At 43.2% G+C, this 72,089-nt stretch overlaps 1 long non-coding RNA gene and 1 pseudogene across 1 annotated transcript; both read left to right on the forward strand.

Moving 5' to 3' along the window:
- Positions 1-734: 734 nt before the first annotated feature.
- LOC118153551 (uncharacterized) lies at positions 735-59,054 on the forward strand. The gene is made up of 4 exons (XR_008481190.2): positions 735-1,313; positions 44,120-44,186; positions 44,826-45,037; positions 58,728-59,054. It is a non-coding gene; the product is annotated as an uncharacterized LOC118153551 (long non-coding RNA).
- Positions 52,478-53,262, forward strand: LOC100411872 (60 kDa heat shock protein, mitochondrial pseudogene; annotated as a pseudogene).
- Positions 59,055-72,089: the final 13,035 nt, after the last annotated feature.

Genomic DNA, 72,089 nt, shown 5'->3' on the forward strand with positions numbered 1-72,089 from the left:
GTAGTCCAACTCGGGGCGCAGGCTCCAGGGTGTTTGGGATGTGTCCTTGTCCCCCTGGGGATCATGGGGGTTCTGGGCCCTTATCACCCCATCCTACTCCAATTTCCCTTTGAAGGGCCTGACAAAGGCAGGGTCCCCCTCCCTTCGCCCTCCTGTGCAAATGTGAATCATATTTCATTTTATGGCATTTTCTTTCAGTGAAAAAACACATAGTTTGACCAATTAAAGCCTCTTTTGGACCAAGCCCCTGACAGAATCGGAGAGGCAACTGAAAAGGACGTCCTGTTCCTATGGTTTTTTGTCTCTCTCTCCCGTTTTTCTTTTTTTCCCCTTGGTCACGGTTCAGATTTAGAGGGAAGCAGTGATGGGAATAAACTGTGTCCACTCTGGCCTCTTGGCGGCTGTAGGGATCCAGCCCCTGCCAGTCCAGAGAGACAGAAATTACTTGGAGAACTCTGAGTGAGCTCCCAGGCTGGGAGAGGAAGATGGGAAAGGGGCTGTCTCCTTGGCAGCCCCAGAGTGGGTGTGAGGGGAAGGGTCCACTCAGAGAGAGCAGAGAAGGCAGGAGGGAGAGACCAGAGTGGTCAGAGGCTCCCCTCACAAGCTGGCCCTGCTTCAGGCATGTGTCAAACCTGGTGGAAGGAGATGCTGCAGGTATGATGTTAAGGAGCATTGTGACAGTGCCATGGGCAGGGCCCCCCTCACTGTCCTATGAGCCCTGCAAACAGCAGCTTAGTGGATCCTGGAGGTAAGGCCGGGGCAGAAGAGGAAAAACAAGCTGGATGTGGCATGGTAAAGGTAGCTGATGGGTTAGCTTGTGAGACCCTCTGGGGACTCTCAGAATCACTGAACAAGCAAAGAGGAGGTGTCTTTCATGAGCAGCACCAGTAACATATTCCTGCTTACTGCCAAGGGAACCCTACTTGTACCACCAGAAAGGCTGTAAATACCTGGGGAAATTGGATCATGGGAGACGGGAAGGAAGGAATAAAAGTAAATTTGTTGGATGTTTATGCACCTGGCATGGTGTCAGGTCTGGATTAGGATAGCAGCTTCAGAGGTGGAGAGAAGTGAATGGTCCCAGGGCTAGTCAGGAAGTTGAAGGGAGAAGACAGGATCAATGTGGGAGTGATACGATGGCCACCTCTTTCAGCCTGTGCAATTGGTGTAGGACCCTTGCTCTCAGATCCTGCTACTGATACGAGGAATGTAGCAGCGAGAGACACAAAAGCGAACCCTCTTCCTGTGGGATTCCAGCCTAGGAGGGAAGACGGCGAACAAGAAGCGACAAGTGTGTTGCATGCTACCGAGAGGTGAGGAAGAGGCCCCTAAGGTGGGTTTGGGCATCTGGCTAAGCTCCTGGAAGGTTCTCCAGGGTCTCTAGGGATACCAAGGAACCCAGATGGGAGGGAAGTATAAGACAGAAGGAGGAAAGCAGGACTTGGAGCTATTCTTTTACAGTTGGCAGGGTCGCTGAGTGGGCATTGCTGGCCGAAGCCTGTAGCACTTTACCCAGACAGTGGAGGATTAAGGTTGCAGGTTTGGACATGCTGAGTCAGGTCCCTGGGAGACCTCCATGTGCTGATGTCCAGTGGGTGGTCAGATAGATAAATGTGGCATTCATCAGAGGACTCGCAGTGGCATATTCAGGTTTGAGTCCATTAACATATTTGTGGCAGTTGAGGTCATGGGATAGGGTTGTCCAGTGAAAAGAACGAGCCCTGGAAATGGCTGACCTTCCTTACTCTCCCCACCCCTGCCACCTCTCTCTTTGATAAAACAGTCCAAGACTAATGAACAAACTTGGGGTGATAAAAGATGCACATGATTAACATTCAAACAATACAAAAGAGTATCCAGTGAAGAGTGAGTTCCCCTTTCCCTCCTGATCGCTACAAACCCCTATTCCGTCACCAGAGATATAACACTTTCTTATGCATTCTTTTAGAGATGTTCTATGTCTATGATGTAACTTTATATATATGTTAGAACACTACATTTACCTTTCTACATCTTCTAAAATTTGCTAACTATCTTGGTGATCATTCCTTATTAGTACTAAAAATCCACCTCATTCTTTTATATAGCTGGGTCATATTAATATAATGTCACATGACATACATGTTTCATAATTTAATTAAACAGTTCTCTACAAGTAAGAATTCAGTCTGTTTTCAGACTTTTGCTATATAGACAACACTGCAAAAATGTCCTTGTGCGTACAAACATTTAGGGATTGATTTTGGCTGCATGTAACAGAAAAATCAAACAACAGAAGAGGAATTTAAACAACATAGACATTTGTTTTTCTTCCCCTCACGTAATAAGAAATCTAGCTTAGGCAAAACTGACATGGTTTAGTGGCTGAATAAGGTCACAGTAAGTTCTTGTGCCCTTTTTCTTGTGGTTACAAGATGGCTGCTGCAGCTCTAGCCATCATATCCATATTCCAGGCAGGAAGACAATAAGGGGGAGAGAGTGCATCACACAGTAAGTCTGTTATATCCTTTTAAGAATTTCTAGAAGCTTTAGCAAATAATTTTTCCTTATACCTCATTGGCCAGACCTGTGTCAAACAACTGTCCCTATCTCAAGGGAGGCTGAGAGATGCCTTTTAGTTGGGCTCACTCTTTTTTGCCAACAAAATCAGGTTTTGTTGCAAAGGGGAGAATGGATACTGGGTAGATGTCTAGTAGATTTTATCTCTAGTACAAATTTTTATAAATGGAATTGCTGGATTAAATACTCTCAAACATTTAAAATTTTGATTGTGCCAAATTATCCTCCAAAGGGCTTGTGCCAGGGCACTTGTACAGTGCATGAATATGCCTGTTTCCCCACATCGCTGCCTACAGACTGCTGCCAAACTCTTCATGGTTTGCTAATCCAATGAGTGAAAAATGATCTCGCACTGTTTTAATTTGCATTCCTCTTGTTTTGAGTGAGGCTGAACATCTTTTCATATGATTAAAAACGTTGGCATTTAAAGAGTAATTGCAGAAAAAATTCCAAGAGAGGGAATGAGAAAGTAAGAAAATGACAAGCAGTGACTGAGGAAGGAGGAGAAAACCAGGAGGGTCAAAGAAGGGGATGAAGGAGCTTCAAAGACAAGAAGAGGATGTGAGGGACTCTATCAGATGTGCAAAGAGATAAGATGAGGACAAAGGAGTGCACACTGGGTTTGGCAATGTGGAGGCTACTTGGAACTCCACGTTGGTGTAGAAACCAAGTGAACCTCCTCTCCTGAGAAGTATTATTTTCCTGTTATTTAAATGAGTAAATAAATCCAGAGGGGTTAAATAACTGCTCAAGGTCACACAGCTTGTAATGGAGGAGCTGGAATTTGAATCCAGGTGTGTCGGACCCCCAGATACCCAGAAAGTGAATCCACAGAGGCTGTGATGGAGGGAGAATGTTTGGAATTACTTTCTTGAAGACCTGGAAAGGGCCTTGCCGTTTATGGATCCCCTGACTAATTTTACAAATGAGGGAGCGGAGTTCCATTAAAGTGAAGAGACTTGCTAGAAAGAGTGGGAGCCCAGCAAGAGCTGGGCTCGTCCAGCGCGTTTTGTGGGATCACTTTTTTCTCCAGCAGGGGGCGCCAGCCAGCAGCTCGGGCTAAGTAAAAAAAAAAAAAACAAAAAACAAAAATCACCTGAGGCGGTCAGCACCACGGACAGGGCAACATACCTGGGCCTTAGGGGAAGCCCCAGCCTCCTGAAGGAGAAAACTGGACCCAAGTCTTAATGTAGTTAAGTATTCAAAAAAGACCAGGCTATTGTTAAATTCTGGGTCCTGTTGGTAGTCCTTTGGAAGTGATACAGGTGCTTAATGCAGACCTGAAAATTGCTTTTCCATTTACTCTGGTGGCAGAACTTCTAAGCTGCCCCACCTGGGGTCACAAACGTAAGTTATTATCTATCCTTGGCTCTCAATAAAGCCAACCAGATGGCCAAACCCCTAGTGCGTTGACGGTTCATTCGCCCATTCATTTAAAATATTTTTACAATTAGGCTTAAATTAATTTATTGTAATTCTAACAAAATATGGGCTAGCACCCAGATAATCCCTGTTGAGGAGTTTGTTCAGAGTGGCAAGGTGCCCAGCGTCTGAAGACAAATCATGATTGGCTAAGCCAGTCATGGTAATAGATTCCTTTTTTTGTTCGAATACTCACTTTCCCAGAAACTGTTGCAACTGGATGACAATGGGGGTGGTCATGCGATACAGTTCTGACCAATGAGATGAAAGAGATGGGCATGTGAAGAGTGGTCATTGGTATTAGCTCTCCCACCTTTTTCTTTCCTTGAATGTGAACATGGTGCCTGCAATAGAGTCAGCCATCTTCTAACAGCAAGTGCCAATAAGAGACCAAACAGCCTGAGCAGAAAGATAGGTCCTTGATGACTCTGTTACTGACCCTGGATTCCAATCTCTAAGTTTCTTGTTATGTGAGATGATTAAACATCTTTATTGTTTAAGCCACTGTTACTAAGCTGCCTTGAGTGTTTGTAGATAAAACCATTTCTGTTATACTGTTGGGCTTTTTATTTATACAAAGGCTCACTCATTGTTCAGCAAATTGCATTCTTTAATATATCTTGGAGATTTATTTATATCATTACATAAAAGTCTGCCTAATTCTTTTCTTTTTACAGGCATCTAGTATTCCATTACAACACATGTACCACAATTTATTTCCCATTTCCCTATTAGTTAACATTTAAATTGCTTCTGTTTTTTTTTTTTGCTATCACAAAGCAGAGCTTTGAACATATATATCAGATACTTCTTGTCAGTGTATGTGGAGGTTAAATTGCTAACTGTGGAATTGCTGGATGAAATGCTGTATAAATTATAAAACTTACTGGTGTTGCCACATTGTCTTCCAGAAGGATTCCATCTATATCCATATTCACTAATAGTGCACATATGCCTATTTCCCTAGACTGTCATTGCAATGACTCCTATTAAAATCCTGATTTGAAAAGGTATATTCTTGTTTTAATTTGCGTTTTAAAATTTATTATTAAGGTGTTCTTATGTATACAGGAGATTTGCATTTTTTTCTTTTGTAGCCTTTTGTTCTTACTCTCTTCTCCATTTTTTACCCCCATAGAATTGTTAGGGTCCTTCAGCAGATTTTTGTGTGTGTATGTGAATTTGAAAGATTAATCCTTTGACATATGTATTACAAATTTTGCCACCCCAATTTCCTGTTCATCTTTTGGCTTTCTTAATAGTATTTCTCATCCCTCAAAAGGACTTAATTTTTATGTGGTTGCAGGTATCAATCATTTTCTATGGCTTCTGGGTTTTTATCTTAGAAAAGAGTTTGCCCTCCTTTCTAAGATAAAAGTATTATAAATGCATTTACCAATTCTTTCCTCCTCTTATGGTTTTTAAATTACACTTAGATATTTGCTTCTAATTGATTTTATCTTATTTAAGGAGTAATATAAGATTTGCTTTACATGTTTTTCCAAATAGGCCCCTCTGTTTCTGGCTCTGAGATACTGGACTCACATCTGGGGGCCTGGATAAGTCATGATTGTCTTCCTGTTCTTGTTAGACACAGACTCTCTTTGGAGGTTTGAAGATACCAGAAAATGTCATAACCCAGGGGAATGACAGTCTGTGGGGGTTTTCAGCACTAGGGCAGGCGGGGCAGGGGAGGAAATTGGGGAGTAGAGGGTCTGTTCTAAATCCACAACCTTCGGGATGATAATGTTTTGAAGTCTGCTCTGAAAACTGACTGGCGGGACCCAGACACCAGGGACTTTGAAAATTTCCTTCTTATCAGAGGCTGGCCAGAACTGTCAGCAAGGAATCATCAGACAACCTCCAGGGGCTCCTCTAACACTCTCTCTGACAGGTTCAATCTTGGCCTTCCTTCCCCAGGTGTCCAGCAACTACTCTTTCAACTGCATCCTGGCCTGGCTCCCTCCTGTCTTCCTAGCTCCTCAGTCAGTGTCTTCCTTCCTGGCCCTGGGCTTCCCCAGGTCCTCATGCTGTCCCTGTACCACCCTCAGAGCCTTCCCAGTAAAAATCCCAAGACAGGGATTTTCCTCCCTGATCAGGAGTGGGTTACAGGGAGAAGCCAGAGTTCTTGGCACAAAGGAAATTGGGGTCATCCATGAATATACATAGTAAATGCTGTATGAGGAGTGTAGATTTTGCAGATGGACTTGCTTTAAAACTGTCTTTAGGATTATTTGAGAGGCTAAAATAAAAGGGAGTGGAAATACTAGGTTGGCAAAGGTATGAAGCAACCAGACCTCTCATATGTAGCTCATAGGTGCATACAGCTACATTGGAAAACTACATAGGAAGACTGGCAGTGTCTATGAAAACTACACAGACCCTTACCTCATGATGCAGCAATTCCACTCTTGGGAGTATGTGCCCAGGACATGAATCTGTATGTTCAATAAAAACATGTACTGGAGACATTGATAGCAGCAATATATGCGATAGTCCCAAACTGAAATGATTCAAATGCCTATTGATAAGAGAACAATAAATAACTAGTTATGTAGGGTCATACAGTGGAGTACAATTCAGTAGTAAGAAAAGAACAAACTAGTATCATTATGTTACGGGCTGCATTGTGCCCCTCCTAAATTCATACGTTGAAACCCCAACTCCTAGTATCTTGGAATACGACCGTATTTGGAGATAGGTTCTTTAAATATGTGATTAAGCTACTTGAGGTTATTAGGGCAGGCAGTAATCCAGTATGACTGGTATTGTGCTAAGAAGAGGAGCTTATGGCACAGATGCCCAAAGGGAAGACCCTGTGAAGATGCAGGGAGAAGGCAGCCATCTACAAGCCAAGGACAGAGGCCCCAGAAAAATGAAACCTGCCAAGAGGTCAGAACTTTGGTCTCCAGAACTGTGGGGAAATGAATTTCTGTTGTTTAAGCCACCCTGTCTATGGTGCTTTGTTAAGGCAGCCTGAGCAAACAAATATAATATGCAGCAATGTGGATGAATCTTGTAGACACTATGTTGAGTGAAAGGAATCCCAGTACTTTGGGAGGCTGAGATGGGTGGAAAACCTGAGGTCAGGTGTTGGAGACCAGCCTGGCCGACATGCTGAAAACCTGTCTTTACTAAACACACAAAAATTAGCCGGGTGTGGTGGTGCACACCTGTAATCCCAGCCACTCGGGAGGCTGGGGGAGGAGAATCGCTGGAACCCAGGAGGTGGAGTTTGCAGTGAGCTGAGATTGTGCCACTGTACTCCAGCCTGGGTGACAGAGTGAGAGTCCATCTCAAAAACAAAACAAAACAAAAACAACATCAAAAGCCAACCAAATGAATAAAACCCCATGCAAACTGCAGGATTCAATTTCTATGACATTTAAGAGCTGGCAAAATTAATTTTGTTAGCCTTGGGGGGATGGGTATTGACTGGGAAAGGGCACAGGGGAGACTTCTAGGCTGCTGGAAATGTTTTATATCTTGATATGGGTAGTAATTATGTAGTTATACACCTATGTAAAAATGCATCAAGCTGCACGCACAAGATTCTTGAGATCTGTGCACTTTATTGTTTGTAAGATATACCTCATGAAAGCGTAACAAAAAATTCTTGAGAAGAGACATGAGCCTTCTGGGGTCGGCGTCACCTCCACGCGCCTCGTTCCATCGCTTTTTCAAACAAGACGATGGGAATCGAGGCCAAGTGAGCACTGTCCAAGTCAGCTCCTTTTGAATCTGAGACAAAAATAACCACGGCTCAAGTATGTTCTCTCCTCTTTTTCCAAATGGGAAAGGCACAGGCTTTTTTCACATTCCCAGCCAGAGGGAATCTTTCTCAAACTTTCCATAGAGATTCTCCTTTAGGCAGACACCAAACATGGACATTTTCCACCAGGGAAAACATGCTGCCCTGTTCCAGGCTTCTAGAAAGAGGGGGTTGGGAAGGAAGTGATGGCAGCCATCTTCCCCCCAGGCTTCTCCCCAGTTGCCAGAGTGGCTGTGCATTGGCACCAAGGGGGCACTGATCAAAGGGACTGCCAACGATTCTACAAGACAAGGGTGGGAGAGAGGACTGAGTCAGAGCTCAGAGCGGGGCTGGGCTCCAGCCTCCTCTGATCACGAGGCTTTTCCCGCCTTGTGGGAAATGATGGTTTAGATTTCCCCACCCCTTACATAAACGGAAGGAAGTCACAGATATTAAAAAAATAGAGTGTAGTGTAATATGTAAAATGCGGACAGTGAAGGGAGCGCCCCAGTCCTGTTGGGCTCCGTCCATCTGTCCCCTGTGGAGACAGCCTGGTTTCCCGGCTGTATCTGCCTCACTCCCCTCTCCTGACTTTCTCTCCCTATTCAAGTTCTTCCATTTTCTTCCCCGCTGCCTTCAGGACTCAGGGGTTGGGGCAGATCTTTAGGAATCACCTATGCTGAGCAGGCACTGTGACAACTTTGCCAGGAAGTGTTCATTTTCAGATGAGGACACCAAGGTTCGGGAAGGGAAGTGACTTGCCTAAGATTGCACATCTAAGCGGCGCCAGAGCCAGGATTTGAATCTAAGATGTTTGGACCCAGTGCTTGGACTGGGTCTATTGGGTTCAGCTGCCTCTGTCTGCTTTTCTTGAGTAGGATATTGCTGAACTGTTACATTCTCTCTTGTCTCTCAAGATAAGTAATATTTTAATAAAATATTTTAAAAATCAATACAGAAATTATTAAGTAAAATATTAAAAATGTAAGACAGCATCAGCATAGTAGTTTGCTCCTTCTGCCTCAAGCTCTACCATAGCACTATTCTATCGACTTATTCTTGGGATCCTTACCTCCATGCACCTTCCCCCAATATATGGTGCTCCCAAAGCCCACTATGGGCCATTCTCTCTTCCACCCATCCTTTTGTTCTTAGATCTCTCACATGGATAATATTTCATGCTCTCAACTTCTGTCTAGATGTGTATGACTACAAATTCTACATGCCCAGCTCTGGGCATACCACTTGTGTCCTGGGGTTCTGAGGCCTGGAACCTGGCCCCTCTCTGACTCAGTCCTCTCTCCCACCCTTGTCTTGCAGAATCATCACAGTCCCTTTGATCAGCATCTTCTTGGTGACAATGCACAGCCACTCCGATGTGGCTCCCCAGTACTGGAAAGAGGCCAGTGGGGGAGGGTGACTGCCATCATTTCCTTCCCAACCCTCTCTTTTTGGAAGTCTTGTATCTTCACTGACCTGTTGGAACTCTCCTCTGAGCACTGCTGACCTCCCAAAGTCAATTTTTTTCTCAACCGAACTCCCTGCTCTGTCTCTGAGTCTCCTTTTGGACTGTGCTGCCTGTCTTTGTCAGCAGCAGTCTTGTGGTCACCTGGCTCTTCCCGCGTCTTCATTTTCTCTATCCAGTTTGCTATCAAGCCTTGTTGGTGTTTATTCTCAAAATATCTCCTACAGATTCACTTTCTCCTCCAATAATCCAGACAGGTCATACTTCAGACTGGCCACTTCTGGAGAGAGGACATAGACACAGTGGTTTGTCTGAAGACCACGGCTGTAGTTGGGGGCGTGGGGAGGAAGGAACGGGTTTGTTTAGAGCTGTGTAGATGGGCAAATGGGATTCAGAGGCAGAACTAAGATCCAAGCTATTGAAATGTCTTCTCATTCAATCTTTTATTCTGTAAGTAAATATTGTAAACCTGCCATATTCTAGGCACTTGCTGGGTGCTAGGGAGACAAAGATTGAAAATTAGTGCTTGAGGAGCTCACAGCCTGGTGGGAGAAACAGACCCACAAATAGCTCCTTCAGGAGCATGCCATTTTGGAGCAACCAACCTTGCCTGGAAAGATGGGCTGGGAAAGTTTCCCAGTAGAACTGACATTGAGCCAAACTTCAAAGTTGAGTGGAATGAGGGAGATCCCTGATGTCCTTGGTGGTGATGATGATGATGATTATTATTATTATGAAGAGGAAGAAGATGGTAAAACTCACAGGCGTGATGATGATGATCAGGGAGACCACCATTATCAGGATGGTGGTTGTGAGCTGAGGGTGGTCCCTCACCTTGGTGACTGTGATGGTTATAGAGATCAGGCAGTCATGTCAGTCATCCTGAACCAGTCCACAGGGCTTCATTACCTGATTTCCAGTCCTCTCTTACAGTCATGGCTTAGGAGTCAAAGTGTAGCTTATCTCTGCCCTTTTCTTCTTGGATAAAGAAGCACACAGAGCCCAGGCATTCATTTGGCTCTTGCAAGCAGAAAATGAAGACAATTCTTTTCTGGCTGTGCACTTAGAGGCACTTTCCTTCTCTGGCTTCATAAAGCGAGATTCTTGCAATTGGTGTTGACTTGATTTTAATCTCAAAAAAAGTCACCAAGAACTGAGGAAAGGGAATTTTCACACTAATTACCAGTTAATCAGCTGGCACAGATGTTGAACATCTGGTCCCCATTCTGCCTCCTTCTATTGTAGAGTTGTCTGATTCAGCAGCTACAGCCTGATGGACTTGGGTCCCAGGGGAGCATCTGTGCTGTGTCCAGAGTATTTGTAGAAGATTTAATGGGAGCTGTGCTTCCTACAGTCTTCCAATTCTAGAACCACTGGCTCTGCTAACTGCTAACTCCAGAGGGGCCTCTTTACCCCCAAATATCTCTCCCATTGGCCTGTCATCTGCTTGAAGTCTTGCCAGTAACACTTTCTTTCCTTGACTTAGGTCTTGCATTTCCAGGCAAAGATAGAAAGAAGATCATATAAAGACATTATCACTCCCTAACATCCCAACGTAACAGAATATACGACTTACCGCCTCCTGAGCCACTGTATTTTAATGGTCGGGATGCGGGAGGAGCTGCTTAAAGTCTGGGGCAATTCCCAATGAGCTGGATTGGATGAGGATGTTTAGCAGAGGAGTTGGCAGCTTTGGAGCCTCTAAGGCTTGAGGGTGGGATCTTCAGGTGATGGGAAGTGGGAGAAATGCCCCAAATGTGGCCTGGAACCTGGGTCAAGCCAGGGTTGAAAGTGAAAAAAGAGGTCCCAGTTTGCTTGAAGACACCAATGGGGACCCTGTGACCATGCTTGGACTCCCTGCCCCTCACTTGTGCCCTGCTGCCACTCTCCACAGCTAACTCCTTAGCAGTTGGGGCTTAATTCCAAGACATGATTTGTGGCAGATGCGGCCTCTCAGGGAAGCCAGCATGGCAGGTGAGTGAGGCCCTTCTTCCTTGCTCCCTGTAGGGTCTCCAACCAGTCCTGGGTTTGCCAAGGCTCTTCCAGCTCCCTGCCTCCCACCCCCAGCCTTTCTACCCACAAATGCTGTCAGTATGGAAACACCACAGCGATTTGCATTTGGGAGACTGATGTTCCAAAACCACTTAGCTTAAAGGGATGTTGAATTTTGTCAAAGGCCTTCTCTGCATCTATTGAGATAATCATGTGGTTGTCTTTGGTTCTGTTTATGTGGTGAATTACATTTATAGACTTGCATATGTTGAACCAGCCTTGCATCCCCAGGATGAAGCCTATTTGATCGTGATGGATAAGCTTTTTGATGTGCTGTTGCAGTCGGTTTGCCAGTATTTTATTGAAGATTTTTGCATCTATGTTCATTATGGATATTGGCCTGTAGTTTTCTTTTCTTGTTGAGTCTATGCCGGGTTTTGGTGTCAGGATGATGTCGATCTCATAAAATGATTTGGGAAGGATTCCCTCTTTTTGGATGGTTTGGAATTGTTTCAGAAGGAATGGTATCAGCTCCTCTTTGTATGTCTGGTGGAATTTGGCTGTGAAGCCATCTGGACCTGGGCTTTTTTTGTGTGGTAGGCTATTAATTGCTGCCTCAACTTCAGCCCTTGTTATTGGTCTATTCAGGATTTCGACTTCTTCCTGGTTTAGGCTTGGGAAGGTTCAAGTGTCCAGGAATTTATCCATTTCTTCCAGGTTTCCTGGTTTATGTGCGTAGAGTTGTTTGTAGTAATCTCTGATGATGGTTTGTATTTCTGTGGAATCTGTGGTGATATCTCCTTTATCATTTTTTATTGCACCCATTTGATTATTCTCTTTTCTTTTTTATTAATCTGGCTAGTGGTCTGTCTATTTTGTTGATCTTTTTGAAAAACCAGCTCCTGGATTTATTGACTGTTTAGGGTTTTTCTGTCTCTCTATCTCCTTCAATCCTGCTTGGATCTTAGTTATTTCTTGTCTTCTGCTAGGTTTTGAGTCTTTTTGATCTTGATCCTCTAGCTCTTTCAATTTTGACGATAGGGTGTCGATTTTAGATCTTGCCTTTATTTCTTTGATTTTAACAATTTTCAGAAAAGCTTTCTTAAGGCTCACTTTCCTGCCACTATAAGGGAAGCCTGACTTGATTTTTCTTCAATAGTCAACCATGCTCTTCTGCTGCACCTCTATCTGCAATGCATCATCTTGTTCCCCTTTCCAGTGATAAGATGCCAGGACTTGGGGACTTCAGCAAATGGAAAATTCCTGGGGTTCAGTTTCTGGGCAGACACTGCCTGACTGAGCCAGCTGTCCTGTTCAGAGGGTGGTGTTCATGTTGGAGCCTCATAACCACATGCAGCCAATTCAGGAGACATACATGAGCTGAATTCGGGAGATCCTGGAAACTCCTTGGGTAACTCTGAGTTACCTTCTAAAACATGCAGTAGAAATTGCAAACCATATCTCTAGCATTATGACTCTAAGACTGAGTCTCCTAAGGCACTAGGCATGCCTGTCTTGGGTTTGCTCACAGACTCATTTCATGTCCTTCTCCCTCCTCTGCTCTGTGTTGCAGAGAACTACATTTCCCAGACTACTTTGTGTTGGAACCCACTTTGGGCACAGAGTACAGTATGTGGGAATCTATACCGTGGGGGCAGCTCTTAACTAATGGCTGACAAGTGTGGGAGTATAAATACCTTAGCTCTCCTGTCCCTAATCTGGATGACTCTGGGATGAGACCTCCTGCAGTACTTATTCAAAGTTACCCTTCCTGGCCCTTTGGTTGATCTCGCACCCTCACCTGACCTTTTTTCCTTCCTATTCCCCTATAATTTTCTCCCTCGGGGATATTGCTAATAAACCACATTCACAGCAGTCCCCATCTAAAGGAAAGATAAAGCTCTGATTGATTCTTTTTTTCTGATTTTCCCCAGTTGGAATCAGCTGGCCTATACTGCTGTTTTGGGTCATGTCTGTGAGACTTGCCTTCACAATTTCAGTCTGAGTCCCTAGAGGGTAAGAAAGACATGTTACATTCTTTTATCTCCCCTGAGATGTCCAGAGGTACTGGGACATCCCTAGAATCACCCTTGCCAGAGATGAGGGGCTTTGGAAGTCACTGAGACCAATGCCCTTATTTCTACCAGGTGAGGAAACTGTGATCCAGAAAAGAGGAGGGGCTCATGGCTGCTTTTTACTATTTTCCTTCTGACTGAGATGTGCAGAAAGACACTGTGTGTTCATGGTAGTTTGTTCTTGGTTTGTTGAGACACTGTTATTATTACTCTTGCTATGTGGTGTCTGGAGGCATCCCTTGTGCAGATTTGGCTGGGAACCTTCCCGAAGCCTTGGTGAGAGGGATACTCTGTGTCCTATGTGCCAGGCAGGCTCTGCTCCAGGATTAGGGACACAGGGTCGGTTGGGGAGGTAAGGGGTAGGCAGCTAAGTAAAGGGGAATCACAGCAGGACTTGGTTTGGAACACATGTGTGGCTCCCAGTGGGGACCCTGAGCATTTTAGCCCAGTCTGGGGTCTGCGGCGGGGGGGGGGGGGCACAGAGAATGCTTCCATGATGAATAAGTCTGAGCTGAGTGATGAGTAGGTGTTCTTAAGGTGGAAAGTAGAAAGAGTCACTCTCTCCAAATTCAGGATACAACCATCCTCTGACATAAAAGGGATACTTAAATTTTTTTTTTTTAGAAACGCAATGTGTATAGGGGTATGAGAACAGAATTTGGGGTCAAATGGGATTTAAATCCTGGCTCCATCAATTGCTTTCTTAGTGACCTCATGCAAATTTCTTAAACTCTCAACCTTAACATCCTCATCTGTCAATTGGGATAAATCGTGTCTCAGTGGGGAGGCACACTGATCAAATGAGATTAACAAACCCCTGACTTGTACGAAACTCTTCAGAAATAAAAGCTATAATGTCCCCACATGTATTGACTTTTTAACTTTCAGAACATGGTATTACCCTCATCATCATCAAGCCAGTCTTGATTGTTTTCCTAATATATGAGTGTGAATGTCATGTTAGGAAATTTGAACTTCATCTTGTCTCATGCACCTTCATTTGGGAGCACAGGTGTTATTATGCCCTGGACTAGAAGCTTTGAGAAGACAGGGGACCTGATCACTCTTATCGTAGGCTCCCCAAGAAGCAGGCACTGAGGCCAGGGTGTGAGTGCAAGTCCTTTACTTAAGAGGTGATCCCAGGACATACTGGCTTGGGAGTGAGGAAGTGAGGCAGGGAAAGGAATTCAGCCCACACAGGACGTGTCAGTCCAACTCCCATGTGGGCAACAGGGGCTCAGTGTGATGGGAACACCCTGGGAGACAATGTAGAGCACGTGCCTCAAAATCATCCCATCTGAACAGAGAGGGAGCTGCATATTTATCCACCAGTTCTTAGCAGTCATTAGTTGAGAGTGGATTCCAGGGCATTTGGCACTCATAGCCTGTATTGCAGGCAGCAAAGCAGATTCTGGTGGCCAGAGAGGTGGGTGCTGGCAGCTGGGTGGGGATGTTTGTGTGGCAAGGTGAGGGCGCGGACAGGCACCATCAGCCTCTGTTACAACAGTGTTGCAGCAGGACAGACCAGGATGACCTGGCTTCCAGGACTTCTCTCGCAAGAACATCATGTATGGATTCCTGGAGAGAGACTGGTGGATGTCGGCTGCCTCTGGGGCACAGTGAGGTGGTGTGGTTGCAGATAGTGTGAGAACTGCTCAGGTTGCAGAAGCTATGATAAGTGCCAGGGCGGAGGATCGGAGTCTGAGCCTAGACACAAAAGAGGCAAGTGCTACATCTCTGTCTGGCAATTTTTGCTCTGCCTCAATTAACACTTGTTTGGTGCCCAGGACAAGTTCCACTTAGACACTCTTCCCTTAACACAGTGATTTATGAATGAATTTGAGTCGTTTTTACCAGTGTTGCTGCATCAGAGAAAAGAGAAAACATTGGACATTCGACTCCCTCTCTTAGCGTTCTTTCTATGTCTTCAGCTCCCATCTGCCTGCCCTAAAAACCCTCCAACCAGCCTCCCTGGATCCAGAAGAGAGGTTATTAAATATTTCTGCTCCCAGGCAGTTCTCATATTTGGGCTTCATGCACATGTTGTCTTTGTATAGCACACTTTGTAGTTACTTGATCCAGAGAACAATTTGGATCCAAGGAGTTTCCCTGAAAGGTAAGCCCAGGAGTCACTGTAAGTCATGGGCAGGTGATACAGGGAAGGTAGGCAAAACCAGTGAAGATGGCATTAATGGGCAGCTGGGCCACCAGGGCTCAGTCCTGCTGGGGCCCTCAGAGTGAATGTATGGCTCAGGCTTAGGACTACCCCTGGAGGGTTGAGGAAGCTGGGGCATTTCCACCAGCTCCTGCCCTCTCTGGGTGGGGGCTGCTACTGAGGAGTTAATTTCTGGCCACTTCCAGCCTGCCCTGTGCTGGGGGAGGCCCCTCATCATCAGATATTGCCCTCAGGTAGAGACGCAGAGGTGGGCTGAGGGAACTGACTGGGAATGCTCACAGGAGGAAAGGAAATGCCTTGCTAGAAATAAAAGGGCATTGGAAGATATTTTATTTCCTCCCGGCAGGGGCACAATCACAGTCTCTTTCATTATGCCACTCTCCTGCTCAACAAGCCTCGTTGGCTCCCCATTACTTATTTCATCAGATCTAACTTCCTGAATCCTTGCCATTCCATCACTGCCTAATACTTCTTTACCCTCTAATCTGTAAATAATTATAACTATAACAGAATGCATAATCAGTCAAACCAACACCCAAGCTTTCAGCACTGTGTGTGGAGTGGGAGCTAATGACATTTGGCTGTGGATTAAATTGTTTTAGACTGGTCTTGCCAGCCCTACACACAGCTAGCTGTACCCTGACTCAGCCTGCTCGGCCCACTCCTTGGCTTGGCTCACCCCTCAGTCTTGCAGAGTGTGACTCCACTCCACTGTTTTCCTGCAGCGTGTCCAATTCCTGTGGATTACTCAAGGCCCAGTTGTGGTTGCATCTCCGCTGGGTTTCCTTCCCATCCTCGGTCTCTTAGAGCCAATGTTTGTAAAGGCCACTTGTTAGGCCAGGGCCTGTTGGCTATCCAACAGAGTCTCACTCTTGCTGCATGTATGAGCTTTCTCTATCCATCATGGGAGCAAATTGCTCCAGATTGGGACTGGCGTCTTCTCCCTGTCCCTGTGGCACAGCCCTGCATAGGGCCAAGTCCTTGATCAGTCCTCAGTGCATAATGGGTGTTGCTGACATTGATCATGAGGACTGTAGCAGATGCTGTGGTGCTCTGCCCACCTCTCTGCAGCATCCATCTCTGCACCCAAAGCTGATTACAATGAATGATTGTGATTCTCTGCCCTGGGTTGAGAATCTGGCAGGGTTGCTGATATGCCTTGTGCGCAGAGCAATCAAGTGCTGAGAGCTACTGAGAAGGAAACAGACCTGACAGTGAAGGGTGAGCTTTTTCACCCTCAGGTGAGGCGGCTCTGAAGTGTGCTCTACGAAGGCTCCCAGGATTCCCCACCAGGTTGAGCTCCAGCTGCCTGCAGTGGGAACTTACTTGATAACCCACCTCTTTATTGGCCCCCTTCTCTTCCCTTTTCAATTTCCAACCCTCTCATGATGTTTTCTCCTATCACTACCAGTTAAAATTGCAGTCAAGTCTTTGTCTTGGTGTGTGCATCTGGATGACCCTGACATGAGAGCCAGTGGGTTTAGGGTTCCAGAGCATGGTGAGATGGTTGGGGCTCCTGGTGCCCATGACGGGGGCTGGGAGCCAGTGAATGTAGAGGGCCAAGTGCACCTGCGGGCCTCAACTTGGTGGTAGGCCTGAGGCCAAGGGAAGGGACAGGTGGGTCTAGGGAGCTCTTTGGCTAAAGAGGAGAGCAATTAAAGTGAACTTCCAGAGGCCTTGAAGCTAGTTAGGCACTGACCATTGCCAAAAGATGTGCCTTGATTTGAAATTTTACTACGAAGAGGTTTGGATATTGGGAGAAAGTGCCACTGCCACCAGCCAGAACCCACATCTGCCTCCTTCTGTCCTGCCACAGTACTTGATCTGCTTCCCAGTGAGAGAAATTAGATTGGTGGTTATGAACCAAATCTTGCCCCATTCCTTGGGGCCATGGATGGAATCTTGACAGCATCTTAGACTGACCCTTTGGTCTCAGGGGCATCTCACTCTGGCCATGGTCTAATTTTATCACTCTGGTCATTAAATTAACCTGTAAGTCTAATGTCAAATGCTCCAGAAACAGGTGCCATTGCCTCAAGGAGACCATCAATGAGAAAGCGGATCCCCAAGAGCAGCCTACCCATAGCTAAAACCCTGAAGGCCATGACCCCCCAAATCTTGTGTGGAGCGGGGATCTCCTATAGCCTGATTCTATAATCTGACCTTGCAATGAGTACCACGTGCCCAATTTCATTTCTCAAGCATCCATCTGTTCATCTGGAATCTGGAACACTTTTACCCATTGAAGGAATTAAACAGGAGTTGGAAAGAATTCAGTAAGACTGGCCAAAGACTCAAAGAACATTTGGCCCAAGGAACTCCCAGAAGGGAAAGAGCTGGTGAAAAGAGAGGCTGGGATCTTGGCAGCCACCTCCCACCCAGAGCAGGGAAGACAGAAGGAGAGGCTAGAGAAATGATTTAGGTGCAACTGGGAAGCTGCCTTTTGCACACTAGTAAGAATGAGAGACCATGCAACTCCAATCCCCAGCAGACTGAATGAAGCACAAGAGTGATTAAGCTTCGCTTGGGATTGGCTAAAGGGGAATCTGAAGGTGTGCTGAGGTATTCATTTGGTTGAAAATCTTCTGGTTGGGCAATTTAGGACTTGGTTTCGTAGTCGCAGTTCTTGCATAACTGGGATGGAGGCTTTTTTTTCATTAACTTTTCTTTGCTGTTGGCTTCACCTATGTTGTTACTGTGGAGTTAATTTCAACCTTTGAAGCTCTGGGATGGGCACATATTCCCAGACTTTCAAATCAGCTTATTTCATCTCCATGGCCCCTACCAGGCGTAGGTGAGTATTTTAGGCTGGTTCAATGAGATATTTGTTGAAGCTTTTGGGAAAGCAGAGCTCTTTCTTCTGGGATTGCTGAAAATGGAGTTAATGTAAGGATGAAATTGCATTAGTGGCCTTGTTGCCATTGATCCAGGAAGACGTGAAAAGCTGCTCAGACATGGCGCAAACACCAAGGAAAGTAGAGGGGGGATGCATGGTGTGGGGAGAGAGAGGAGGAAGAAGAGGAATAGGAAAAGGAAGAGGAAGAGGCAGAGGAGCAGGAGAAGGAAAAAAAAGAGAGAATAAAAACTGATGCAGTCTTCCTTTTAGTTATTCTGTGGGGCCAACATTTTATTTATTTGTTTAGCAGTTGCTCTTGATGCCCTGATCCACCATTCCCTTGCTACTCACTATTCTCTCACTCCTACCAGTGATTCTGTTTGAGGACATTCTTGGAATTTTCTTAACCCATGCACAGGGCAAGCTGGAGTGCCTGGACTTAAGAGTCCAGGGAGTGTCCCAGAACTAACGACAGGTAGGAATCGGTGTGTATGTGCTCTAGTTTCCTCTCCCTGCTATGACACAACTACCCCCAGGACTGGGCTTCTAATTGTCCAAAGCGGCACCCTGTTCATGCATGCCCTGTATTGGCTGCCATCCCCGTCGTGTCTCCCTTTCACATTCCCCTTCGTGCTTCCTGAGATCATCTCCCAAACAAACCACTTGCATGTTAGTTCTTGTCTCAGGATCTGCTTCCAGGAAACTTCAAACGAATGGGAAACTCCTAATGAAGGAACTGGACCAAAAACTAAAATTTCCACAAATATTATAGAATCCAGGTTAATCTAATCCAATCAGGTTCAGAGGCAGGGCTCTGTATGGAGCATGTATAAATCCTTGAGGGGCTAAAAAAGTGTGAAGCCTTCTCTGTCTGTAAGAGGCCTACCAGTTTGGTGAGGAGACTGTGTTAGACCATTCTTGCATTGCTATGAAGAAATATCCAAGTCTGGGTAATTTATAAAGAAAAGAGGTTTAACTGGCTCATGATTCTGCAGGCTGTACAGGAAGCATGGTGTCCACACCTGCTCTGCTGCTGGGAAGACCTCAAGGAGCTTCTACTCATGGCAGAAGATGAACAGGAACAAGCATCTCACATAGTGAAAGCAGGAGCCAGAGAGAGGAGGAAGGTGTCACACACTTTTAAACAACCAGATATTGCAAGGACTCACTATGGCAAGGACAGCATCAAGGGGATGGCACTAAACCGTCCCTGAGAACTCTGTCCCCATGATCCAATTATCCCATCAGGCCCCACCTCCAACATTGGGGATTACTTTCTGCATGAGATTTTGGGGGACAAATATCCAAACTATATCAGAGAGCTAGATAAAACTTGAGAGTAAATATATCTTAGAGCTCTGCTGTTGGCAGGCCAGGGCCCTGCTCTGGGGATATCCAGCTAAATGTGGTCAGAATCCCCAATTTTACGGCTCCTAAGAGTCCACAGAGTTACTACTGATATCTTCAAATTTCCAACAACAGACTGGGCACAAAGTCCACATCCGTGGAAATTTGATCACACACAGCATTTTGGGAGCTTAGCAATTTTAGGGAAGGTTTGGAAAACTGTGGAAGTAATCACATCACTCACCTCCCAGCCATCTCTCATACTGCTGAGGCCATGCCTCCTTGAGCTAATGAATCCTTCCTTTTATCCTTCTCATTGTGGGATACCCACAAACCCTTGACTCCAGTTTGGTCCTGATTGCTTCCCCTCTGGCGAGAGGCCTGCCAGGCTGGCCAACCTTCTCCAGGGATCTTTGGAAATTGGAGTGAACAGAAATGTTCTCTTCTTAAAAACTGAAGTCTAGCTTGACCTTGACTTTAGCCTTGACTCCTCTCTCTCCAATATGGCAGCAAAACTTACTGGCTGAACTTGGACAGTACATCCAAAATCTGAGCACCTCTCACATTCTCCACTGCCACACCCGGGTTTGAGCTACAGTTGTCTTGTCTTGTTCTTGCAATAGCCTCCTGGCAGGTGTTACTGTTGCCAATCTCATTTTCCACACAGGAGGCACATTTATCTTTGTAAAATTGTAGGTCACTTCAGTATGTGAACTCCTCTTTGCTTCAAAGCCCTCCGGAAGTTCCTATCTTATTCGGAATGAAATATGGAGCCTTTCCATGACAGGTGAGACCATAATTAACCTCCAACACCACTTTGACTTTAGCTTCTACTATTCTTCCTTTTGCTCACTCGGATCCAGCCACACTCCCCTCTTATTGTTTGTTTGTTTTTGTTCTGAGTTAGAGTCTCGCTCTGTCACCCAGCCTGGAGCTCACTGGCACAATCTCGGCTCACTGCAACCTCTGCTTCCTGGGTTCAAACAATTCTTGTGCCTCAGCTTCCCAAGTAGCTGGGACTACAGATGTGTGCTACCATGCCTGGCTAATTTTTTCTGTATTTTTAGTAGGGACAGGGCTTTACCATATTGGGCAGGCTGGTCTGGAACTCATGGCCCCAAGCAATTCACCTGCCTTGGCCTCCCAAAGTGCTGGGATTACAGGTGTGAGCCATAGTGCTCGGCCCTCTTGTTATTTTTGAAACTGCCAAGCAAGCTTAAACTTGGGGGCTGTTGCACCTGGTGTTCCCTCTGCCCAAAAGGTTTTTCCTTAGATTTCAATATGACTTCCCACTTACTTGGGATCCCTGCTTAGAAACACATTCCTTGACCATTCATATAAAATAGCACTCCCTACTGTTGCTCTTTGATACTTTGCTTTTTTATTCACTCAGTATCACGCGTGCACACACACACACACACACACACACGATTCCCTCCTGGCATCTACTATTATTGTCTCTCCCCACAAGCATGTAAACTTCTTGAGATCAAGGACTTTCTTTTTCTTCTAATATTGTAATCTTAGTGCCAAACACATAGAAGGCATTATAGACATATTTGTTGAATAAATAAATAAGTGAATTTCAACCTTGAGAAAGTGTGGGCTTCCCAGGGCTGCTCCTGAGCCTTGATCTGCAAAGACAAAAAAATATAACAGCGATGATGATGGTGGCCCATTACTTGACCTGAAGGCACAAGTGAGGCCACGTATCTGGTAGGCCTAACCTACCCAGACTAACGATAATCTAGTCTTTCTCTTTGGGCTGAATTATCACTGAGCACCAAGGATTTACTCAGTCCAGTGGAGTCTGTCCTGCTTCCGGAACCCCTACAGGAAGAACAGAGGAATCTGATTAGTCAGCAGCAGACTCCTGTATCCAAATACCCTTGATCCTACAGCTGCCACACAGATGGTGCCATTGAAATGAGATGGCCTGACATGGTCCTGTGATGGGAAAGGGTCCCAATTCAGACCCCAAGACAGGGTTCTTGGATCTCAAGCAAGAAAGAATTCAGCTTGAGTCCACAGTGCAAAGTGAAAGCAAATTTATTAAAAAAGTAAAGTAATAAAAGAATGGCTACTCCATAGACAGAGCAGCCCTGAGGGCCACTGGTTGCCCATTTTTATGGTTATTTCTTGATTATATTCTAAACAAGGAGTGGATTATTCATGCCTCCCCTTTTCAGACCACATAGGGTAGCTTTCTGATGTTGCCATGGCATTTGTAAACTGTCATGAGCTGGTGGGAGTATAGCAGTGAGGACAACCAGACGTCACTTTCATCACCATCTTGGTGTTGGTGGGTTTTGGCCAACTTCTTTTCTGCAACCTAGTTTATCAGCAGGGTCTTTATGACCCGTATCTTGTGCTGACCTCTTATTTCACCCTGTGACTAAGAATGTCTTAACCTCCTGAAAATGCAGCCCAGCAGGTCTCAGCCTTAGTCTTCCCAGTTCCTACTCAAGATGGAGTTTCTCTGGTTGAAATGCCTCTGATGGTCCAAGGTCCCTTTGACCATCACTGCAAGGCCACCGGCTGTGGAATCAGAAGAATGGGGCCACTTTTGTTGGTGTTACACTCAGCTCTGGTGTCCCCATGTCGTCACGGGTCTGGACTCCTGCTGAGGAAAAGTTGTGTTGCTTCCTCAGTCTTGGGCATGGATGAGTTTCCTCCATTTTGGGTCCTGATATTATAGGTTGCAGTTAAGACTCACATGTTTCCAAATTATGCCTGCTGTATCTAAGGGTCTAGTTTTGGGTCTGTGGGTGCTCTCTTTGGTCCTTATATCCTCTTGGTCCTACCACCAAGCAGTAGCTCTACATACTCTAGGGTTTCATAAGGAAGAGCCTTTGTCAGACCACCAAACTGTCATGTGGTTCCCTTTTTCTTAGGCAAATGGTGGTGATTTTTCAGATACTTACATAACCAAGAGAGGCCATGTGAGAAATTCTTCCCAAATATCTGCTCCATTTAGGAAAGGAGAAAGTGGCTGCTTTTAAGTGACAGTTTTCCTTACAGATAAACAAACATTTCTACCTGCTAGGCTCCTCCATACTTCCTCCTACCATTTATTGAGCACTTGCTTTATGGCAGACACTGTGATAAGCACACATCCACCCATTACCTCATCAAACCTTAGCAGGATCCTCAGAAAGAGGTAATTTTGGGGGTATTTTTATTTTGAAATACTTTTGAATATATTGAAATACAATATATTTGAAGTGAATTTCATATAGACAGCATATATATATATATATATAGTTAGGTCATTTAAAAAAGCATTCTGTCATTGTGTTTTAATTGGTATATTTAGACCATTTACATTTAATGTGATTTTTGATATGTTATGGCTTATGTCTATCTTTTTTTTTTCTTTCTATTTGTTCTCTTGGCTTTTTGCTTGTGTGTGTGTATTTTTCTTGTCTTCCTCTAAGGTAGTCAGACATTTTTTTAAGAATTCAATTTGTTTTATCTATAATGTCGAGTGTATCTTTTTGTGTAGATCTTAGTTCTTGCTCTGCCTATTGACAGAGCAGGAGCACCATCATCTCGGGCAAACACCATTACTTTAAGTTCCAGCTCCCTTTCTAGCCTCAGGCATTTTGAGGCAATCACTTCTCTTCTAACTATAAGCAGCCAGAAAGAGCAGACAGTAAAACACAGATAAGACAGCTTGGGCACAGAGGGAGGTGGGGGAAAAGTCTCTTGGGTAACTGCCAAACTTTACCCTCATACAATGGGCCCCAGCAAAACATTGGGCCTTGATAAGCACATTCTTTTCCCTTCAGGTGCACTAAGTTAGGAAAGCTAAAAGCAGGCTTGGGGGATATGCCTGCAGCTGCAGAAAGATGTATGGGAACAGACACACAACTTTCCCTCCCAAAGAAGCACAGCAAAGAAACACAGAAGCAGTCCAAGCCTCTAATAAACTCTCCCACCCTGAATCCTTAACAACTCTTAGTCTAGAAAAAGAAAATGACATTAAAAAAGAGCAAATGCTTCCAATTTATTTTTGGCACAAGATTCCAGGTTATGTTAAAAGTTAACAAGAAAGACTCAAACTTACTATTGTTTCTTTGTATTTTAGAACCAGAAAATTTAGTGTTTTAAAAACTACGAGTTTATTTAGCCTTCTGAAATTGCACCTTTAAATGTCTCCCAGGGGAAGAATCACAGAACAGTGGGGAAGAAATGGATTATTCAATAAATGCTTCTGGGAAGATAGTTTAGCAATTTGGAAAAAAAAAAAATCAACTTACAGTCTCATTTTACTGTACACTAAAATAAATTTTAATGGATTAAAGAACCAAAGATGATATAAAAAAAGACTATAAAAGCACAAAAAAATCTCTATTGGGGAATACTTGGTAAGGTTAAAAGAGTTGAACAAAATCGTAAAAGAAAAGTTACAAATTTTATTAAATAACATTAAAAATTTCTGTCTGTAGCTCTTCCTGTATCTACCCCACACAAATCAAAATGGTTATGAAAGAGTATAAACACCACCGCAAATGAAAGTCAGAGTAGTTCTATTAGCTCTACGCATTTGTCAAAACTCGTAGAACTGTAAAAGCGAAACTTTACATAAATTAAAAAATAAATAGCAAAAACAAAAGTAGATGCTGAAAACATTAAAATACCAATCAATCAACGGAGAGAAAAGCATTTGCAATATGCACAACAAACTAAAGTTTGATGCTCTTGATACATAAAACTCATGCTGGATTTGATAATCATGATATTAATATCCCAACAGACAGACAGGTGAGCAGACAAGTCTTGAAAGAGAATATTTCATTATCTAAAATTAATAAAATTCAAATTCACTTGTCTCTGCTTTTTTATGTCCCATGCATCAAATTAGTCCAAAATAAAAGAATAAGGGTAATTCGTGACGTAGGCGAGGGTGTGCTGTGGTAGGCTCATGGTCTCCAAAGACATTTATGTCCTAATATCTGGAAGCTAGGAAAATTTCCATCTTAGTCTGTTTTGTATTGCTATAAATGAATACCACAGACAGGGTAACTTACAAAGAAAATAAATTTATTCCTCAACAGTTCTGGAGGCTGGCATGTGAAGGTACCAGCATCTGGTCTTCTTACTGCATCATCTGGTAGCCTTCTTGCTGTGTCATCCATGGTGGAAGGAAGAAAGGGAAGAGAGTGTGAAAGAGGGAGGGGAAGGGAGCTAAACTCATCCTTTTCTCAGAAACTCACTCCTGCGGTAACCAATTCACTCTAATATGAAAGCATTAATCCAGTCATGAAGTCAGAGCCCTCATGACCTAATTACCTCTTAAGGGTTCTGTCTCAGACTCCACTTCCAGGGTGCCTGCCGTTTCTTCTGTGGGCTTAGGGAAGTGTTTTGCTAAGGAAGGACTATGTTCCTGGGCAGTGGGATGGGGGAGGTGGAAAAGGGAGGCAGTTTTTTTCTTCAGTGGTGGAAACTAGCTTCCCAAAGACTGAGGGCAAGGAATAGCTTGAAAGTCACTGACAAGGGTCTGCATGCAAGTCCAAGGGGATCATGGAAAACCACTCACGGCTTGAGGGGCCATGGTCAGTTCTTACATTAGGGACATGGGCAGGGGTCTGAGTTGAGACTGTGTTTTGATGCAAGTCAGTGTGGTTTGGGAAAACAGTCACCAATTTTTGCCTTCCCTCCACCCTTTTCTTGTCCCCTTTCTCCATTCTCTCTCTTCCCAGATTTGCTCCTATTCTCTAGAACTTTCCATCCAGTTTAGGTGAGGCAGGGGTTCCATGAAGAGAGCTGTGATGAGGCTGTTCTTGCTCAGAGATGTTGCATTGGGCATTGACTTTTGACCTGTAGCTTCTCACTCTGACTCAGCTACATAAGCCACTAAGAGTAGCTGCGCTTGGTGAACCTCCAACCTTTCACTGGAAGGGTCATGTGTGGCCCCAGTTCACTATGGCTTTGCCAACTTATTCTTCTTAGTGTCTCTCTCTTTGGAATCTCCTGGCTTTGTCTTTGGATTTCTAGAATTCTGGTTTCTCTTTATGGGGTTCCTGACACCAGTCTGATGATGTTTATATTTCTTTCCTGCTTAAAATCTTTTGCTATTGTCCCGTGGCCCTTCTAAGATCTTCAGCATAGCTTGCCAAACCATACTTAATCTACCTCTCTCCCATCTGCAGCCCGTATCTCCTCCTATCCCATGCACCCCTGCCTTGGCCCTGCACCTCATGCAGCTCTGCTGTGTTTCTCAGATGACTATAGATTCATCTGCACCTTTGTTCCTGCTATTTCTTCCCCTTAGACTGCTTCTCTCCCTCATTGACTTTTCAAGAATAACTTCAAGCTACTTTTTCTCATCATTCTGGGGGCAACTACCTGCCTTGGGCTCTTTCCTGACCATCTTCCCTCCATCATGAGTTCTGATGGATACTCTCAATAGCACCAATGTATTGCAATTCTAGACTACACAGTTAGACCCACAGCTCCTTGGAGTCTAGGGCTTCTTTGAATCTCTAGTGTCCTGTACAGTGTCTGGCACAAAGCACCTGGGGTAGACACAGTGTATCATCCATGGCAACCTCCTTCTAGTGATCTTTTAGTATGAAGGGGCTGGAAAATAAAAATCCATATGTGCCAGACTCCCATGACGCCAGGGTTCTGAAAGGGATTAGAGCTAACTTTCTGTTACTTTCACTAGTTCTGCTGATGAGCAGGTGTGGCCCATGGAAACACTGAGTTTCCTGCAGTCTGATAGCTGGACATTTGTTTCATAGGTGCTGAGAGGCAGGACTCAGGACAACCACGTTCCATGTTTTTTTAGTGGATGTCTATGTAGTGTGGCCTTGCTCTAAACAAGTGTTTGCACAGGAAACTTCTGACCCTGACACCAGTAAGGTGATGTGTCCCTGTGTTTGTGGCATAGGAAGCAGCCGTCTTGCTGAGTCGTTGTTTTGGGCGTTGTTGCTGAGTCGTTGTTTTGGGCGTTGTTGCTGAGTCTTGTTTTTGGTGTTGTGGGTCTTTCAACCTTTCCAAAAGTTTTCTTAGTTTCTTGGATTGGATCCATTTCACTGAATGCAGTTCAAATAGCTCCCATTTTCTGCAATTGATCCCTGACTATACAGTGTTTGCAGAATTGAAAGATCAACGGCTTCTCATCTAGTGCGTTTATTTCACAGATGAGGATGCTGAGGTGCAGAAAGAGAATGAAGTAAGGTAACAGTAGGGTCAGAACTGGAACCCAGGGCCTTTGCCTTTTAGTCTAGTGCTCTTTCTTCTGCACCAAAGTGGCATTTCTGCTTTCAGTCCCCTCCTTCTTCCCTGCCTTATTCTGAAACTGGCCCGATTTTCCAACAAGTCATAGAACTCAAGCCCGTAGAACTGAAGCTTGAGAAACTCCCATTTGAACAAAGAAACGCACCTGCTGCCTGGTGACCAACTCCTTTTCCTTGCCCCTTCTGTTTTCCTTTCTGGCTGTATAAACCCTTGAGTTGAGTCAGGGAGGAGGGATGGATTTGAGGTCTGGCTCCTATCTGTCTGATATCACCTGCGATATAATAATGCCTTCTTTCCTAACAATACTGTGTCTCAGTGATTGGCTTTCTGTGTGGCAAGCAATGGGACCTAGACTGAACCCCTGGTGTTGAGTAACAATTCTCTAGAATCAAGTCTCCCTTCAGTAGGTGAGGTGGGTGGGGTTGGTCCATGGCTTTGAATACTTTACTTAAATTTTAATATCTTACTGCTGATGGCACAGAAAAATCTGTTAGTGATTTTGTGTCTTGTAGATGCAACTTTGGACAGACATTAGCTTTACAAGAACACTGGGAAGGGGCCAACATTTATCTTTAGCTGCCTCACTTTTGGGCACTCTATGTTCTCCCATCCTTGTCTCTCTTTCTCCCTTGAAATCTCCTCCAAGGAAGTGGAATGTGACAGACACTGTTGGTGCCCTATCCATGTGATCATGGGTCATACCACTGTGGTGCTTGCATGCCCAACAGCTTTTAGTGGCCAGCCCCTGAATCTTTTTGCCTAAGTGCTTTCTTTGGAAGCTGAGATCCATTCATCCCCTGCAGCTGGAAATACTGAAGAATTAACTCCCATCCCACCAGAGTAATTCTCAACAATGGCAAGTGGAAGTCGGTGTATAAATACCCTAGCTCCGTAGCCCCTTGGGTGGGAGAGCTCTCAGTCATGTTCTACACTATCCTCAGAGTTCCCCAGTGGATTTGGATTCCAGTTGCCCAATAGCAATAACTTTCTGGTTAACACACACTGTATTGACTACTTTCTCTTCTATTCCCCATTTCACTTCCCCACTTCCCTATCAGCATTTAACAGAATAACTTTCAATAAATAACTTGCTCTAAAATCCTCGTCTCGGGGTTTGCTTCTGGTGGAGCCTAAATAAGACAGACAGGTCTTTCCCTGTAAGTAGGATGGCAAGTCTCAGAGGGTACTTTAGAAAGCGGGTTGGGAAGGGATTTATAGAGAGAGAGTTCTTGCCAGATCCCACTAAACTTTTCTCTGGAGGTGGAGTCTTTTAATAAGAGAAAAGTCTATAGCTTTTCTCATATAAACCCCTCGTGCCTCTTTGCTGCTGCTGCTGTGTGCTACTCAGCCGACGCTCTTGCTTTGGGTTCCCAAGGTAGGCTCCGAAAAGTGGATTCATCTTAGTAAAATCTTCAGTGTCTAATGTGGTGCTCTTGTAGTCATCCCATTAAAGAGGGAGAATATCTGGTCCTTTTGTCAAACAACAAATTCTTCAGAGAATGGTAGGATTACCCTGTGTTTACCATTTGAGTTCATCTAACTTCTACAATATAAGGTTTACTTCAAGGAATCCTACCTGCATTTGGCCAGGCCCAAAAATCTGTAAACCAGAGCAGGGAATATTCTCTCTTCTGCCTGTACAGAGCAATGATGTGTGAGGACGGAGGTCCCAGGAGACAAAGAAGGATGAAAGTGGCCCACAGCCTAGGCCTGCTTCACCACTCAACCCCAGCATTTTCTTCTCTTTTCTTTTCGTTTTTGAAAAATAAGCTCTAGAGAAATGATAAGGAGTTTTAAAAATAAAAACCAGCGGGGCAGTGGCAGTGTCCCTCTCCCTGGCACCTCTCCTCTTCACCCATGGCTCTCAGCACATGCAGGACCCACGGCTCAGTCCCCAGAGCCTTGTTCTCCAGCCTCCTTTGCCACCTTTGACCCAAGGCCTCTGCCCTGAGGTCCAGCCTGGCCAAGGGTGGCCAGCAGTGCAGGGAGAGTCAGAATGACCCACACACTCAGAGATAAGACTCCCAATTTGTTGATTCAGGGGCTTACTTATTCTCTAAATAAACGTTCCTGCTTCAAAAACTTCTCTTTCAACTGGAGCCGAGTGTTGCCTTTTTACTCCTTCCCAGGGGAGAAGTTTGTGTTTTGCTTTTTCTAAATTTATATAAACTGTTCCCACACTCACACCCACTAAATACCAAGCCTCTCTGATCCCCCCTCTCCAGATTGGCCACGGAGCAGGGTGCTTGGGCTGTGATGGAATCACACATCCTCTTGGAGTCCCATGGGATCAAGTGGTGGTGGGGGCAGGGGGGCTTCTGCTGCAAGACAGGAAAACTGAAGGATTGAGGACAGACAACACCCTGAGGTCGCATAAGAACAGGCAACACAATCTGAGAAAGTCAGTTACTCTGCCTCTGTTTTACAGATGAGGAAATTAAAGTGTGTGGGGAGTGGGTTGAGGGGTTAGTGAATCATCCACCCTGTGCTGTGACTAGGAGAGTAATGGCAAGTTCAGTCCAAGGACTCTGTCCCCATGCTTCTCTGCCTTTATACAGTGCAAGTTTGTCACTGTATCAGTTAGCTATTGCCACATAACAAACCTCCCCAGAACTTAGTGGATTAAAACAACTATTTATTTAGTTCATGATTTCTATGAGTTGATAATTTTGGCCAGGCTCAGCTGAACAGTTCTAATTCTAATCTCACCTGGGTTCATCCCTATGTCTTCAGTCATTCATATTTGTCACTAATATTTGATGGCCCCACTCACATGATGCGGTTGGCTGGCTCTTGGCTGGTGTAATGGATGTGGCTGAACTACATGATCTCTTATCCACTAGAGGGCTAGCCTAGGCTTATTCAGAGTGGTAGCTGTGGGTTTCCCAAGACCAGCAAGAGGGAAAAGTCTAATGCAGGAACACTTTTCATGTCACTTGCGTCACATTTATTACTATCCTGTCAGTCAAGCAAGTCACACAGCTAAGCTCAGATTCCACAGGTGGAGGAAGACTTTACCTCTTGACAGAAAGAGCAGCAAAGTGACTTTGCAAGGGTGTTGATACATGGAGGGGAAGAACTTTTGGTCATGTTTGCAATCTACCACAGTTAGAAACAGCACAGTGGCCCACCAGGCCTTTGGAGGGGAGGGAATAGAGCTCTGCTGTGGCCCGTGGTCCACTGCCCAGTGCTCTGTCATTGCCCTACACTGCTGATCATACCATATCTTGGGTTAGGCCATTTGCATCCTTCACCATCAGTCACTGGCAGAGAGAGAGAACCTTGAGTGGTTGAGAGATGGGACATTGGGAAGGTAAGTTTTGGTGCAGGGAAAAGGATTGAGAGCAAGGAAGCAAAGGTCAGAGGAAGGCCTGGGCTTGGCAAAGCAGCACTCCTGGTGCAATGTAGTGGGAACAGTGCTGAGAACATTCCATGACTCTTAATTTGCCCCTCATCCTGTCTCCTCCTCTCAGCCTGGGCCTCCCTGTCAAGAGCACTCTCAACCCTGTTTGATTCTCTCTCAGTGGTTCCCAGAACGCTTTGTTCACAGACAAGCCTGTTGATTCCCACTTTTTTTTTTTAAGTCACAGAGCCATCACATGGTGAATATACTACCCTTCCCAAGGGCATTGGAAATATAAATAAATATGGATGGTTCAGACCTAATAAAGACAGTAAAGCTGTTCAGAATGATGAAAATTAACACCGGGAGCAGCCTGCAAGAGCAAATGCAATTTGGTGCACATAGGTTGGGGGGGTGGCATTCTGTGAGGCCTCCTGTATTATCTGAAAGTTGCACTGCATTTCTTGCTCTACTAAATCTGGGGGATCAGGAGGTCCTAAAACAGTGTCTTTAGTCTAGAAGCACAAAGAATCTCAAATTCTGAACTTGATAGTTAGAAGGGGTCTTAGATACAGTGAGACCCCTCTCCTTTTACACGGATCAAGAGGGAGGGAAGGGGGCAATAAAAGGGCTTGGCAGAGGTACCAGAGAGAATGTAGCACAGTCAGTATTAGCATCTTGATCTAGCAACACAACGCACCCAGGATTTATTGCGCACTGAGTGTGTGTGGGCATTGCTGTCCTCCAGTGTACCATCTCATTTAATTCCTACAACTCTCTAGTGGATGCTATTAGTGTCCAGGCCATGGACACATCCCGTGCTGCAGGCATTGGCTACTGACAGCTCACCCTTGAGATCTTCTTTGGGAGACTTCCCTTGATTGATGACAGCTGCCTGTGAAATAAGCCTGGGAGATTATGACCATATCTGGGGGCATTATTTAGCTAATGACTTATTGATTTGCATGTGTAACAGCTTAGTTCCTTGCTTCTGGCAGAGATAACTTTATTTTGCTATTTGTCCTCTGGGGCTCCTTGTGTGATGCCCACATCCTAGTTTGGCTTTGTACCCTGCCCTGCTCTGCATCCCTTACTCCCATTTACCCAAGAGCTTCTTCCCCAACCCAGTAAACCATGTGCATCTGAATCCCTGTCTAACGCTCTGCTTCTGGGAAACCTGACTCCAGACAAATCCTACACAGTATTAGCTTGAAGTCACACAACACATGAACTATGTGATTACAATTAGACTTGAGATCTGATCTCCAAGTTTATTGCTCTTGCCAGTTCAATCTCATTCCTCTTTCCCATTTCTGGATATGGTGCTTCACGGAGTCTGAGTAACATTTCTAGTGTTGCTCCTAAGCTCACCATACATGAAATATTAGTGTCTGTATTCCCAGAAGGACTATGGCTACCTTCCCTGCTTCTCTTGTGACTCACACGGCCTCGGGCAGTGACTTAGGCCCCACGGGGGGTACAAGTTCTCCCTGCAGAGTTGCTCAACAGATCCTGTGGCTATAGGGACCCAGGAAGCAGGCAGGGCCAAGGGGCCACCAGAGATCAGGTTTGCAGGTAGAGCGCCTGGGGTTCAGAACCTGGCCTGCTGATGTCTGCTCACTCCGATGCCTGGGTATCTCTCCTGTCTCCCTGCGTGTGGACAAAGCTGGGAAGCAGGTTCTGAGTTCACAGCCTCAAGAGGCTTTGTCATGCTAGGCTGATTGCTTTGCATGGTTTATCCTGTTTATTCTTAATATCATTTCGCACATGAAAAAACTTGGGCTCAGATAAAGAAGGTGTCTTGGTCAAGTTCACCCAACTGACTCAAGGCCGTAGAGGACTGTGGAACATACAGATGCTGTCTTCAGCAGTGTTCTTTCCTGTTCTCTCTGTGATAGCTTTTTGCCCCAGATGGTTCTTTTGGGAGGGCCCAGGACACAGGTCCAGTGTCCTGCAGCACTCGCTCTCAGGGACTAGCTGACCCAGGGCAAGCCTCTGCACACCCACATGTGGGGATTGGACTGCATGCTCCCCAGACACACCTTTGGGAAGTGCTGCTCTTAGATGCGGGCAGTTGGGGCCTCTGACCTTGTCCAGTGCTTCAGAGTCAGATCTGCTCCACATAAAACCTGGTCTGTGCTGAAGGACCAGGTTTTACAACTTCCAATCTATTGTGGACTGATGCTCTGGTAAAATGCACTAAAAATGAATTATTAGAAAATGAAATGTAAAAAAAGACATACAAAATAAAGCCTGAGGGAGTTTTTCCTTTTTTAAAAAATTAGATTCAAAAGACATAAAATTAGGCAGTCAAGCTGCTACACACTTCCTAAACACTTCCTCTCACTTTCTGTGCTAACCTTGTCAGGGGCCCATAACACACAGCTCTTAGACTGGTGCTGCTTTGCGGATCACATTCGAGCAGCTCTGCTTTAGAGGGACATCCCCTCTCCCTCCTGCACTGTGCCAAGGAGAACTGCCCACCAGGAGTTCAGGCCACCCTGCCACCTCCATTCCCCACCCCAGCCATACTCAGGGTATGCAGGACTTGGGAATTCCCAGTTTAAAGGCCTCAGCCCACTTTTATGTCCTGTGTGGGCATCTTCTCTGGGGTTGCCCTCTCAAAGTGAGCCGCTGGTAAGTGTTCCCAGGAAGTAGGGGTTGTGAACAGAGCTTGGACTTGAAGGCTCAGTGGTCAGCACATGTGCGTGTGAGGCCCCCCCATGGGGTGGGTGGAGACTTGTGCGAGAAGAGGGTGGGCTGCAAGTCCAGGAGGAGGCCCTGGACTCTCGTCTTACCACCCCACAATGTTAGAGATGATCCTGCCTCAGGGCTTATGTGACTGATGGGAAGCAGGGAGGTGGAGGCTGAGAACTCCAGCTCTGCAGTTGCTGCTGCCCATAGACAGCAGATCTACCAGCCCTGGCACCCTACTTGTTGGAGGGGCTGAGTCCACATGAGTTGGGAGTTCATTGCCAGTTCCCCTGCCAGCATGCCCCTGCCTTCCTAACCCTCACAGATCCTTATTCTCATTCTGTCTCACATAGCACATGGCTTGGACCCTTTCATGCTCCTGATCTCTGTCCTGTTTGCTATCTTATGGGCTGTCTTGGCAGCAGGCAGAGGTCCCTGGCAGGCAGGATGGCTTCTTCCACATTCCATTAGCTCTGGCTCAGGCCCACAGCCACACAGAGTCTCACCTGTGGGAGTTCTTCCATCACCCTGACTCAGTTTCTGAACTGAAACAGTCCCCTTGAAGTCCTGGGATCTGAGTTATTTGGTGTGTATCCACCTCCCCAACAGGTTGATGGTCTCCAAGAGCAGGGGCTGCAGGCTTGATCTTGCCATGAGCTGAGGGTCTCACTGAGGGCCTCCTCTCTCCTTTAGAGGTGGGAGAGACCATCCCCTACTTTCCTTATCACTAATACCAACTGGATTTTCAAGTCTTAGGTGTGCCTGAAGTTGGCCTTTGGGGAACCCCCCCCACATACACACACACTCCTCATACAAGCTGACACCACATATATTCAAACACAAACTTGCATATATACATGCTTATACACACACTCAGGCTCACTTATAAACATAAACACACACATACTTGTGTGCATGTTTGTATATGCACACATGCACAAACACACAACCACAGTTGTGTCTGTGCTACTCCCATTGTCTTTTTGGTGCTGATGGGGCTCAGCAGATAGAGGCCCAGCCTCCCAAGACACTGTCTTGCCAGCTGAGAGGCTGAACTACTAACAAAATTTCCAGGGTCCACTTGTGGCATTTCTTGATAACAACATGAGCTAAGTTCATTTCTCAAGGCTGTAAACCATCATCGTAGCCATCCTGCCCTTTTAGGTGTCAGCTTAGTGACACTGGGGCTTGGTTTGCCTCTCTCCCCTCAAGATCGAGCTGGCAGCTGGAATGTCTTTGAGGTTGGGGACCAGGAGCTCCAGGGAGCCTCCAAACCTTACCATGACCTCCCATGTGTCCATGCCAGCTTGAGCAAGCGCAGTGGCTTAAGGCGGCCGCAAGAGAGGCCTGGAACACCCCATCCTTGGCTGCCTAAGGCAGCAATAGAGACCAGAACAAACTTCTCGCATTAGTTAGGATGGATCACATTGACGATGAATGTAAAAGTGCTTTGCAAACTGTGAAGTGCTGAGCACACATAAGAAGAGATGTTCATTTTCAAGACTATAACATATTTGCTGTCTTCTCAGTGAGTGGAGGTTGTACCTTCTGCGGAACCCTTCCTGGGACCAAATCAGCCAGGGGTGTCTCTTTGGCAGTCAGCAAGAGGCTGGGTGCCCATTCTCAGGCTTGGCTCTGTATAGTCTACACAGACAACAAGAGTCATGGGACTCACTCCAGGGAACTCCTCTCCAGGAAAAAAGCTGGGAAAAGTCTCTCTGCATAGCTGCAGGCAGGGCTGTAGATGCCAGTACTGGGTCAGGTGGGGAAGAAACAACATCTTCTTGGACTATGGTGCCTCCCTTGGAGCAGCTTAGCACTTAGAGAACCAGCCCTGATTGTGTTGAGATGTGATGCTATCAGCTATGATCATGGTTATGATTCAAGTTGGCAATGAAACTTGCAAGATGCAATTGGCTTATGTTTACTATAGTTACTGTTTTAGTTCATTTTCTGTTCCTTAGAACACCTGAAACGGGGTAATTTATATATAAAAGAGGAATTTATTTCTTACGGTTATGGGGACTGAGAAGTCCAAAGTTGGGGGCCATATCTGGTGAGCGCCTTCTTGCTGGTGGGGACCCTCCCCGCAGGACATCACACGGTGAGGGGCTGAGTGTGCTAGCTCAGGTTTCTCTCCTCCTTCTTATAAAGCCATCAGTTCCCCTCCCATGATGACCCCTTCATCCATTAATTTATAAATGGATTGATTCATTCATGAGGACAGAGCTTAAGGGTCCCACTTCCCAATGGCAGTTACTTAGCTTTACAGAAGGATACAGAAAAGGAGCTACAGGGAGCTCAATGTCATGTTCTCCTCAGCAACGCCAGCCATTACCCAAGTGCACAAACTCGTTTGCCTCCTCGAGGAGCCCGGGGCTTTTGGGTCACCTTGACATGGAGAAATCACAGCCTTTGCTTTCCACCATCTTTCTGCACTGTTTGAGTCAGGGAGGCCCAGGGCCTGAATGCCAACTCAACAGTTTACATTTATCCTGTAGCTCTGCAGAAAGAGAGCAATAAGAAGAGCGAGGTCAAGGTCATTCCCAAGGTTACATCAGCCCAGACGTGATGCTAATCCTTCCACACACAGATGTAATCCTTGTCCCTCGTAGTTCTTGTTGTTCCTAAGCCTCCGTTCTGTGATTCACAGGTGAAGCCAGAACCTAGGGAGGAAAAAAAGAATTAGAGTTTAGCCTTCCACACTCAATATAAGCTATCTAGAAAGCCCTTTTCAGAGCAATAGCTGTGGAAGGCAAGGATTTGTGCTTGCCAGAGCTAAGTGTTGTTGGGCTGTAAAAGGGCTTTCTAAATTCCCCAAAGCTTCTCTTTAATTATTGGGAAGGTTCCATGGCATTCCGTTCTAAGTCATGGCTTAGGGTGGGATGGGCTGTATGTCACCTGGAGGGACAGGGATGTGGAAACTCTTTCTGGGCTCAGTAAGGATCTACGGGCTGGGGAAGTGGGAACCAGGGTGTTGAGACCTACTCCCTGGCCGCCCTCTAGGTAAAAATCCAGCTGGTGGTAGATGTGTGTGGCTGATGGAGACACCTGGAAACTCCTGAGCAGAGGGGAGTGCCCTGTTGCCCACGTGGCGGAGAACTGTACAGTGGCCTGTACGGCCATGGAAAGATCTTGATGGAGTAGAAGCAGTGCTGAGGCACAGTTATGCTGAGAGGCCCTGAGATCTCTCTGCCCCATTCTACCCTCTTGCAGACCCTGCAGGGCTTAGAGGAGATCCAGGAATATGCCTGTGATCCCTAGAGAGGGGCAGGGAAGGGACCGAGAGGCAGCAGGCCAGCCAGGGAGTCACCAGGATGCCAAGCAAAGGGATGTTCTGTCATCATTCCTGACAGAGGCTGAGGAATGGGTAGCCCAAAGTCAGGGGTCAGGTTGAGTAAATGGTTGAACCTTCTCCAAGAGCCTGCAACCCACCCCCTTCTATAGATAAGACGGCTTCCCTGTGGTAGCACCTCCAGCTGCAGGGCCTGACTCAGCCTGGGAGTGACTGAGATTAAGCTTAGCAACCACGTCCCACTGGGCTGGCATCTCTTCTTGGCATCCAGACTGACCTCTCTTTACCTTACTGATTTCCCATAAACCCCTGGAGTCAGCATTAATTCCCTTCAATGGCTGATTCAGAGAGGAGCCTAATAACCCACGTGTTATTTTTCTCAGCAACAAATTAAGTTAATGAACAAACCCTGGCCATTTATCTCCGTGATTCTGGCTGGGGAGCTGGAGGCCACAACACTGTCGCCAGCAGCACCAGCATCACTCCAGTTTTCCTCTAATCAAAACAATATATTCTTTTCTCCATGTGTTAGAGTTGGGAGTGTGGAGTGCTGCTGTGGCTGTGAACAGACCACCCTTGAAGACTCCAATCTGATGAAGAGAAATGAATCGATTTTGGCATCATGACAAGTTAATAAGAGAACCCCATCTGCCTCCCCCAGCGGGAGCCCTTCAGTTCCGAAATCTATAGCATCTTTTCTGGTTCTGGCTGGACCAGACCAGGAAGAGTAACTTGGGAGTGGGAAAAAGAAGGGTCTAGGAGCCTGGTGTTGGACAGTTCTAGTGGATGCCCAGTAGCTCTGATTATACCCTGAGGAGAAGCCAAGAGACTCTGGAAGATTGCTGGGGAAGGGGTGGAGTACAGGATGATTATATTCTCCACCAAGCTTTCCCTCGGGTTGGGGTATCACAGAAACAGGCCAGAGACAAGGATTAGGGTATAAGTAGTTAAACTTGGAGGTGAAGGAAACTCCAGTAGACAGAGAAAGGAAGACGGCCAATGAAGAATGTGCTATCAAGTCAGTTCCCATGTGGACAAATGGGGCTTGAGACCACTGGAGAACTCTGGGAGCCAGTATAGGACCCACACCTTAGAGTTTTCCCACGTGAGTTGGGAGGGAGCTTGGGTGTTTATCCACCATTTCCTGTCCATGACGGTTTGAAGAGCGGCTGGGAATGTTAACTCTCAAGCACTCCAAGCTTGCCCTCTATGTAGGCTGAGTGGGCTCTGAGACTCAGGAAAGCCTCCAGGCAGTGAGCTGCAGGCTTTTAAGGAGCAGCCTTTGCTGTGGGGAGATGGACAGGCACTGATGAATATCTGCTCCACTGCCCAAGCCAATTCTTCAGCTGGATGTCCCTTTGTATGACTTGCTCCCTGCCATTCTCTCAGTCTCTCTGTGTCTGGACCTTGATTTCCTTGAAGACCTTGCTTCTCCTCCATGCCCAGTCTCTAGTCATCTTTAGATTGATCTTTCACTGGGTTTTCCCCACAGCCTCCCTGGGTCCCTCCTCTCCTGCTATAACCTCTGATAGCCTAGACCCACGGGAGGTCTCAAACTCAGACTGCAACAAGTCTTTATGAACATAGTCTTCCCTATTCAGACTGATTCATACTGATCTTGTATCTCTGGTGGCTCTCCATTTTCTTCAAGGTAACACTTAGTTCTCTTATTTGGGCACTTTTGTTCTTAATCCCAATGTCCCTTTTTAGATTTGTGCTTCAGAGCTCTTTGTCCCATTCCAGACAGTGTGTCTTGAGCACTAAATTTATAGTTAGCTGCCACTGTGTTCTGCCTCATGATGTGCCTGCCAGGAATACCTTTCTTTCTTCTCTACTAAAGCAGATACTACATGCTTTAGAGAACTATTCAGATAAGGAATCAAATTGCAGGAGTCAGTACTGAACTCTCAGGCCCTGTTTTGGGAGAGAGAGAGAGACAAAGACAATTGAGCATTCTCTGAGATACACATATTTGGTACTGAGCCTAAGTCAGATTAGAAGGTAAACTTTTAATTAGAAAGAACCATTCTGGACCAGGCTAGGTGGCTGATGCCTGTAATCTCAGCATTTTGGGAGGCCAAGGCCGGTGGATCACCTGAAGTCAGGAGTTCGAGACCAGCCTGGCCAACATGGTGAAACCTCATCTTTACTAAAAATACAAAAAATTAGCCGGGTGTGGTGGCGTGCACCTGTAATCCTGGCTACTCAGGAGGCTGAGGCAGGAGAATCGCTTGAACCTGGGAGGCAGAGGTTGCAGTGAGCCGAGATAGCGCCACTGCACTCCAGCCTGGGCGAACTCTGTCTCAAACAACAACAACAAAGAAAGTTCCATTCTGGTCATTGTCTTATAAGCAAAAATAAGACCGGAAATTAGAGCAATGCAACAAAGGAGGCAGTTGCTGGAAATAGAAGACAGAAGACACCAAATCACAGCCCAGAATAGTAATGCTACTGAACTCACACTTAAAAATGGCAAACTGTATGGAATGTGTATTGTTACCACAATTAAGAAATGAAAAAATATGAAAGAAAATATTTATGTATGATTACAAACAAACCCTAAAACCAACCTGGAATAGAATAATTGTTGAGGGTTTGGAGAGCTGGTGAGTAAGCGGAAAACTTCTGGCTGATATTGATAAATATTCGTTAAAGATTTTCAAGACCAGGGTTCTGGAACAAATTCATAACCTGAATCAGACAGAAGAAAGTTTTTGGAAGAGAAGATTTAAGCATCTGGGCAATTTTTATAGACACTTCCTCTGGCTCCAGAGTGGTGAGCTTGCTGCTGATGGGTTTTGGCCAGGGCATGAGCAGTCTGAAGAGAAGCACACTGGTATGAGGGTCACGCTAGCCCTGAGCAGAGGAGGAGGAAAGCTTTCTTGCTACCACATCTTGCAGCAAAGGCATGATCAATTTGTTTGAGTGACAAAGCCTGCAGGAGGGTCAGAAGTTGGAGACACCATCCAACTTCCTCCCAGTGAGGAGAAACAAGTCCCAGCCTTGGGTTTTCCCCTTTAGTGGAAAAAACACACCCCTTCCCAGGTACAGCGTTCTGTGGATGGCTGGAGGCCCTGGCCCTTCTCAGCCAAGGCCTTAAGAGCAAGCATGGCACCTACTTTTAGGGAGCTGGAGGTCATATGGAGTGGAGTGCTCACTGTCCTCAGGGACCTCTGGGAATTAGAAACATGGTTGGAAATATTATTTGGGGATAAGAATTTCTGGGGGAAGCCAGGAATTGCCTGTTTTTCCAAAACAAACCCAAGTGAAGCTTGCAATTTCTAGGCAGCCTTTGACCTTTGGCAGTAGTGGGGACCCATCTCATCTCCAGAATCTGAGTTAAGTAGGATATTTATCTCACTCGTTGGCTGAGGTGTCTCTGCTCCTGTAGATCAAAATAAACCAGACTCAACTCCCAGTTTCATGGCCTCTGATGAAGCATTTCCTAAGTGATTTCTGTGGATTACTCACGGCTGTTTTCCTCCTGGTGCTCTTGGCCCTGGTTTCTGCATCCAGACACCAAATATCTATCTTGTCCCCATGTTGAAAACCTGGATATGCGCAGACCTTTCACTGTTTTGCATCACACCATGCATCCCATAAAGTTTATTACTCTTACGGAAGGTTTGAGGGATCCTGCACCATCTGCGACTAATTTTGAAAGCTCTCCTTCCCCTGCCTCTCTCTCCCTCCCATCTCCCTTTATTTTTCCTGCCTCTTCTCAGGAGCTGATAATTTCTTTTCTTGTTTTTGTGAAGTGCTTTTCCTCCTCTCCAGTCTTGGCATCTGCTGTCACTCTGCCCATGGGGCCCTGTTCTGCCCCAGCAGGCTGCTTCTGGCAAACCTAAGCAACCATAGTGTTCTCCTAGAGGACTTCTGATAAATTCAACTCTCCCCATCTCCTACACTACAGACAATTCAGCCTACCTGGGAAACAGATATTTTATCATGAATTAGCCAAATCATCCTTTCCTATTGACAGGAGATTTAAAAACAATAGAAATGATTAACTTTACAAATATTTGAGATGTAAAGAAGGGTTAACATGCAAAGCCTATCAAAATGTGTTTTAAGCCAATGCTTCTCAAAGTTCAACGTGCACCCAAATCCCCTGGGGATTTTGCTAAATGCAGGCTCTGATTCAACAAGACTGTAGTGAGGCCTGAGGTTCTGTAGCTTTCACAAGCTCCCAGGTGCCACTGGCCCACAGACCAATTTAGAATAGCAAAGTTATAGACCAAGAGATTTGAAAGTTGACTGGTATTGGAATTACCTGGGGAACTTAAAAGATGTTGCTGTCTGACCTGCCCCGAGATTCCCATGTAATTGAGAATGGCTGGGCATTGCTAGTTTACAAACTTTTCAGGTGTTTTGATTATATAGCTAAAGTTAAGAGCCACTGCTCTAGAACAGAGCATCAAGCTCACATATTAATAACTGATCTTTTCCTATTTGCAGTACTTGAGCCTGCACAGAGGTGGACAGGAGGAAAGCACAACCCCTTCTTAAGGGGGAGACCAACTGCCACATTCTAAGCAGCCCTCACAGGCTCTGGGGGGAACTGGGCAGAAGCCCAGCTTTAGGATTGCTGTGCTGATAGTAAATGACTTTGCTATCTAAAGCTAAATTAAAAGAATATGCTAATCATTTTAATTAATAAAATGGCAAATTGAGCTAAAATAAAAAGACTAAAAGGATAAAGTTCTGAATATCTTCCCTAAGCTAAAAAGAAAATGAGAAGGATATAGTGATAAAATGGTAAATTAAAATGATATAACATGATATAATTAAAAAGCAAATAGGACAGATCATATTTCATACAATAAGATGAATGTTTATGATTAAAAATTAAGCTACCGTATACTCTTAGGTTGAATACATGAAATAGCCAGTATTTGATTTCATGTGACCTTCAGAAATGGCAATTTCATGTGGCTGCAAAATAACAAAATGATGAAAAACGAGAAGATTTAATGATAAAGCAAAACAAGGTTAAATGCTAAGAATCAGCTTCAGGGAGAAGTCCCAGGACACTGAAAACAGTGTCCTGGTCTGAGTACCTACAAGTGCAAGATCCTTCTAACTGGGTCTTGCTGAGGCTTGGGATTTGGGGGTGACACAATCCCCAGGGCAGAAAGCTCTAGGCACTGGCCATCTGGTACTTCACTGTGTATTTTGAGGTCCTTGCCAAGATCTTTAACTGCTCTCAGAGCATCTCCAGGTGGCTTTTCTTCCTAACGGGTAGCAAGTTCTTTAGCTCAACTCATTGGCAAACAGCCTACAGACTGCTAAGATTCTTGTTAGAGACTGGGAGAAGGGTACTGCTGGCAGGACGGTCAGATTTGCAGATTAAATTCCATTCATTAAACACGTATTAAATTTCTCCTCTGTGCGCGGCCCTGTGGTAGGTGCCGAAATATGACAGTCAACTGGAGATCAGAGAGTGCTCTGGAATGGAGGGCCCTAACCCTACCAGACCCACAGCATATGGATCTATTGGAGATCTGGGGATCAAACCCTGGGGCACTGGGAGAAACTGGGCTGCAGTGCAATCCCAATAAAGGCCTCAGCTGACTCTACATGGAGCTCTGGTGCTGGGATGGCTCTTCCGAGTTTTTCACACTGCAGGGAGTGTTCTGACCTTTTCTATTCCCCCAGTGAGAAGTCATTGAAACAATGCATAAAACAAAATAGTTAGATTACAATTATAGTTATAAAAATATTAGAAAACTAAATTTGTGATGTGGTGCTCTGTGTTTAATGATGCACTAAAGAATCAGATCTAGCAGTATATCTAATAAGGATTGCATTTTCAAAGTCGTGCTGAACGCAAATGACACCTACAAAAGATATCTATGAGTGTCATGAAATATGAAAAAAATGTGTGATTTCTGTAGGTATTGCTAACAACACCACTGCGGTTTGTTAACTGAAGGAAGTGCTGTTGGCTTGTATTAGTTAACTGAATATTAGTTTAGTTAAATGTTAGTTAACTTCTGACCAGGTTCAAAGATTCCCTAAATTCTTTTTTTTTTTTTTTAAGATGGAGTCTTGCACTGTCACTCGGCTGGAGTGCAATGGCACAATCTTGGCTCATTGCAACCTCTGCCTCCTGAGTTGCTGGGATTAAAGGCTCCCACCACCACGCCCGACTAATTTTGTATTTTCAGCAGAGATGGGGTTTCACTATGTTGGCCAGGCTGGTCTCGAATGCCTGATAGCGCGATCCATCTGTCTCAGCCTCCCAAAGTGCTGGGATTACAGGCGTGAGCTACCACGCCCGGCCTCCCTACATTCTATCTACATTCAGCCTGAGGGTACCAGCATAAAGATCCCTGGAGTGACTACAGTAGGGACTTGGCAGCCAACAAGGCTGAGGACCACTCGCTGGGTCAGATGTCAAAGGGCTCATGCTGTGGGTGGGGGTGGGGAGTCTCTAACATTCCCCAACCCGCCATAACTTTATACTTCTTCCTCTGCCATTCAAGGAACTTTCATTTTAATCTGACATGAAACCATCATCTCAACCAAAAAGAAAGTTATTTATTTATTTATTTTTAAATACTTTAAATTCTGGGATAGATGTGCAGAACGTGCACGTTTGTTACACAGACACACATGTGCCATGCTGGTTTGCTGTGCCCATCAACCTGCCATCTACATTAGGTATTTCTCCTATTGCTATACCTCTCCTTCCCCTCCCCAAACCCCCTACAGACCCCAGTGTGTGATGTTCTCCTCCCTGTGTCCATGTGTTCTCGTTGTTCAATCCCCACTTATAAGTGAGAACATGCAGTGCTTGGTTTTCTGTTTCCGTGTTAGTTTGCTGAGAATGATGGTTGTCAGCTTCATCCATAGCAATGTTTTGGAACCAACTCAATTGCCCATCAATGATAGACTGGATAAAGAAAATATGGCACGTATACACCATGAAATACTATGCTGCCATAAAAAGGATGAGTTCATGTCCTTTTGCAGGAAGAAGGTTTTAAATAAAATGCCTGGAGTTGTTTTTCCTGCCATTTGCTGCTTTTACCAAGGGGGAGAATTAAAAGCTCTGGGCAAGGATGAAGTTAGAACTGAGGTCTGGAACACGCTACCATGTTGGGAGAGGATGTGACCCCGAGGTACATCTTCACCACCTTTACCCAGCATGCATTGTTCATTCAAAAACAGAAGAACATATTCCAGACTTAAGGACTATTAAGTTTTGGGGACTTCATACCCCACTTCTTTTTCTTATGAAGTTTACAATGTATATCATAAGAGTTGTATTGATAACAGAAAATGACCTCATTTTATATTTGATACTTTTCAAATCTTGTGTGATAAAGTGAATCATTGGTCTCAACTCTCCCCTTTTTGTTTTGCACATTCATTCCCTTGCCATGGCTTCCTGTTGGGTAGAGTGTACACCCTAATCCTTTGACTTTGAGCACAATTATATGACCTTCTTTGGCCAATGAGATGTTAGCAGACAGGACATAAACAGAGGCTTGAAATATGCTTGTGCATCGAACTTATCTTCTTGTGCTCTTGCTTTTTGCCATGAGAATATCCCCTGGGTAACTGCTGGAAAAGAAAGATATGGAGACAAATAGAGCAGATCTGGGTCTGGCCTATACCTTGGAACCAAGTCCAGCTGAGCCTGGCTTAGATTAGACAAACCAGCCAACTTGCACATGTGTGAACCAGGGAATCAATGCTTATTATTCTATGCCACCGAATTTGGGAGATGGTTTTTATTGCAGCATGATTGTAGCTAGAGCTGACTAATATACAAGAAGCATCATATTTTCAAGGCTTTATGGTTTGTAATAAACTTGTCTTAATTTCCCCATTGCTTAAAATTCTTCAGAAGTTTGCTTTAAAAAAGAGATGGCTATTAGTTTAAATTCAGTGTTTATTTTTTCTAGATTCTGGCTGTTGACCACTTGGGATGTTACTGTGCACTGGACACACACAAACTGATGGAACTGAGGGGTAAGCGGTGGGATGTTGGTGAGGTTAAGTAGAGAAAGCTATATTAGATTTGAATCATAAATTCAGAAAATTATATATATATATTTCCTACTGTATGCAAGGTACTTTTCTAGGTACTAGAGACACGGCAATACAAATCTCTGCCTTCATAGAGCTTTTCTTCCAGTAGGCATTCACTAGATACAGGGATTATCTCATTCTGTAGCAGAAGAGGGTTCTCAGCATCAAACCATGGATTATGGGAGCAAAAATGACACAAAGAATCAGGAAAGGTCACACTCACTGAGCCTTACTCTCTGGAAAGAACTATTTACTGTGAAGAGAAAATAAAAGGAATGAATGACAGCCTGGGAAATAAGTAGCAATGAGTTACATTCAAAATGGGGAAAGAATTCCATTTACCAAGTGGGAAACCTAAAACTATAAAAATAAAGTCAAATTAGGGAGAGGAAGTGGCTTTTCTTTTTTCTTGACAGGAGTTTATCTAAGGGTCTAGAAAAGAAAGAGAAATACACTTCAAATTTTAATGAGCAATTGCAGCCTCTTCCTCCTGGGTAGAACCGATTTTCTAAGCAAGTCAGAGATTCTCCTCTATTGCCAACTATACACGTGTCCTCAAACATCCTCTGCTTCTTCCAGGATCCTTTACCTTGAAGAGTTGTTAAGCTCTCATAGGAAGCCTTGGTGATCCATCTAAACTATTCACTCTACTGGGCAGTTCTAGTGTTGATTCTGACATTATTTGGCACTCATCCGAAAATACATGCAGAAGATGTGAAAAAGCCGGGCAATCTACTAGGTATACGTCGGAATGTATGGAAAATTCTGAAAACAGCAATGACTCAGACAAGGTAGAAATTTATTTCTTGTTCACATGAAACTTTGAGCAGGGTGCCCACACTGGTGATGGTGCTCCGTGGTCTTAGGGACTCTGGTTTCTGGTATTAGGGACCTTGTTGCTCCTTCCATTTGTGACCTGCACTGCTTGTAAAGATGGCAGCATCTACATTCTAGGTTGCAGGATAAAGAAGAAGAGAGGCTGGACGCAGTGACTCACACGTGTAATCCCAGCACTTTGGGAGGCTGAGGCTGGCACATTGCTTCTGCCCAGGAGTTTGAGACCAGCCTGGGAAACATGGCAAAACTCCATTTCTACAACAAATACAAAATTAGCTGGGCATGGTGGCCCATGCCTGTAGTCCCAGCTAAGCTCCTTGGGAGGCTGAGGTGGGAGGATTACTTGAGTCCGGGAGGTGAGGTTGCAGTGAGCCAAAATCACACACACCACTGCACTCCAGCCTGAGTGACAGAGTGAGACCCTGTGTTAAAAAAAAAAAAAAAAAGACAACAGCAAAAGATATACTACTGCTGCTTCTTTAAGGAAGGGGCAATATTTCCACTTATGTCCCATTTGCTGGATTTTAAACTTGTTGCTTCTCTCAGCCACTAGGCAGGTTGGAGAAATACAGTTTTTATTCTGGGTAGCCGTGTGTCCAGCTCAAACTCAGAAGATCTAACACAATGGAAGAACCTGGATTTGGGGGATGAATTAGTATTAATAGATTAGGCTCTGCTGTGGTACATACAAACCCTATTATCTCAGTGGCTTGCCTAGCTAAGGTTTATTTCCTGCTCAGGAACCCCAGTTGACAGGTGCTTCACCATCCCTCAGCTGATTGCTGGAACACGGGGCCTTCAAGACAGGGATAAGAAGGGAAGAGAGGGCACGGAGGTAGAATACCAGCTCCTAAATGCTTACGATTGACATCCATCATTTCTGCTCTCAGCCCCTTGGCCAGAGCTAGTCCCATGGCTTCTTCCTAACTACCGGAGAACATGGAAAATGTGGAAAAGCATTTTATTATTGTAAGTGGGCAATAAATGTCTCTGCCACTTACTGGGGTTAATACTTGAATTCAGTTAAAGAGCCGAAGTTCTGATTGAGCACTTTGTCAGCATTTAACTTTCCTCTCTTCCCCCACAGGCCTATCTGTGGCTTGGAGCCTCCGTGTCCTTCTAGCCCTGTCAATCTGTGTTTTTCTCTGTGTGTCCACATACACAGATTGTATACAACCTCTGTGTATCCACAGTCTTGAAGAGAAGCCCTGGGCTCTGGTGCTATATTTTCCCATTTGGCACAGAGGAGGCCTCCCTTTAAACGACAATAAAAATAGCCTCCATTTATGTTGCTGTTTCTTTCCCTTTGTCTCTTCTACTAAAGGAGCCAACTAAACAAAATGTGTGCTTTCGGTGCCTGTTCTGTGTTCACTTTAAGATTTAATCAACCCTCTGAACCTGCAGCATAACTGTCTCATAATGTCAAGTTAATATATCGAGATCAGCTCGAACCTACCATTCCCAAGGGTGATTTTGTTTAAAGGCAAGTTGTAATTGAATTTCTAAGCAACTGCCAAGCTTTCAAGGTACCAAAATAAACATTATCCAAACAGAAACTTATCCTGGAATCTTTGGTTAACTTATGTGTACTTTAAGAAAACAGAGGTTTTCAGGATTTAAAAAAAGAAAAAAGCTGAACTGTTTGAAGTCCCTTTAAAACGGAATCAGTATTACCTCCCCCCACTCCCATGTCTTGAGGCATTCACAGCTGAATCCCCAATCAGGTAAATCAGCAGCTGATTATCCACTAAAACACAGCTTTCTTTGCTTTACAGGAAACTGCCCTTCAGGCTTCTTTGACTTTTGGGCTCTTTGATTGCTCAACTAAATATCTTCAGGGATCCTCACTGCCCACACAATAAAGTCCAAATTTTCCATCTTGGGATTCAACCCTTTCTATGATCTGTCTCCAACATACTTTTCAGGGCTTATCTGTACTTACGGAACTCTGTCTCCCTTCACCTAAGCATGAACCTACTTATCAATCCTATCCCACGGTTCACTTCTTGCAAATATGTTTGACACTTTTCTACCTGGGTTTTTGTTGATGTTAGTCTCGCAACCTGGAATGTTCTTCACCCCAGATCTGTCTGTTAAAATCCCACCCAAATCAGTAGCCTCTTCCAGTTCCCCACAGTTGTATTAAATGTTACCTTTGTGCTACATAGCACTTGGAGACACACTCGTTGTTATACTTCGCTTATTCAGTTTGCATCTGAATAATTTCCTCCCAGCTCCCACATGAGATTATTGTACATCCCTCAAGGCCAGGAAGCATATCTTCTGTTTTTCTTCTCTCCTTTGTTTTTACGAACCTTTAGTAAATACCTACTGAGTGCCTGGCACCGTACCGTGCAAGAGACTCAGAATTACAAATCAAGCACTGATTAGACCCTCAAGAATCCCATAGCAAAGATTGAGTGCAACATTTTTTCTTTTTTAAAAAACATTTTTGCCCCTTCTTTTAAAAGAAAATTTTAAAAACTTTCTTTTAAAAAAGACGTATTTATTTTTATATTTTGGATTTATTATTGAAGAGAGGGGACAGAGTGAGGACTGGAGAACTTGGGTTAGACATAGCAATAAAATACACAAATGTGTATAAAGTCAAAATATCTGGACAGAGGTCTGTGTCATGACTGGTATAAGATACCAGAAAAGAAGGGGATATTACTTCAGATTCCTGGAGGATCCTGAGCATGAATTTGGATATTCATAGATAAGGAGAAATGACCTATTAGGTGGAAGACAGCAAGGAATTGGGAGTTTAGTGACACTCAAAGGGAACAACAGATGCTTTTTGGCTTTTTTTGAGACGGAGTTTCGCTCTTGTCACCCAGGCTGGAGTGCAATGGCGCAATCTCGGCTCACTGCAACCTCTGCCTCCCAGGTTCAAGCAATTCTCCTGCCTCAGCCTCCTGAGTAGCTGGAATTTACAGGCACCCGCTACCACACCTGGCTAATTTCTGTATTTTTAATAGAGACAGGGTTTCACCATGTTGGGCTGGCTGGTCTTGAACTCCTGACCTCGGGTGATCCATCTGCCTCAGCCTCCCAAAGTACTGTGATTACAGGCACGGGTCACCGTGCTGGGCCAACAGATGGTTTTTTAATATAAAGCATTTGTGAAGGGAGTCAGTGGGGGACAGGTAGTTGGGAATAAAATAAAAATACAACAAAACCAAAGAACTTCCTGAACTTTCAGATGAAAGAACTTGGACTCTATTCAATAAGCACAGGCAGCACCTAGAATTGTTGAGCTCTGGTGTGATGTGACTCGTGCTCTTCCAGGGACTGTTAATCTGGCGTGGGTGCAGGCTGGTGGGAGAAGCTAGAAGATGTCATTAATTCAGGAGCAAAAACTGATGGTCTGAACTAAGGGAGCAGCAGCAACAGTGGGCATGGAGGGGAAGAGAGGAATGAGTAAACTTGGTTAGAAGTGGAGTCACTTGGGTTTATGAACAGGGGAGGTGTAGGATTTAGAGATGGTCCTAAATTTTTCAATCTAGATTACAAAAACGATGGGGCTACCATCAGGAAAAGGCACCTAAGAGAAGGCTCAGATTGAGGGCAATTTGTGAGCATAGAGGCCAACAGGAAATCCAGGTGGGGGCCTCCATGGAGAGTAGGAAATGTAAGCTGGGATTTGGGAGCGGGTCAGGGGTGGATATAATATCTGAAGAGAGTAGGCTTATTTTCAAATTTGGCGTATCACTATATGTTAGCATTTTACTGCTGAAATGTCTATGCATTTCATCATGGGAGTATCTTAATATGAACATTTAAAAACATCTTTACTGAAATGCAATCCATGTACCATAAAGTTCACCCACTTAAAGTATACAATTGACTTTTAGTATATTTGAAAGGTTGTACAACCATCAATGCAATGTAAGCTTAGAACATATTTATCACCCCCCAAAAAAGCTTCATACCCATTCACTCCCCATTCCCCTACACCCTCTCCCCAGTCCAAAGCAACCACTAATCTTTCTGTCTCTATAGATTTGCCTATTCTGGACATTTCATTTAAATAGAATCATACATTACGCAGTATTTTGTGACTGGCTTCTTTCACTTGGCATGTTTTCAAGGACATAGATGGTTTTTGAGTTTTTCTTTCCCTTAATGTGGATTGTACCTAATTCCTATTTATTGCCAAATAATGTTTTATTGTATGAATAAACTGTATTTTGTTTAATCTGTTCATCAGCTAATGGACATTTGGCTTGTTTCTACTTTTTGGGTATTATGAATAATGCTGCTACGATCATTCATGTACAAATTTTTGCATGGATATATATTTTTATTTCTCTTGGATATATATACTTGGAGTGAAATTGCTGGGGGATATGGTTACTGTATGTTTAGCATTTTCAGAAATTGTCAAACTGTTTATACCATTTTACATTTCCCATAACTGTACACAAGCATTCTAATTTTTCCACATCTTTGCCAACGTTTGTTATTACCAATCTCTTTGATTATAGCTAGCCTAGTGGGCATGAAAGGTATCTCATTATAGTTTTAATTTTTATTTCTCTAATGATTAATGATGTTGAACATCTTTTGCATATATATGTTGTTCATTTACATATCTTCTTTGGAGAAATGTCTTTCAAATCTCTTGCCAATCTTTTAATTGGGCAGTGTCTTTCACAGGTAGAAATGGTAATAAAATTTAGCATATTCTTTTTTTCATGGACTGTACCTTTGGTGTTTATCAAAAAGTCATCACTAGACATTATCTAGATTTTCTCCTGTGTGATCTTCTAGGAGTTTTATAGCTTTGTGTTTTACACTTAGGTCTGTGATCAACTCTGAGCTAATTTCGTGACAGGTGTAAGGTCTGTCTCTAGTTTCGTGTCTTGTTTGTTTTTTTGTTTTTTAAATGAATGGCCAGTTGTTCTGTCACCGTTTGTTGAAAACAGTGTTTTGAAATTTTGAAAAAATTTCTCTTTTCTTCATTGTATTGCCTCTAATCCTTTGTCAAGGATCAGTTTCAGTCAGGTTTTCTTTTTTTAAAGTAAGGAATCTGCCGTGATGTTTCTTCTGTCATTTCTGATATTAAATTTGTGTCCTCTTTCTTTGTTCTTAGTCTAAGGGCTAAAGAATTTTATTGATATTTAAAAATAAACAGCTTTTGCTTACATTGGTTATTGATAGTCTGTTTTCAATTTCATTGATTTCTGCCATAATTTTATTATTTCTTTTCTTTTACCTACTTTGGATTTAATTTCCTTTTTTTTAAATAACCTTAAATTTAATTTCCTTTCCTTTTAATAACCTTAGATTATTGATTTCAGGCTATTTTTTTCTAATACATGTATTCAGTGCTATAAATTACCCTCTAAGCCCTTCTTTTACCACATCTTACAAAGTTTCATAAGTGGTGTTTTCATTTTCATTTTGTTCAAAGTACTGTTAAATTTCTCTTGAGACTTCTGTTTTGATCTATGTGTTATTTAGAAGTGTGTTGTTTAATCTTTAATTGTTTTGAGATTTCCCAGCTATCTTTCTTTTATTGATTTCTACTTTAATTCCATTTGGTATGGAGTTAAAGCAGACATGGTCTGATTTTTATTCTCTTAAATTTGTTAAGGGGTGTTTTGTGGCCCAGAATGTGGTCTATCTTGGTGAATGTTCCATATAAATTTGAGAAGAATTAGTGTTTTGCTGTTGTTGTCTGAAGTAGTCTATAGATATACAGTGTCTAATTGATTGGTGGTGGTGTGAATTAAACAATGTCCTTACTGATTTTTTTGCCTGCTGGATATGTCCATTTCTGCTAGAGAGGTGTTGAAGTCTTCAACTATAAAAGTAGATTTATCGGCTGGGCACGGTGGCTCATGCCTGTAATCCCAGCACTTTGGGAGGCCGAGGCGAGTGAATCAACGGAGGTCAGGAGTTCGAGACCAGCCTGACCAACATGGAGAAATCCTATCTCTACTAAAAATACAAAATTAGCCAGGCATGGTGGCACACACCTGTACTCCCAGCTACTTGGGAGGCTGAGGCGGGGAATCGATTGAATCCGAGGGGTGGAGGTTGCTGTGAGCTGATCTTGCCATTGCACTCCAGCCTGGGCAATAAGAGTGAAACTCTGTCTCAAAAAAAAGAAAAAGTTAATTTATTTATTTCTCCTTTCAGTTGCATCAGTTTTTGCCTCACGTATTTTGATGCTCTTTTGCTAGGTGCAGTTATATTAAGGATTGTTATAATTGCTTAGAGAATTGACTCCTTTATCATTTTGTAATGTCTCTTCTTCATCTCCAATAACTTTCCTTGCCTTGGAGTCTACTCTGTCTGAAATTGATTTACTACTCTCACCTTCTTTTGATTGGTGTTAGCAAGGTATATGTTTCTCCATCCCTTTAGTTTTAATCTGTATGTGTCTTGGTACTTAAAAAGAGTTTCTTGTACATAGTATATAGTTGGGTCTTGTTTTTTTTCAATCTGATAACCTCTGTCTTTTAATTGATGTATTCAGACCATTAATGTTTGAAGTTATTATTGATACAGTTGGGTTAATATCTGCCGTATTTGTTACTGTTTTCCATTTGTTGTCATTGTTCTTTGTTCCTGTATTTGTCTTCCACTCTTTTCCTTCTTTTTGTGATTTTAATTGAACATTTTATAATTCTGTTTTCTTTCTTTTTAAAAGAATATCAGACAATTGACTTGGGGAGGAGAGTGGGAGAGAAGTGAGGAATAAAAGGCTACAAATAGGGTGCAGCGTATACTGCTTGGGTGATGGGTGCACTGAAATCTCACAAATCACCACTAAAGAACTTACTCATGTAACCAACACCACCTGTACCCCAGCAACCTGTAGGGGAAAAAATATGTTATATATATATATATATATATTTTTTTTTTTTACTTATTTCTTCTTTTGCTGTTTTTATTTGTTATCCTAGAGTTTTCCATATACATTTACAACAAATCCAATTCTCTTTCAAATATCATAATACCATTTTAAGAGAAGTGCAAATACTTTATAACAAAATAATCTTAATTCCTTCCTCCCATCCCTTGTGTCATTGCTTCATTTATTTCACTTATATATAAAATCAAATCCATCGTTACTATTATTATTTTGAGCAAACTGTTATCTGTTAGATCAGTTAAGACTAAGAACAATAAAAATTTTAGTTTTGCTTTTACTTATTTTTCTCTAATGTTCTTCCTTTATGTAGGTTCAAATTCTGAATTATATTATTGTCCTTCTCTTTAAAGAACTTCTTTAAACATTTCTTGTAAGGCAGATCTACTGACAATATGGTCCCTCAATTTTTAAGTTGCTGGATAAAGTATTAAAAAAGTTTTTCTTTGCCCTCATTTGCCGCTGATGACCTGCCTTGCCATGCACACCCTGCCACTGCCCCACAGCAATGCTTTGGTTACACATAGTCTTCCGCCAGATGAGACCAGTGTCCAGGGTACTGGCTCCTCATCTCACTTGGGCTTATGCCAAATATGTAAAATTTGGTGCAGATGCCTCAGCCTTAATGCTTCAAGGTGTAGACGTTTTAGCCAATGCCATAGCCATTACCATGGGGCCAAGGGAAGAACAGTGATTATTGAGCAGAGCTGGGGAAGTCCCAAAGTAACAAAAGATGGTGTGACTGTTGCAAAGTCAATTGACATAAAGGTTAAATATTAAAATATTGGAGCTAAACTTGTTAAGGATGCTGCCAATAACACAAACGCAGAGGCTGAAGATGGCACTACCACTGCTACTGTACTGGCACGCTCTAATGCCAAGGAAGGCTTCTAGAAGATTAGCATAGGTGCTAATCCAGTGGAAATCAGGAGAGGTGTGAAGTTAGCTGTTGATGCCGAAATTGCTGAACTTTAAAAGCAGTCTAAAACTGTGACTGCCCCTGAAGAAACTGTGCAGGTTGCTACAATTTCTGCAGACAGAGACAAAGAAATTGGGAATATCATCTCTGATGTGATGAAAAAGGTTGGAAGAAAGGGTCTAATGAAGATAAAAAAATTGGTATAAAAATTACTAAAAGAAAACTCGAAATTTCACCAGTGACCATTGCTAAGAATGGATTGAGGAATTCTGATAGTTGAGAAAATTATGCAAAATTCCTCAGAAGTCGGTTGTGATGCTGTGGTTGGAGATTTTGTGAATATGGTGGAAAAGGGAATTACTGACCCAACAAAGGTTGTGAGAACTGCTCTATTGGATGCTGCTGGTGTGGTCTCTCTGTTAACTACAGCAGAAATTGTAGTCACAGAAATTCCTAAAGAAGAGAATGACCCTGGAATGGGTGCAATGGGTGGAATGGGAGCTGGTATGGGAGGTGGCATGTTCTAACTCCTAGGACAGTGCTTTACCTTTATTAATGAACTGTGACAGGAAGCCCAAGACAGTTTTCCTCACCAATAACTTCGGAGAAATCTGTTGGAGAAAATGAAGAAAAGGCTAGATGATGTTTAAGAAATCACTATAACCATCAGTTACTTATTTCAACTGACAAAATACATAATGGTTTATTGCTGCCATTGTCCATGCCTACAGTCAATTTATTTTTTATTTTTGAATAAAGAGACATTTGTACATTCCCGATACTGGGTACAAGAGCATGTACCAATGTACTGCTTTCAACTTAAATCACTGAGGCATTTTTGCTACTATTCTGTTAAAATCAGGATTTTAGTGCTTGCCACCACCAGATGAGAAGTTAAGCAGCCTTTCTGTGGAGAGTGAGAATAATTGTGTTCAAAGTAGAGAAATATCCAATTATGTGACAACCTTTGTGTAATAAAAATTTAAGTTAAAAAAAGTTTTTTCTTTTTTTCCAGGTTTTGTATCTCCCTCATAAAGTCATGAAACTTTTTTTTTTTTTCTGAGACAAAGTCTTGCTGTGTCACCCAGGCTGGAGTGCAGTGGCATAATCTCGGCTCACTGCAACCTCTGCCTCTGGGGTTCAAGTGATTCTCATGCCTCAGCCACTTGAGTAGCTGGGATTACAGGTGTGCATCCCCATGCCTGGCTAATTTTTGTGTTTTTAGTAACGAGGGGGTTTTGCTATGTTGTTCAGGTGTGTCTTGATCTCCTGTCCAGCCCTCAAGTGATCTGTCTGCCTTGGCCTCCCAAAGTGCTGGGATCACAGGTGTAAGCCACTGTGCCTGGCCCGGATAAAGCCTTTATTTCTCTTTCACTTTTGAAAGATAATTTCACCAGGTACAGAATTCTTGGTTCTTTCTGTCAACAACGACTTAATAAACGTGATTTCCCCTTGACCCGCTTTGGCTTCTTTTAGAACTTATCTTTGATTGTCTATAGTTTGAACATGATATGCCTAGGTGTATTTTTTTTTTTTTGCATTTATACTGATTGATATTCTTTGAGTTTTTTGGATCTGTGGTCTGTTATATGACTTTAACTTGGGGGAAAGTTATCAATCATTATTGTTTTAAATATTTCTTCTGCTCCTGTCTTCCCCTTCCTATATTCCTACCATGTGTATTTACCCCTTTTGTAGTTGTCGCATAGTTCCATTCTATTTTTTTCGATATTTTTTCTATGAGCTTTTCAGTTTGGTAGATTTTTATTGTGCTATTCTCAGGCTCAGAGATTCTTTCCTCATCTGTATCCTGTCTGCTAATAAGCCCATCAAAGACACTCTTTATATCTGTAAGAGTGCTTTTGGTATCTAGCATTTCTTATTGCTTTTTCTTAGAATTTCCATCAGTCTATTCATGTTGCCCATCTGTTCTTGTATGCTCTCTACTTTATTCATTAGAGCCCTTAGGATATGAATTATAGTTGCTTTAGATTCTCAATCTGACAATTTCAACATCCTTGCCATACCCGAGTGAGGTTCTGTCTCTTCATACTGTGTTTTTTTGTCTTTAATATGCCTTGTAATTGTCTCTTGACAGCTAGACATGGTGTGGTGTACATAGGGAACTGCTGTATATAGGCCTTTATTAATATGGTAAGTTGTGGAGAAGAGAAGCATTCTGTAGTCCCATGATAGGTCTCAATCTTTATTGCCTGTGCCTCTGGACTTAAGTGCCTCTCAATTCATCTCTCTCCCTTTTAAACGGCACAGAATTGCTAGAGTAGGCTTGAGCTGGGCATTTTCCAACTTCCATATTGAAGGTTAGCGTTGCTGGAGTTGGGTTTTCTCTTCCTGTAAGTCAGTTAGGCTCGAATCAAACCCCAAAAGGTTAGACTCTGGTTAATAGTTTCTCCTGAGAATGTATCTAAAAAGAGCGTGTTTTGGCATGTTTAAAAATGGTACCTTTTTCCCTCATCTTGCTGAAAGTGGGAGAGAAATTTTCTCTAATATTCACTTTGAGAATCAGGTCAAGCTATTGGTCACAAGAGTGTGCCCTCCACCCCACTACTGTATGCCCCCCTGGAATTTCAACTCTCAGACTTGTCCGCATTAACAGCAGGAATCCTCCAACTCTAGTTCAGTCATTTTTCTCTTGGCACTGGTTCCTTTGGTGGTTTTTGCTTGTGGTTTCCTGGTCTGGTAAGTTGTGATTCTTTTCCCCTGTTTGTCTTTTCAATTTGGGAGAAGCAATTTGCCCTGTGACCTCACTTCTGTTACAGAAGTCTAAGGAAAGTTGTTGATATTTTTAGTTTGTTTTTAGCTTTTTGTTAGGAAGGAGTGGTTACTTCCAAGTTTCTTACATGCCAGACCAGAAATTAGAAGCCCATATCATTGATTTTTATATATTGGTCTTGTATTTCTTCACTTTGCTGAACTCATTTATTAGTTGTAATTAATGGTGTGTGTGTGTGTGTGTGTGTGTGTGTGTGTGTCTGTGTGTTACTTAGCATTTTCAATATACGAGACTATCTATATAGTTTTATCTTTCCCTGTCCAATCTAGATGTCTTTATTTCTTTTTCTTGCCTAATTGTCCTGGCTAGAATTTACACAACAATGTTGAACAGAAGTTCTGAAGGCAGATGTGTTCTTATTCTGTTCTTGATCTTCTCTTAGGGAGAAAGCATTCAGTCTTTCATCTTTAAGTATGATGTTAGCTATGAGCTATGGGTTTGTTGTAGATGCCGCTTAGTAGGTTGAGGAAGTTTCCTTCTATTTCTAGTTTGTTGAGTGTTTTCCTTTTATTATAAAAAGTGTTGAGCTTTCTCAATGCTTTGTCTCTGTCTGTAAATATAATCATGTGGTTTTGTTCTTCATCCTATTAATACAATGTTGCATTAATTTATTTTCAGATGTTAAGCCAACCTTGCCTTCTTGAGATACATTTCACTCAACTATGGCTTGTAATTCTTTTCATATGTTGCTGGATGTGATTTGTTTGCATTTTGTTAAGGATTTTTGCATCAATTTTCATAAGAAATATTGGTCTGTAGTTTTCTTGTGATGATTTTCGTATCAGAGTAAAACTGGCCTCATAGGATGAATTTGAAAATATTTTCTTTTCTTTGGTTTTTAGTTTTAAAATTTATTTTATCATTTTATAGAGATGGGTCTTGCTCTGTCACTCAGGCTGGAATGCAGTGGTGTGATCATAGATCACTGTAACCTCAAACTCCTGGGTTCAAGCAATCCTCCTGCCTCAGCCACCCAAATAGCTAAGATCAGAGGCATGCAATACTATGCCTGGCTAATTATAAAAAAATAATTTTCATAGAGGCAGGGTCTTGCTATGTTGCCCAGGCTGGTCTTGAACTTCTGACCTCAACGGATCCTCTCCAACCTTGAATCCTTTCCAATTTTTATATTAATTATTTCCTAAGTATTTGGTAGAATTCACCATTGAGTCATCTGTTTTGAGATTTGCTTGGTGGGATGTTTTAAATTATTAACTTAATCTTCTGAATTATCAGATTTTTAATTTCTTAAGTTGGTTTTTAGCATGCTGTGACTTTCTAGAAAATATCCATTTCATCAAGGTTGTGGAATTTTTGGATATAAAAAGCTGTTTCTAATTTTCCCTTGTAATCTTTTTCATTTCTGTGAGGTCAGTTATGATATCTCCTCTTTCAGTCTGATTTTTGTAATTTGAGTTTTTTTTTTTTGGTCAATCTAGGTAATGATTTGTCAATTTTGTTCTCTTTCAAGAGACCACCTTTTTGTCGCTTTGATTTTCTCTGTTTTTCTGTAATCTCTCCCACTTGTTTTCACTATAAATTTCATGGCTTTTTTTCCTTCTCCTTGCTTTGGGTGTTATTTTCTCTTAGTTGAGTGTTTCTTATAATAAAAGACGAGGATATTGATTTGAGATGAGTTTTAGTAGTGGCATTTACTGTGTAACTACAAATTTTTCTGTGACCACTACCTGCATCTTATATGTTTTGGTATGTCATAGTTTCATTTTTGTTCATCTGGAAGTATTTTCTGATTTTCTTTGTGATTTTTTTTGACCCATTTTTTAGGAGTAGGCTATTTAATTTCCACATTTGCAAATTTCCCGACTGTTCTTCTGTTATGGATTTCTAATATTACTTCATTATAGTTAAAAAACAGATTTTGTTTGGATTTCAATCTTTTTAACTTTATTGAAAAATTTTTTATAACATAGGATATAGTCTATCCCAGAGAATGTCTCATGTGTTTGAGAAAAATGTGTATTCTGCCACTGTTGGATGTAGCATTTTATAGCTATCTGCTAGGTCTACTTGATTTATAGTGTCATGTAGGTCTTCTTTTTCCTTATTTATCTTCTTTTGGTTGGCCTGTCCATTTTTGAAAGTCATATGTTAAAGTTTTTAACAGTCATTATGGAATTGTCTGTTTCTCCCTTTATTTCTGTCAGCTGCTGCTTCATGTATTTTTGTACTTTATTGTTAGGTACATATATGTTTTTAATTGTTTTATCTTCCTGATGGTTTGATGCTTTTATCACTGCAAGCTTTCTTTTTTTTTTTTGTCTCTAGTAGCAATTTCTGTTTTAAAGTCTATTTTGTCTGATGATAGTATACTACTCTAGCTATCTTCTGGCTGCAGTTTGCATCGTACATATCTTTTCTGTCCTTTTACTCTCAACCTCTTTGTGTCTTTGAATGTTAAGTATGTCTTTTGTAGATGGCAAATGGTTGATACTAATTTTTCCTTCCCACAGTCTCTTCCTTTTGACTTGATAGTTTAAGTTAATCACACTTAATGTTATTATTAATGTAGCTACATTTACATATGCAATTTTGCTTTTGTTTTCTATATGTTTATTTTTATTCCTCTGTTCCTCCTTTATTGCTTTCTTTTATATTCAGGGTATATTTTTTTAAGACTGACATTTTAATGTCATCAATGATTAATTACATTTAAAAATTATTATCATGGTGCTTACTCTAGGTCTTACAATATACAGATTAACTTATGAAATTGATTTTCAATTTTAGTAACATAACCAATGAAATACAGAAATTTTACTCCTGTATAGTTCCATTTCTTTCCTCTTTTTAATGTTATTATTATTGTATATATCTATATATGTTATAAAACCAGAAAGATATTACTATAATTAATAATTTGTATAAATGTGTCTTCATGCACATATGTGTTCATTGCAGCACTATTTACAATAATAAAGACAAGAAATCAGCCTAAATGCCCATCAATGGTAGACTATATGTGCTACATATATAGCATGGAATACTGTGAAGTCATTTAAAAAAATGAGATTATGTCCTTTGCAGGATCATGGATGGAACTGGAGGCCATTATCCTTAACAAAGTTATGCAGGAACAGAAAACCGAATACTGCATGTTCTCACTTATAAGTAGGAGCTAAATGGTAAGAACACATGGACACAGAGGGAAACAACAGACACTGGGGCCTATCTGAGGGTGGAGGGTTGGGGAGGACAGGACAAGGAAAAATTACTAATGGGTACTAGGCTTAACACCTGAGTGATGAAATAATATGTACAACAAACCCCTGTGACATGAATTTAACTATATAACGAACCAACCTGCACATGTACCCTTGAACTTAAGTTAAATTAAAAATAAATAAATAAAATTAATGTGTGTCTTTTACATAAGTTTGAGAGAAAAACAAATATGTAAACATAGAATTTATCATATTAACTTTTTAATTTTCCATTTAAAAAAAATTTCTTCCTGTGAACCCCAATTATGATTTGGTTTAATTTCTTTACTCCATCTTTAGTCCCTCCTGCCCCCTTTGTGTTGTTTTCATCAAATACACTACATTTCTATAAATTACAGGCCCAACAATATAATTATATACTAGAGATCACTTTATATATCAGTTAAAAATAGAAGAAGAAATATGTCATTATACAGCCTTTTAATAATTACCTATATAATTACCTTTGTTAGAAATTTGTTTTTTCATATGGATTTGAATTACTGTCTAGTGTCACTAGCCTTAGCCTAAAGAATTTATTGTTTCTTATAATGCAGGTCTGTTATCCAGGAACTCTTTCAGCTTTTGTTCATCTGGGAATGTCTTTCTTTTACCTTTGTTTTTAAAAGATATTTTTGCTAGATATAAAATTATTAGTTGACAGGTTACATTTTGTTTTTTGTTTTCTTTTTTACTTCCAGGACTTTGAGTATGTCATCCTACTGCCTTCTTGCCTTCATTGTTTCTAATGATAAAGAAGCTGTTAATCTTATTGAAATGTCTTTGTATGTGATGAGTTGGTTTTCTTTTAGTGTTTTTGAGTTTTTCTTTTGTGTTTGGTTTTCAACATTTTGATTATGATGTATCTGAGTATGTATCTCTTTCTGTTTATCCTACATGTAGTTCATTTTGGATGTGTATATTAATGTCTTTCAGCAAATTTGGGAAGTATTCAGCCATTATTTCTTTGAACCTTATTTTCTTCTCTTTTCTCTTTACTCTCCTTCTGGTACTCCCATGACTCCTGTTATACATATATGGGTATACTTAATGGTGTACTACATTTTTCTGAGTCTCTATTTACTTTTCTTCATTCTTTTTTCTCTCTTTTCCAGTTTACACAGTGTCTATTGATCTACCTTTAAGTTCACTGATTATTTTGTCAGCTCAAATCTACTGTTGAGCCCCTCTAGTGAATTTTTCATTTTGATCATTTTTACCTCTATAATTTCTATTTGGTTCTTTAAAAATTTCTGATTTTAATTGATATTTTCAATTTAATGAGATTTTTTTTCAATCATAACTTCTTTAGTTCTTTAAATATAGCCTTCTTTAGTTGTTTGAATATATTTATAATAGCTACTTTGAAGTCTTTGTTTGCTAAAACACAAAGACTGGGTTTTCTAAAAGGTAATTTCTATTTTTTGCTGCTTTCTTCCCAAGGTATAAGGTCAAAGTCATGCTTTTCTGTTTCTTGGCATAGCTCATAATTTTTTGTTGAAAAATGAACACTTTAGAAAATATGTTGTAGCAGCTCTGGATACTAATTTCCTTTCCTCCTTGCTGTGGGGTTGATGTTACTGTTGTTGTTTGCTTGGCAATATATTTGGTAACTTTGCTGAGTTAACTTTGTTAAGTCTATTTTCCTTGCTTTGTGCAGCCTCTGATGTTTCTGTTCTGATTTGTTTTTCACGTTTTTGTTTTTTGGTCTGGCTACCTAGGAATCACCCTTGAATCCACATATGATGCTTATTGGTCAGATGTTGTGCTTATATTACTTTAGGCTGATGTATTCTTATCTCCTCTCTCTTTTTGGGGGGCTGTGTGTGGGGGCCAAGAGGTTGCTGTCATAGTCCAGGGAGTTTGTTTTGGCCCCACATTCAGCCAGGTACTAGCTTAGAGGTTCTTTTTCCAATCACTCCTGAAAGGGCGTAGTCCTGGGCTTACATGTATTTTTCCAGACTCCCGGGGATGTGTGTGGTTTTATTTTTAAGCCCAGTTTTCTAAGAGGTCCCCTGGGTCATAGTAGCTTATTGTTTAGCCAGTGTTTTATCAGAGGTTACGCTTAAACTCCTTGTGTCTGTAAGGCCTATGTTCTTTGTTGATGAATCTGTGTGTTGCTTGGGGAGTGCTTACAAGTCTGGCCCATCTCCAGTTTGATTGCTCCTGAGCATGCAGACTAATGCATGTGCACAATCTTCTTGATTCTCAGGGATTGCTATGATCCAAAGAGGGTCCTTTTTGGCTATCTTTCATGCTGCTTTTTTTTTTCTGTTAAAATTCCAAACACTCTGTCATTTTTCTGATACTGTTGCTACCATAACCATGGAGATACCAGCACCCTCTCGATTACCCTTCACCAACAACTCCTTATTTTCTATAACACCCTTGGGCATGGAATTTTTCACATTCAGTTCCAAAAAGCATCAGTCTCCTCAGACAGTGTTGGAGAGTTCTTCATCCCTATGATCTATCACTTCCCCTGGGAAGAACATCTGCGTCACTGCACAGGACCTGGAGTGGGAACAGTGGACTGTTTCTCCCTTCTGCAAGCAAGTATTGGAAGGAGTGGTAACCTCTTCTCAGTCTTTCTCTACAAGCATGAAATCTCTCCTTGATGAATGGGCAGGGGCCAAGATGATTGGAGCCTCAGTATGCTCAGCCTGCAACATCTAGGCTAGGGCTTCCAGCATACAATAGGTGTTCAGTAGGGAAAGGGGTCCTTAGACCTTTTATCCATACCTACTCAGAATAGATGTTCTGCAATATGGTGCTGGAAGGGCATGAGAAACACTGGAGCCTTGCGCCTCTCAAGGGTGAAACTGTAGCCCTAGGCTGGAAACTGGGGGAAAAGGAAGCCTTCTCACCTACTGCACTGTTGACACCTGGTCATAAAACCATTCCTCTAGAACGTCCATGATGTAGTTTGGATATTTGTCCCTGTCCAAATCTCATGTTGAATTGTAGTCCCCAATGCTGGAGGTGGGCCCTGGTGGGAGGCGTTTGGGTCACGCGGTCAGATCTTTCATGGCTTGGTGCCGTCTTTGCAATAGTGAGTGAGTTCTCATGAGATCTGAGCGTTTAAAAGTGTGTGGCATCTCCCCAACCCCTTGCTTCCACTCTGGCCACGTGATGTGCGTGCTCCCACTTCACCTTCTGCCATGAGTAAAAGCTTCCTGAGGCCTCCCCAAAAGCAGATGCTGGTGCTATGCTTCCTGTAGAGCCTACGGAGCTGTGAGCCAATTAAACCTTTTTTCTTATAAATTACCCAGTCTCAGGTATTTCTTTATAGCAAGGCAAGAGTGGCCTGTTACAGTCCCCTTTTTATCTGCCCTGCATTACTTACCTGATCTCCCTACCCTTTTGTTCACTCCACTCTGGCCAATCTATTCTTCATTGAACAGACCAAGCCCACGTGTACTTTAGGGATTTTGCAGTGATTGTGCCTGTGCATGGGATACATTTCTCTAATTATCTACGTTGATAACTCTTCACCTCAAGTCATTGCTTAAGGTACCCTTTCTGAAGAGACCTATCCTCACCCCCTCTTATAAGTGCAACATGCTCTCTTCCTCCCAGTGCTCCTTATCCCACCTTCCTGCTCTACTTTTTCTCTTTTCCATGGTGCTTATCACCTTCAAAACTATCACTTATTTGTTATGATGATTGTTTCTTGTCCATCTGTCCCCATTGGAATATGAACTGCATGAGGGCAGAAATGTTCACGTTTTTGGTTCACTGTTGCATCTTTAGCATTCAGAACAATACCTGGGACAAAGTAGATGGATGCTCATTAAATATTTGATATCATTCATTCACATCCTCTGATTAGTTATATGGAAAGTATGCTCGATATAATTTGGGAAATAAATAATATAGATGAATGAATTTTGGGCCTTGGGTTCAGAATAACCTTGAGGCTTAATTAATGTATTCTTCTGACACCTTTCAGACCCTTGTTGGGGAAAATGAAAATTGCTCACTTGTGTTCCCAGGAAAATACAAAAGGCAAAAAAGCAGTGTTGCAATCTCATGAACATGAGTGTGAGACTCTTTATCAGACTGCAAACCTCCTCTTGACCAGAAGTCTGATAATTTAAGTCCAATATGTTAAGAAACTAAAAGCTAGAGATCTTTGTGGGGTGGTGATATGGCTGTCCCGCTCATGATGGCTCCTTCCTTGTGCTTCACCTCCAGTTTTGCTCTACTCCTTTATTTACTCTGTCTTAGGGGCGGTGGAAGGATGTAGCTGGCTAATAAATTTGGGCAGAATAAACTGAGCCTGCCAAGCTCAGCAATTGAGTTTTCCTCTAGAAGAGAGCCTGCCTGCAGGTACCAGTTCTCCTCTGCTCTTTTGGGCCATAAGTTACCCATCTCTCTGTCCAGATGGGAGGACCTATCCCAGTCAACCTGGAATGGGTAGATCTGCCTTCTCTTGTGATTCATTGAACAGGTCTGTTTCATAATAAACCGTGCTCTCTGTTAATTTAGCCTTTAAGATAATAAGGGTGAAATACAGGCCCTCAAATGCCACTCCTTTTGCTTTATTCCAAAATCATTGAGAAGTCAGGAAGGGGAGAAGGGTGCAGTAGTGAACCTCTTGTATCTTGCTTTCATTATATTGATGAGAACGGGTTTACCTGGTCTCTTTACCACCTGGCTGCAAGGGAAGATGAGAAAGCCCTTATTTGGCTTTTACACCTCTATATTGAAGACAGCAGGGGAGAAGAGGTCTGGGTTGGCAGCTGAGTTAGATGTGCCTATCACAGAAGTCATCAAGATTTCTTGCTCCTCAAACCACTGGCACAAGCATCACCTGGAGGTTGTTAGAAATGCAGATTATAGGTGCTACTCCAGACCTATTGAATCAGAGACTGTGTTTTAACAAGATCCCCAGGTGATTTGTGTGTACATTCATGTTTCAGAGGCACTTCCTAGATCAGAGGTCCTCAAACTACAGCCTGTGGGCCAAACAAATCCTGCCTGTGTTTGTAGAGCTTTATTGGAACACAGACACTATTTGTGTTTACGAGTTGTCAATGGCTGCGTTTGCACTATGTGATGGTTAATATTGAGTGTGAACTTGACTGGATTGAAGGATGCGAAGTATTGTTCCTGGGTGTGTCTGTAAGATGTTGCCAAAGGAGATTAACATTTGAATTGGTGGATCCACCCTCAATCTGGGTGGGCATCACCTAATCAGCTGCTAGTGTGACCAGAGTAAAAACCGTCAGAAGAACGCGGAAGGACTGGATGGGCTGGGCCTTCTGGCCTCCATCTTTCTCCCGTGCTGGTTGCTTCCTGCCCTCGAACATAAGACTCCCAGTTCTTTGGCTTTGGGACTCTTGGACCTTGGACCACAAACTGAAGGCTGTGCTGTTGGCTTCCCTGCTTTTGAGGTGTTGGGATTCGAACTGGCTTCCTGGCTCCTCAGCTTGCTGACGGCCTATTGTGGGACTTCACACCTTGTGATCATGTGAGTCGATACTCCTTAATAAACTCCCGTTTGTATATTATTAGTTCTGTCCCTCACACTACAATGACAGAGTTGAGTAGTTGTGGCAGAGGACATATGGCCTGCAAAGCCTCAAGTATTTACTCTGACACCTAACGGAAAAAGTCTCCTGATCCACATCAAGTTGAGAGCTAAACTGTGGTTTGGTTGACAAACTGTGGTTTGGTTGACAATTTGACAAAGATAAAGCTGACTTTTTCTCCAGAATGAGAAAAATATGAGAGTATTGAGGGGTAAAAGGTAAGAGCTGCTACAGAGGGAGACACCGATGGAAAGAAAGGCAGGGTGAGTTCCTGGTGGGGGGTGGGGTAGGATGGAGTCAAGTATGCAGGTTAGAGCTAGTAGCAAGGATGGGGGAGTGGAGGTTGAGTGAGGGTGCAGGTAACTGTTCAGGTGAAAAGAGGGGAGTTAAGAGACTCCTGGTTGGGTGAGAATCTCCCACAATGCCTAGCATATAACGTAACATAAGGTAGGCGCCAATCAATGTTTTTGAATTGAAAAAGATAAATTGAAATAAACTGTGGTTTCAATTCATTGAGCACTTTGCTTTAAAACTCCAGGACTGTGGCCTTTTGCACAAGCCTGTGAGGCAGGAAGGGGCTGGCCTGCATTGTCTTATTCTTATTCTCATTTCACAGCTGGGAAATGGTGGCTAAGGGAGGGTGAGTAACTATCCCTGGGTCACCAAGCCGAGGGACCATTTGCAGCTGGGGCTGGAACCCAGGACTCTCCCCTCAAGACCTTTCTCTGGGAAGGCTGCCTGAGAACCCAGGAGACTGGGCCTGGGGGATTAGGGAAGGATTTCTCTCCAGGAGGGCTTGCTGTTAGTTTATGTTGGCTGTGAGGGAACTCCAGTTATCTTTGTCAACAAATCAAAACATAGTTTGAGATTTTTAGAGGAAGCCTCTGATTTTGCGATACCTGTGCCTAAAAGCGAGGATTGCATTTCTGTACCAGACTAAGCCCTTGCTGGAATGTGATGTGGAGTAGGAGCCAGAAGGGAAGAGGGTGGGAATTTTGGCCAAATGCCTGAGCCTCAGCAGGGAGTGGGGGTGGGGCGTGAGGGCAGGAGAATGTACAGAAGAAGATGACGCCAGAGGCAGTTTTTGCAGGCTTTCTTCTTTTCTGGGGGCTTGCCTTTCTCTCTGCTCCATTCTCCCAAACATCCTCTTTCTTCGCAGTTTCCCCAGCTGCCTGAGCCCAGCTCCCCAGGGCCTCCCTGTGGCCTAGGCTCCTGTGCATGCATTGATTGACTTAATTCCTGTTCCCAGGCCCTGTGCAAACTTCTCCAGGCTGTGTTGAAGCCCCTCAGGAACATTTCCTAAAACACTCATCCACGCTGACTTTTGACAGAACCTTGGAAGCCCCTTATCCCATGGGCAAGAGCAACCCGGATGTTCCGGGGAGTCAAGGCCCCCCAGAGTAACCCTTGACCAGCAGGGGTGGGAAGCAGAAAGCGAAATGCTCCTACCTCCTGTCCTTTGGGCGGACCGTCTGGGAGATTTCTGCATGCGCGTCAGGGTCCTGGTGGAAGGGAGTCCCATTCCCACAAGATCAGCCTCAACACCATGACCCAAATTTACGTGGCTTTTCTTTCTTTCCAAACCCATCCCCCTCCTTCCAAAGTCCTGCTTCCTGGGATCCTCCAAATTAAACCACCTGCACCCAAGCTTGTTCAAGCTCTGCTTTTTTGGTTGAGTTGTATTTTTTTGATGGACTACCCTATGCCTGTAAATTAGAGCATTTTTGTCTCTTTTCTTCCAATATTTATACCTCTTATATTTTCTCATTTCATTCATTGCCTAGGACCTATTATTGAAAAGTATATCCCTGGAAGTTGGCATCTTGGTCTTGTTCCTGACTTTTATGTGACTAATTCTGTTTTACCTTTCAGTTTAATGCTTGCTTTAGGTTTCTTATAGAAATTTTTTTCTTTTTTAAATTAAGGAAGCATTTGGCTACTGTTAGCTTACCACAGTTTGCTAGTAGTTACGTGACAGTGTTTTTAAGTCAGAGGCAGCTGTTGAATTTTACCAAATGCGTTTTCACTGCGTCAGACAACCAATGCCACCATACTATTGTGTAATGACCACTTCTGTACTAGTCCGTTTTCACATGACTATAAAATACTGGAGACTGGCTAATTCATCAGGAACAGAGGTTTAATTGGTTCATGGTTTCCACAGGCTGTACAGAAATCATGGCAGGATCTGCTAGGTTTCTGTGGAAGCCTCAGAGAACTTACAATCATGGTGGAAAGGGAAAGTCACTTCACATGGCCAGAGCAGGAGGAAGGGAGAGTGAGGAGGAGGTGCTACACACTTGTAAACAACCAGATCTCATGAGAACTCTATCAGGAGAACAGCACTACAGGAAACAGCATTAGACACCACTGCCACGATCCAGTCACCTCCCATCAGGCTCCACCCTCAACATTGGGGATTACAATTCAGCATGATATTTGGGTGGGGACACAGATGCAAACCTTATCACCTACATTCAGGTTTGATACAATAATTATTTTTCTCACTTGTACTTATGTAGTGTGTGCAGGTCTGGCTAATCTAGCTTGACTCTAAGCTGTAGGTTGAATCTAGAACTGTTTCAAATGTCTCTCATCTTCCTTGGACCAGTGGTCGAGACAGGGTGTGATGGCAGAAGTGCAAGAGGGAACGAGTAGACACAAATTATATCCTATGAAGCTGAGGCTTGGAACCGGCACACTGAGACTCCTAGTTCCAATTTCCACTGGCTAAAGCAAGTTCCATGGCCATGCCTGACAACAGTGAAACTGGGGGATGTCACTCTGCTTCTGTTGGAAGAAACTCAAAGGACATAGCAAAAAGGGTGGATGGGGTAAGGATGAAAACCTGGGAGGAATGCAACTGATCACACACATCTACTGAGATGTTTGTAGATACTCTCTCCTGCCCTCAGTATGTTATATAATTGCGTTAATAGATTTTCAACTGTTGAAGTGTCATTGCACGCCTGGAGTAATCCCTGCTTATCTGAATCCGTTATTGATATTAAATGGCCATGGGGAACTTCCCTATAGAGGAATTTCCAAAGCTGAAATTTGAAAGACAAGGAGATGCTTTCAGGAGGTGACAGGGGAGGAGTATCACCAAAGCTGCAACCAGAGTTTTCCCTTCACTGGGTAGCAGTGGTGTCTCATGGGCAATGCAAATCTTCTGCTCTGCATCATTTCTGGGGACTCGGAATTTCAGGCATCCCTGAGGGATCCTCTGAGACATAACCCTTCTCTTAAGGAATGATGTTATCTGCAGGATGTGATAAAGCAACAGCCTATTAACAGTTGAAGGAACTACTCCTCCTTCAGCCCCAGGACTCTGGGTGGCTGGTCCCATGGGGGCTTTTTCTAGGGAAGGAGGAGGCAGGAAGACCGGGGGGCAGAGCCCAGTGCAGGGAAGATGGAAAGACACAGCATGATTCTCCTTGAAGTCTGTAGTTACCCATTTATATTTAGCCAGTAAAATGAAATGTGCCTGTGCAGTCTGGGTGTAAATTGTTATTTATTGCTTTGTGAGAAAACTCCCACATGGAGTTTTCTGGCAAGGGAAGCTTTGCAAAATATTTTTGGCAGAAGCAAGGTATGGCTTTGATTTCCACTTTGCCTCTGTTTGTCAACGTGTCACCGTTGAGAGGGAAAACAAAATTGGAGCATGCATTTTGGCCAAGTGTGTTTATTATCATATATTTATTGAGCAACCACTATGTGCTAGATGTTGGGGATACAGTGGTAACCAAAACAGATGTGGTTCCTGTCCTTATGGACAAGGTAAGACCGATGATAAACAATTTTAATAATATGCGGGGGTAAGGGCCCAAGAATCATCCCCTCTCTCATTTTGGCTCTCTAGATGGGGGCAATGAAAGAAATGAAATTTGAAGTATTCACATTACCAATGGCTAGGGAAGACCCAATAGACCACTAAATTCAGAACTTGCTGGTATCAGGTAAATTAAAGAAGTTGGATGAGATTTGAGGCCAAAGTGGAGCCTTCTGTCTTCCCAAATCTAGACCTTGAAACTTACCAATGAAGAGAAAAAGAAAGAAACAAGTGCTGTTACCAAGCCAGCCTCAGGCCTGCTGCTGGCAAACTAGAGAGAGAAAGACTGTGAGAGACAGGTTTATTCCCTACAATGACTCTGCCCTCTAACAAGGTGTGTCTTCAATAACATTCTAAACATCCTAAACTTTTATGGACGCTTGTAGAAATGTTCTTTACTAAACCGTTTGCAATGTAACTTGGCACTTCATCCATGAAGACATAGAGTCTCTTTCCCCTGCCCTTGAATCTGGGCTGGCCTGGATTGCTTTGGCTGATTGAATGCAGTGAAAGGGCTGACATGCCAGGTCCAGCCTAAGCCTCAAGAAGCCTTATGAGCCTGCTCTCTCACTATTGGAAGCTTGCCACCACCCTATGAAAAGCCCAGGACAGACAGCTGGAGAATGAGAGAACACAGAATGGGGGCCAGGCCCCAGGCAGGTGAGAGCCCAGCCAAGATCAGCAAAGCCATTCCCAGCCCACAGTTGATGGCAGATGCATGATCAGCTGGCTTAGCTCAGATCAGCAGAACCACCCACCTGGCCCAGAGAGTTGTAAGCAGTAATAAATGATTGTTTTAAGCTACTAAGATTTTGTTTTGCAGACTCAATTTTTTTAGAGCAGTCTTAGGTTCAAAGCAAAATTAAGAAGAAGGTACAGAGATTTCTCATATGTCTCCTGCCCCTCCCCCCATGCATAGCTTCTCTAATTCTCTACATCCCCTACCAGAGTGGTACATTCATTACAATAGATATACCTACATCGACACATCATGATCACCCAAAGTCCGTGGTTCAGGTTCAGGTTCACTCTTGGTGTTGTACACTCTGTGGGTTTGAACAAATGTATAATGAAATGCATTCATCATTATAGTACCATACAGAGTATTTTCACTGTCCTCAATATCCTGAGTTTGTCAGTTTGGAAGCTGAATTTACTCAGAGCTTAATATCACAGAAAGTAAGTTAGAGTTTGTGAATATATGGACAATGATCTTAGCTCCAATTCTGGCTACAGCATCTTAGCAGCATCACCAATGCATCTTATCAAAGTCACCAATGTCCTCATGAGGGGGCCACCACATCTGATTAGCATCAACATCATAGGGCTGCCTAATCTACACAACCTACAGGCAAATGGTTGAGGTAGCAGAGCCAGCATGTACATGAATCAGTAACAGAACCCAAAGTTGTTGAACTTTGGGTTCACTGATTTGCATAAAGCAAGGGTAGGGACAGAAATATCCCTAGGGGAACCAATCCTAGAGAGAAAGTTTCCCAATAGATTAGTGTAAACCTGGAGGCTTTGTAGCACCATGGCACTTGGTTCCACTTCAGTGGTGACTGCTGTCCTTCTGTTCTCTGAACATTGAGAGTCAAGTCTTGGGCTGCACATTCTGGACTTCACTCTGATGAGAGTCCTGGGAATAATTCAGTCTATCATGCCTAGGTTGCTGCTGGGAAGTGATCAAGAATTCACACTCTCAAGGTAACTACTGAATCATCATAGAGGCAAAAGTACAATGGCCTTCTATCCCTATCCCAAAGAAATGTGTGTGTGGGGAGGTATGGTTGTGGGGGGGATGGGATGGATATTGATAAGCATGTTTAGCCTAGATAGATTAGACAATTTTGCCTTGGGTAATCCTCTTATTAGAGTAATTCCATAGTGAATGCAAGTTATTTAAAAAGGCTTCTGCTGGTTGGTTTTCAATTATAGTCAAAGCCAAGAAGGCTGAAAGCCAAGCTTTTTAACTGGAAATCTTCAAATGCCCATAGCTTTGACACAAAACAAATGTCTGGAGCCTCTAGGGTACATTGATTGACTAATCCAAAACTCCACAGCTAATTAGGAAAAAAATAATGACACTATTGTTCTAAATCAGGCCAGTCTCTCTGGTCACAAGGGCTCATCTATGCTTATTCTGCCAGCTCAGGTCCTTCCTTTTGGTTCCTGCTTTTCCCCTATGCCCTGTGCTGCTGGAGAGGCTTGTCAGCCTAAGGGTGGAAACATAATTTCAAGCTGGCTAATCAGAACATTGAGTGTGTAACCCAGCCAATCAGACCTTTTCTGGGGTTGATGTAGATTGTGGGAGACAAAGGGCCTCTCACTTCTCTGAGATGCTCTGTAAATTACAACCTCCAAAGGAGCTCCTGGACTCATCTTTGCCAGAAAGAGTACATGAAAAGAAATCCACCCCAAAGAGAAACAGGGCAGAGAGATGAGAAGAAAGGAGCAGATACTGGAATCTCTTTGAAACCTGGATCTAGCCAGATTGGAAGTCAGAGGCACGTCTGGAGTTTTGAGTTCCATGAATTCATAAATTGTATATTCCTTGATATGGCTTTAGTTGGGTTCCCCTCCCTTATAAATGATCATGCACAGAGGATGGAGAAAAGCCAAGACCCTTGGTGTCTTTGTGGAGGAAGGCCAGAACTCGCCAATCATCGGGGCCCTGTAGGAAAACACCTTTTGCAGGAACAGCTATGGGAGCCAGCAAAGGGTACGACTGCAATGCTCGCTTTGGCTGCTCTCAGCGCCTGAGGTTTCTGTCAGAAGAGCTTGTTCTTGGAGGCAGCATCATTTTTTAAACTGTCAAAGGCTCTGGAAGAGGTAGTACAAAAGTGAAGGAGAGGCTGCCTTGAGAAAATGTTTTTCCTTCACTATGTTAGCATGAAGTAACTCCTAGTAGACTGTGGCCCAGTGGCATCATTCTAACTCCTGGAAAAAATATTCTTGACGTCATAATTTCAACGTTCAGTCTGAAATTCCTTTTGAAGGAATTTCCAGGGTATTGGTAGGTTATTGGGATGTCTTGTGGGTGCCCTTTAAGCAATACTGCATCTGTGGCATCTACTCCACTTACACCAAGGGCTGGTCCTTGCCGGTTTATGGTCATTCCAGGTATAACCTCCCAGATCAAAGCTGCTAATTGAGGAACATCCTTCTTCTCGCCCTCATGGGTGAGTGTGTGACTTCCCTTGCTTGAGTGAAATCTTTTGGGGTCCAACTGAACCTGCAGATTGTTCTTGATTGACGCTGGACTATTAAGATACTATTTTATGTGGGAAGGCACATCATTTAGAAGCAGGGAATAGCTTTCTGAAGGAATGTCATAAAAGACCCTCTCTACCTCCCAGGAGCACATCCTTCGCCTACAGTTCTTCATTCTACACTTCTCCCATGCAATGAGGCCATAATTAAAACCCTCCAAGAGAGAATTAGAAATACTGCTTCTGAACTTTAATTATAAACTCCATACTCGGGTTCCTTGGGGCTTACATAGGCAGTCCACAGTCTTATTTGTTCTCTGGAACTTGGAATCTGTTTCTTCACTAAATCTTTGTTGGCAAGATGCTCAGCCCAGTCCAGTCTGTTATGGCTCACGTTAGCCATGGTTACCTGAGTTATGGTTGCCAACAGTCCTCAATCAGGATTACCTGGTTGCAAGCAACAGAAAACGATTGCAACAAAAGTTAGCAAGAAAAAGAACTATGTTGGAAAGACATTGGGTAGTGTGTCAGATGCGGTTCAATGAAGGGAGAAAGTTGTAATGACTGTTAAAGAATAAGAGACATAGTAGGAATTAGACCTCACA

Source organism: Callithrix jacchus, chromosome 5, assembly GCF_049354715.1.
Source record: "Callithrix jacchus isolate 240 chromosome 5, calJac240_pri, whole genome shotgun sequence".
Lineage (NCBI taxonomy): Eukaryota > Metazoa > Chordata > Mammalia > Primates > Cebidae > Callithrix > Callithrix jacchus.